The sequence below is a fragment of the Sycon ciliatum genome, chromosome 9 (genome assembly GCF_964019385.1).
Source record: "Sycon ciliatum chromosome 9, ocSycCili1.1, whole genome shotgun sequence".
NCBI classification, from domain to species: Eukaryota; Metazoa; Porifera; class Calcarea; order Leucosolenida; family Sycettidae; genus Sycon; species Sycon ciliatum.
Genome location: NC_088651.1, coordinates 22578005 through 22649755, shown reverse-complemented (window position 1 = coordinate 22649755; position 71751 = coordinate 22578005). Strand labels below are relative to the sequence as shown.

The following is a 71751-nucleotide window of genomic DNA, read 5'->3' as shown; positions in this document are numbered from 1 at the left end:
GCACATCAAGCACATACATGACAGTGCTGGTTACTGAAATCCGACCCCCTGAGCGGTGGGTTCACATTCTTTGCGATGTGAGCGCAGCACTGCTCAGGGGGTCGGATTTCAGGTGCCAGCACTGTACATGTCAGCCTCTTTTACGGGCAAAATATTCGAAACATCAAGTTAAACGCCAGGAGTGCTATTTTCCCCGAGGTTTCTGGAAGACGCAGGTATTTTGTCTCAGCCACAGCGATGAACAGCCCCTCGTGCTGGTGCAGCAGTTTGCCTGGAGTATATTCCACACGGATAAGTGCTGCTGGGCGGTTAGGATGAAGGGCGCTGACGATCGAGCACTCCTCCTCCTCCTGCTGCTGGACCGGGCGCCGCTGGCATACATGTAGCGCTTGCTGGTCATGTGACGCGTGTCACGTGACTCGGGGAAGGCGTGCATGGTGTCTTGCAGTTCTAGCATGGTTTCTTGTACCTCTGCCACCAGCTGGGCGCGGTCTATTTTGTCTGCTGACATGACATCCTCGCCGATTGCGTCTGCTATCACGGAGTCCAGGTCATACTCTGAACGAAGAAAGAAACAAGCATAAAAGAGGCAGAAACTGTTACAACGATGAGTTTAAAACTCCGCCCTCTGCAGACACAGAGCATCATGCACTGTACTATAGTTGTACTGAACTACATTGTACTAACGACCACCCCTTGGGGCCAGAGAAAGCGGTCTTAAGTTGCAGGTGGTCCTTAGTTAGAGGTTTGCACCGCTCAACCATAATATTATGAATGTGAGACCGTCCATGCCTGGCGAACTGGTCTGTAGTACCGGGCTGGTCGCTAGTCACGGTGGTCTTTAGTTACAGGTTTTACTCGTCCGGAAAGGATATAGCCACAATGAATTGAAAACAAGAGGAATATATTGACGAAAGGGAGAAATTCAATGTAACCGCACCCACCAATACGGCAACAATTCCATCACACAATAAAACGGGATGTAAGAGTTCAAAAGTGGGGAGGTTCAAACCTGTTGGGGGTTAGACTTAATAGACACCCTCAGCAAAAAACGTTATGTTGTAACGGTATAACCGTAAGGGGGAAAATACCGTGATTTGGGTTCGACCTTTAGCAAGATGCACGCTATTTTTAGTACGCTGTTGCCACGAGAATAGCTTTTATACCGCGTGAACACGAGAATAGCTTTTATTCCCGTACGGTAGCTATGCAGAAGACGTTACTTCAGTAACGTCTGGCGCTAGCCAGGGTCCACACATCTTTAATTTGGTATTTGTGTGTTTGTTTGTTTGTTTGTGTCACGCCTGGCTCTATCCCGTATCTGCCCCGTACCGTACCGTACCATCAAACACAGCTGGCCACATACAGCTGGCCGCAATATTCAAATAAGGCTTTCAAACGCAAGATCATAACGTGAAGCAACTTGGAAGAATGGGTATGAATGCGAAGAGTATGGGGGAATGCATGTAGGGCGATAGTGCGGGTTCGAATCCCAGGATATGCCTGAAAAAAAAATAGGAGAATTGAAAAATTTATAACATCCCTATGCTTTTTTTGCCGTCATCAAGGCGGTAGACGGTGTCGTATTACCCTCGATCGTACCTATCCCCTATCTGTCCCGTACCGTACCGTACCATCAACGACGACTGGCCACAATGCATATTAAAAAATAGGGCTTTCAAATGCAAGATCATAACGTGAAGCAACTTGGAAGAATTAGTATGTATGCGAAGTGTATCGGGAGATGCATGCAGGGCGCGCGATAGTGCGGGTTCGAATCCCAGGTTATGTCTTAAAAAAAAGGATTTTTTTAAAAGAATTTATAACATCCCTATAATAGCAATAAAAAGAACAAATTCTGCAGTCATCGCCACACTACAACGAAGTCATGTAAGTTTACCAGAATTAATTTTCTTGTCACATTCATCAGTGGAAAGTCGTGACTGAAGAGTAACCATGCTGAACAATGATTAAATATACATTCAATGATGTGTTACGAGAACAAAATACAGTGCCAAAATAGAAAGAGGGAAGGTGAGACAATAGCAGTGAAGTGAGAGCTAAGTGCAACGGTGGGTGAAAAACTAATAATTATAACGCTAAAACTGTGTAGTGAGACAAACAATCATGCTGTGCACCTACGAAAACAATTTTAACGCAACTACATGTTTCTTCTGCTTACAAAGATCAGGCTTATGCAAACGAATACAAACAGCCTCAAGTACTTTCAACTGACTAGCATACCGTGCACGACAAAGAACAGAAAAACTAAAATCATCATACACCTGCAGACACTTAGGGTGAGACAACAAGTGAAGAAAAACGGCAGACTTCTTACGATCACAATCACCATCTGATTCCTCGTCTCCAACAACCGCAATCTCGTCCTCCGTTTCATCTCCCAACTCATATATTAATCATGTATATTTAATCATTGTTCAGCATGGTTACTCTTCAGTCACGACTTTCCACTGATGAATGTGACAAGAAAATTAATTCTGGTAAACTTACATGACTTCGTTGTAGTGTGGCGATGACTGCAGAATTTGTTCTTTTTATTGCTATTATAAAATTGTTGTCTCCACGTCGATTATTAACATCCCTATGCTTTTTTTTGTCTAGGTCATCAAGGCAAAAAAGCATAGCGTAGGGCCCTGAGCTTCCAAGCTCTCTCGTTTCACGCGGTACAACCATTTATGTCACCATATACATGTATGCGATACAAAGTGAAATGCGTACGGACTATGCAGTATTTGGCCAAAACACGTACCGTTGGTCACAACGATAAATCAGCCCCCATAACGTTTTTACGCTGCAGCTTCAACGCTATTTGGGTGATCAAGGTACGAGTACCGTAAAAAATAGCATTACTGTTGTTTGCTAAGTGTGTCTATTGTCTGACCCCAGTGCCGTGATGGTTATGATAACTCGTTCTTCAGTGTTTTGTGTGATGCCAGCGATATAGCTTCACATTAGAAGCCATCTTCATATTCCTATGCAACCCAGCCCTGCAGAGAGAACACGTCCCTGCTCTCACACTTTCCCCTAGCACCTCAACACGCACTGGTAATGTTTTTAAATTTTGAAAGTATCTACCTTTGCAACCTTAGTCGATCGTACCGCGCTGCCTGAACTAATTCTTCGCTTTTATCACCTCTATTCTGTAGAACAGCGTATTAGCCTCAGGCTCTATGTTTTGTGCATCGCTGCTTGGCCCAAAATCTTGCTAGTCCTCTTCTTCAATCTTTGTACCAGCTTCTGGCGACTGCCCCTGGTTACCAAGTATGCACCCAGGGCAAGGCATAAAGAGCCTTAGTTCTCCCACTTGTTAGTAGTACCACTTAGACTTACGTCGAGGAACGCTTCGCCGAGTACGGAAGGCAAGTTGACCCTTAAGGCGTGTCTTGGCACACCATGTGTCCAGGAAGGTCTTCACTGCCAGACAGTAGGCCGGCCTTGGCCAGCATTGTCCTGTCTGCTTCGAGAGAGCCTGCAGGATCAGAAGTCGCAGCTGTCCGGACCAGAACTGTACCTGCGGCACGTCATAATGAGAAGGAGAAAGTGAGAGAGGGAAAGTGAGAGAGGGAATGTGTGTGTGTGTGTCTGTGTGTGCATGTGCAAGCAGATTTATTGAATGGTGCAATCCCAGCACAGGTTGCTATGGCTTCTGCTGTAGCATCGCCATCATCACCTCTAGCGTTGGGCGTAAAGGTCAAGGTCCATGTGTGTGTGTGCGTGTGTATGTGTGTGTGTGTGTGTGTGTGTGTGTGTGTGTACGCGTGCGTGTGTGCCCGTGTGTGTGTATGTGCTTGCGTGTGCGTGTGTATGTGTGTGTGTGTGTGTGTGTGTGTGTGTGTGTGTGTGTGTGTGTGTGTGTGTGCGTGTGTGTGTGTCCATGTGTGTGTGTGTGTGCACGTGCATGCATGTGTGTGTGTGCACGTGCATGCATGTGTGTGTGTGTGTGTGTGTGTGTGTGTGTGTGTGTGTGTGTGTGTGTGTGTGTGTATGTGTATGAGAAAGAGAGAGAGAAAGCAAACCCAGGGTCCGACATCTTAAAATGCTTTTACATACTAATTTAGAATAGATCGATCTCCTTTTTCTTTTGCCACATATGTTACATTTCACTGAGTTGAATCTTGATACTCGTAAAACTTCATCCCGTATGTGAACAATGGACGCTGAGGTATCATAGGAATTCAGCATGTTGAGCTGCTTATGGCCTATTGGCGTATGATGCTCGAAACCTGGCAGATTCTGCTAGAAAGGCAGTAAAATTGGCAGACCCATACAAAACTGATGGCAGGCACTTCCTTGAATTCTGCTCGTGATGATTGATGATGTACTTATCTATTTACATGTCCATGTGGCAAATACGTATGCATGAAACATACAAGAAAAAGTACCAATTTCTGCCAATGTTCCAGGCGGCATTATCCTCCAACAAGCAACTCTGGCTAACGACCATTGACAGATGCATGACCCCGATATGATTTGTTTATGTGGGCAATATGCAACCTCTTTTCTATGCAGAAAGTGCGCATTTGCGCCACTGAGGAGCTCTTACCGAGCAAAACAGCTGTCTGGAGGATATGGAACACCTACCCCAGCAAGAACGAACTTCCTCGTTATGGAGTGGTGCTGTGAATGTGGGCCAAGAGCGCAGTGTGGAGAAGCGTGTTACCGCAATCTCGCGCATATAAGACCATGGTCTTCTACTCGAAAGGTTGCTGTTTTCGGTCCTTTCACAAATTCATTTTCGTTCGATTGTAAGACCATCTTCTTTTATGCAAGATGGACAAACATCTCATCGAGATTTACATGTGCAAGTACGCATATTATTGGTGAATGCCAGTACAGTACAATGGAACCGTGATGAACCTCGTGTGACTTTGTGATTTTCATTCACTTATAAGAGCATGTTCTTATAAGCGAGAGTGCTCTTATACCCGAAAATAAGGACACGTCCATATGTTTATGCAAAAAAGAAAGACCAAGGAACTACAAGTTACGCTATACTGACCATACTGGTTATAGCGTAACTTGTAGTTCTTTGGTCTTTATTTTTTGTATAAATTAAACCTTGGCTCTCCATCTGAGTCCATGTCTCTAAATGCGCGAGATTACGGTATCTATCCGCCAAGGGCTAGCTTCTCACCGTCTGATCCGTAGCCCAGCACGGGAACTGACAGCCGTTCACCACAATCATACGTAGCAACACCTCCCAGCCACAGGTCTTGGCGATTCCCGTGGCCACCACGTCCACTTGCCGCGAACCTAAACGCAAACAGACCAGGAGACGATATGGACGACAAATCAGAGACTCACGAGTACTAAAGTCACCACTTCCGCTGCATAGCTCGCTGAGCATCCCATTGCTTTTTAAGTTGCTAATCCCTTCCCACTTTGTGTACGTGCTCTTCATTTTCTTTTTTTCTCTTCTTCCGTGGTTGGTCTCACCCTCTCCTCAATTCAATTGGCTGTCTTGACATGCCACGAGGTGCAGAAATAAATAAAATAAATAAATAAAATAAACAGTCGGCATGGCGACAAGAAACCTAATACTGATGACAGTAGAGTAAGCGCACTCATACTACGAGAACAATGGAACGCTAATATTTTTTTTACGATTTGAACATGGTTTTCATGTTATAATCATCAGAAATCGTCTCATAAGTAGTATGCTTGGTTTTCCAGGGCTTTTTTTTAATTTTTTACCAATGTTGTACTGCATTTCAAATAATTGTGTTTTGTTCTGCCCGTAAAGAGGCTCCGACTATGGTCTTGGTTTCCAAAGAAAGGGTCATAAACTATTGTGTGTGTGTGTGTGTGTGTGTGTGTGTGTGTGTGTGTGTGTGTGTGTGTGTGTGTGTATGTGTGTGTGTGTGTGTGTGTGTGTGTGTGTGTGTGTGTGTGTGTGTGCGTCCCATATGGTGCAGTGGTATGTGCAGTCGAATTCCAATCGAGAGGTTGCGGGTTCAATTCCCGACGATTATGGTCGCACACGTCTTTCTTCTCTTTCTCGGACTCTTCCTGACTTTTCTTTCATTCTCCTGGGTGGTTACCAACAGCCAGTGTATGCCGGAGTATGTGGTGTGGTGTGTGTGTAGAAAAAATGGAAAAATGAAAAATAGGGATTCGCTGGCCAGAAAAAGTCACTTCAAACATCTGTGTGGTAGATACCAGGCTAAAAATAGTGGCGGTCAATTCATCAGCCTTGCAAGCTGTTGAATGGTGTAATCCCAGCACAAGTTGCTATGTCTAACATAGCTGTTCGCTATCAGAGTCACTACCTCACTACCTCACTACCTTTTAACTCATAGCCGTGTACTGTCAGTGCTGCTGAATGAAATCCAGTCGCGTCACTCAAGTGCGCGCTGGGCGTTGCGCAGCCCTGGACCTGCGAACACTGGGCTGCGAAATGGTGCAAGGCGCAAACTTGAGTGACGCGACTGGATTTCATTGAGCAGCACTGTCATGCAAGTTTACACTCTGCAGTTATGTCATACCCATGCAGACATGACGTCATACCCATGCAGACATGACGTCATACCCATGCAGAACTTGGAGTTACGTCGCACTAAGGAGTATACCTGTACTCGTGTTTATCGCCAATATTGGCATTCCATGACGGAGCGTAAGCCAGAAGCCAGAATAAGCCAGTATAAGTCGGAACCAATTATAATTTGAAGAAATGATTCCGACGAGAAAAGTAATGCAAGTATGATTAACATGTTGTTGGCTGACAGCATGAAACAAGGCGGAGGACAACGTGTTTGGAAACAGTGACCTTTCTACAACCAGTCTTCCACCTTGCTTCATGCTGTCAACCAGCAACATGTGTGAACTAAAATAAGGTTTATCTAAGTCTGATTTCCTAGTAGCTCCACTTACCACCTGAACTCTTTGGCCAGTTTTGTAGAGTGACTATAGGAGGTATGTCTGTGGCTGTGACAACTGGTAGTCCTCCTGCAGTTCCTTGCTCAGTGGTGGGTGGTAGAGGTGGTGGATCCGTGCGTGGGGTGGACTCTGCAGGCGGTGGCAGGGTGGTGGGTGCAGTTGTGGATTTAGTGGTCGGTGCTGTTGTGGGCGCAGTGGTTGGTGTGGTTGTTGGTGGAGTGGTCGGCGTGGTTGTTGGTGGAGTGGTAGGTGTGGTTGTTGGTGGAGTGGTAGGTGTGGTTGTTGGCGGAGTGGTCGGCGTGGTTGTTGGTTGAGTAGTTGGTTTAGTGGTCGGTGTGGTTGTTGGTGGAGTGGTCGGTGTGGTTGTTGGCGGAGTGGTCGGCGTGGTTGTTGGTTGAGTTGTTGGTTTAGTGGTCGGTGTGGTTGTTGGCGGAGTAGTAGGTGTGGTTGTAGGCGGAGTGGTCGGTGTAGTAGTCTGAGCAGCAGTCGGGGCTGGCGGTGTTGGGGATGGAGCTGGAGCGGTCTCAGGCGGGTTAGTTTCCTGCACGATGGGCGCACGTGGACGTGTCGTAGACGCAAAGTCTAGCTGGCGCGTCTGGTCTGCCGGAGTACGGGAAGTTGGCATGCGTTGTTCACCTGTACTCAGCTTGAGTCGCTGTCCGGGTGGAACTCTCCGACCAACTGGTGTGACTTCAACCAAGTATGGCGGTGTTGTCCTCGGCTCCGCGGAATCCTGCTCCGCTATATCTCCACTGTCTTCCACGCTCACCAGTTCGTCAACATCTACCACATTGGTGATGCAAACCAACACGGCAGCTCCGTAGGGCGTCTGAACATTGACGATCTCCCCCGTCGGACACTGGGATGGGTTTTGCACGATCCGAACGGACGATGGTGGCAATCGGCCCAGGATTGGGGAGACGAGTTGTCTAAGATCCGAGTATGTCTGATCCGCAACGCCTCCCGGCATTCCAGCCTCGGGATCACCTGGAACTTGTTCGTGCTCCCCTGCAGGAATGAATGAAGACTCTGTACCTGGTGTCGTAGACGTAAAGTCTAGCTGGCGCGCCTGGTCTGCCGGAGTACGGGGAGTTGGCATGCGTTGTCCACCTGTACTCAGCTTGAGTCGCTGTCCGGGTGGAACTCCCCGACCAACTGGTGTGACTTCAACCAAGTATGGCGGTGTTGTCGTCGGCTCCGCGGAATCCTGCTCCGCTATATCTCCACTGTCTTTCACGCTCACCAGTTCGTCAACATCTACCACATTGGTGATGCAAACCAACACGGCAGCTCCGTAGGGCGTCTGAACATTGACGATCTCCCCCGTCGGACACTGGGATGGGTTTTGCACGATCCGAACGGACGATGGTGGCAATCGGCCCAGGATTGGGGAGACGAGTTGTCTAAGATCCGAGTATGCCTGATCCGCAACGCCTCCGGGCATTCCAGCCTCGGGATCACCTGGAACTTGTTCGTGCCCCCCTGCAGGAATGAATGAAGACTCTGTACCTGGCCAGTAGGCATCCGACGAGAACTCAGTGGGCGGCTCTACCTCGTGCACGGCGCTCGGCCCGTACGCCTCGCCTCCAACGAATTCCGGCTCCTCCGCCATGACCTCCGAGAATCGCCGAACTCGCAGACGGCCGGCCGCTTCCAAATCATGATCTCTGGGTATCCTCTCATCCCGCTGTGGTTCGACGGGAGTGATCGAATCAGGCTCTAGGCAGTGAGCGCAAGCGATGCTTAGCAGAAGGGACACGAGAACTGTGCAATGCATGACTTCCGCCACACCGATGCTAGAAAGTTACCATGAAAAGACACACGCAAATGATTGCACTTGTTATCAGTAATGAGATCGAGAGAAGACACAGAGATACAGAGTTGAAATCCTCAGCAACTAACTTGGTTACTTGCTTTTGTAGACTCGGCTCAGTATAGTGTTGTGTATTTCTTTCACCAGACTGTAGGCTAGCTAGAATGCAGAGTTTGACGGGCTGATGTTGATGCTGAATTACATGCCAGGGTCAGGGAACGTCCGAACTCGACAGTCAGTACGGAGCATCAGCAAATCGAATTTTCGATTTGATTATTCGAATGGAAAAAAGAAAATCAGAGAGAAAATTCGAATGAAAAAGAGGTTCAGCATGTAGCGCAGTGCAGTATTTTTAGCTACATGCGCAAGAATGAGTACTCGTAGTGCGCCGTGTACCAGAGCACGCTCGGAGCATTCGAAAAGTATTCGAAAAGTATTTTCTGTTTGCGGGCATTTTTCAGTCGAACAAAGCCCTAGTTTCGACTGATTGAGTCCTTTTCGTGACGATTCTCGAATTTCACTGGAATATTCGATTTGCTGATGCTCCGTAGTAATGTCCCCGTGAGCGACTGAAAGAGACACAAGCAGATCGTCATAAGGGATGACAAGAAGCGCAGCTTACTTGTGCTCTGCGGTGAACGACTTGCACTGTGCTGTCTGTTCGACAGTTCATTCTACTGTAGCGGACATGGAAATCCAGTCGATTGACCGGGGCCGGCGCCCTCAGCGCAGAATCGCAGTGCACATGTTGATCCAATGCGACCAGCGCATACATGCATGTGTGTAGTACTAGTAAACCCTCTAAGGCTCTATACTGTGTACCGCTTGTCCACGGCTGCATGGCCAGCGCTCTGGGGCCGCTAGACGTGCGACCGGATTTCCATGTCCACGACATTACATGTAGCTTTCTACCTCTCTCCCTCTCATCTCTCTCCTTACTCCTAAAGATAATTATAATGATAATTATATCTTTCGCCGTTTAGGAGTAATGAGAGAGAGAGAGGGAGCTACAGCTACATTTTAGGTCCCCCGCTGAATCTCGCAGCCACCGTCAAACACACTTAGGGTTACCTGTCAGGCTGTCACTCCTTTTAGGAGTCCCGGAGTAAAAATATGATCCAATAACAAGTACACGTAGAATGAACTGACAACCAAATTGTTTGGCTGTCAGTTCAATGCATTGCTGCACCACTGCCTTTCAATTCCCTCCTGATCTCGGTGGACGTTCACGTGCGTTCCACGCAGAGTGCATCCCTGGAACACCCGATCCCCATTTTCACGAGATCCAAACATGACACTGTATGTATACAGTGGTGTCAAGTCTTTGTCATCCACTTTCACAGCAACAGCAACAGCAACACGCACAGAAGTCTCTGCTGTGAGCACGGTGGTGGTTCGGCTGGTCTTTCCCGACAGGTCCCTGCATTCATAGTACACTGTATTGGTTGTGAAGGAGATCTGGGGCTAGCCCTTGCCAGATAATGTTAGGCATGATTTTAGCAGATTCTGCCCCGGAACAGTGAAATTGGCAGATTCTGCCCCGGAACAGTGAAATTGGCAGATTCTGCCCCGGAAACAGTGAAATTAGCAGATTCTGCCCCGAAACAGTGAAATTGGCAGAACCATGGTATGGTATGGTATTTTATTTTTATTCACCAATCGAACAGGCATATCTGCCTTCTTGCCGGGATGGCCAGAGCCAACCACGGCTCCTACTAATAATTGATGAGTATGATAATGTGAAGCAAAGAACCATACAAACATTATGGCGGGCAATTCCACGAATTCTGCTCCATTTCTTTATCCACATACCGTACATGCATGACACACCAGAACGGTAGTGTACATGTATGTACCAACTTCTGCCAATAGGGCTTGAAAGTGATGACGTCAAAACGGCCAGGGAGTAGTAAGTTGACATCAGATTTCTATTTTTGGATCCACTAAGGTGTGACTTTGCTATTGCCTAAGTATGTGGGTGCATAGCAACCCACTCATGTCGCATGCAGGTGTGACTTTTATTTCGCCACCAGTTGTAACCCCGCCCCGGGCCAGTAGCCAAGTCAGTCAATTTTACTGGCTACATCACCATGCTGTGGGTAAGACCGCTTGAAATGTGCTTGGATCCATACAAAAACTGGATCCAAGTGGATCCAGTTTTTGAATTTTTGAAATTGTTGCTATGCTGTGACGTAGCACTTTCAAGAAGTTCTCGGCATCATCCGCCAAGGACTATCTGGAATGCGGTATGCTTCATCTATAGATAGCGGACCCGTATCGCAGGATTATACTGCATGCATGTACATCTTTTTCTTTTCTTTTTTTTTTTATATTGAACACCCACTGCATGATGAACTAAAATGAGGAGGAGAACTCGACTCAATGGTACATATCCAGAAAAACGGAGTGGGTGTGCATACAGTACAATGTGGGGTAGTGCCTTTGCTGTTTGTATTACGCACAGCTCACTGACTTGTCAGTTTGAGCACTCTGGCAAGGTACCTTCGGGCCTGATCTAAATCTGGCTGTGCGAATTTTTATTTTCATGTATCAGGTTCGGCCTCATTTTCTCTGTGCTGCGCTGATGAGTTCACAAAGAAGGAAACAGCATGCTGATTGCTGTCCGCAGATTGAGTACATGAATGACATGTACTGTCGTGGACATGGAAATCCGGTTGCACGTCTAGCGGCCCCAGGGCGCTGGCCATGCAGCCGTGGATAAGCAGAACATGCATTTTGCGCTGCAGCGCGCTGCCGCTGGTCGCATCGGCTCAACATGACGTTGTGCACATGCAAGCAGCGTTCTGTACGCGCTGAGGGCGCGGCCCCGCCGGTCAATCGACTGGATTTCCATGTCCGCTACAGTACATATACCGGTAGGTCCTTTCTTCCTCGTTCACCTAGTCTTGACCCTAAGGCATATCCTGGGATTCGAACCTGCACTATCGCCCTACATGCATTCCCCGATACACTTCGCATTCATACCCATTCTTCCAAGTTGCTTCACGTTATGATCTTGCGTTTGAAAGCCCTATTTGAATATTGCGGCCAGCTGTATGTGGCCAGCTGTGTTTGATGGTACGGTACGGGGCAGAAACGGGATAGTGCCAGGCGTGACACAAACACACAAACAAACACACAAATACCAAAATTAAAGCTGTGTGGACCCTGGCTAGCGCCAGACGTTACTGAAGTAACGTCTTCTACATACATGTAGCTACGGGAATAATTTTATTTTCATTATTTTATTGGTTTGGTGAGACTCCCATGATAGGTATCCATTTACCTCTGGAGAATCCGTAAATAAACACAACAATCACAACAACAACAACTTCCGGCCATTGAAAGACACCACACATTGCATGAACTGCGGCCTCGACACCGCATTCCTGACTGGCACAAAGCTGAATAGAACCTGCGACTTCCTGGATTTTATTGCCAAGCACACCCATAATCGCTTTCCCCATTATGCGTCACATTACCTCACCTATCCCAATGGGCCTCACACCAGGATTTGTCTCCAGAAGAATAAGCCTGGAAGTGGTGTAGGCTTCTGAACTGACTGGATCAACATACCGGTAGGCTTAGGCTGTTAGATAGGTCGTCAAAACCTCGTTACAGTCCATTCATTGGAAACTGCCACCCTAACTTTTTGGTGTCTCTCTCACATAGTTGTAGATATCGTGAAAACAACAGTACATCCTGCATTGTGTGACCCGTGCAAGTACTCCTTGCCACATTTGAGGGCAGAAAAGTCCAAGAACAGGGAAATAGAAATTCAGCCAGGTTTTACAAAATTAGGACAGGTATGCCATGGCAAAGTGTATGGAGAAGCAGATCCCAAACCCAGATTTTGGAGATTTAAAGTGGGTTTTGATCCTCAATTCGGCCCAAATCCGATTTCCAAAAGCCAGCGGGCCAGTTTCCGATGAATGGACTGTAGTTATGTCCAGTGGTTGTCTCTTGTTGTCGCACTACATGTGTATTAGAGTTTGCTCGCACTTGCACCTTTGTGTCATTATTGCTATGTGTATAGGTCACTATAGGTCACGTATTTTCGCTGTTAACTTTAGCTATCTTCTTCTTTGCGCTGTTTTAACACCTCCTTACTGTATTTAATCCCCTGTTCCTGTTCCTTTTCCCTTGCCTGTATTTTACCTGATGAGAAGGCTTGAAAGTATACTTGTGAAACCAAAAACTACCTCCTTACTGTATTTAATCCACTGTTCCTGTTCCTTTTCCCTTGCCTGTATTTTACCTGATGAGAAGGCTTGAAAGTATACTTGTGAAACCAAAAACTTTCAAGATGTTCGTAAAGAGCCTGAAGTGTGTCCTTTTTATGCGTATTATCGCATTTTTGTCTCAGAGGAAACTCTTTATCTATCAAGAACTGACCTTTGTGACGTGAGTGTGTGTGAGCATGACCATTTTTGAAAATTAATTGCATGGGGAGGTGGAACTGGAGGAGGAGTGGGTCACGGAAAAAACACCAACATCCTCAATATGACACCATATGGCGTTCCTCAAGGATCAATTCTTGGTCCCCTACTATTTATAATTTACGTAAACTATTTACCTGCAGTCTTCCCTGGAACGTCTCTGTTTGCTGACGACACGACCCTTCTCACCTCATCAGCTTCCCTCACTGGCCTGAAAAACCACTTGCGTGCTGGCATTCAGGAAGTTCTTTCCTGGATGTCGTCCTGGAGATTGTCCCCAAATCTATCAAAAACAAAGATCATGCTCTTCCCGCCCCAGCCAGAGTTCAGAACCCTCATCCATGCCAACTTTCCAAATCCAATTGACATAGTGTCTTCTCACAAACACCTTGGCGTTGTGATTGACTTTGCACTCTCTTGGGTACCCCACATCGAATATATCTGTAAAAAATCAAGTAAATCCTTAGGAATTCTCTCCCCCCACTGCTCCTACCTCCCACTTTCTTGCAAGCTTCATTTTTATTTAGCCTACCTTCGTCCAATATTTGATTATGCCGATACGTCTTGGGTTGGGTTATCCTCTTACGCTGCTGCAAAGCTTGAAATACACCACAAGAAAATCCTTAAAATTCTCCTCCGTCAACCCCGCATGCTCTCATCATCCGCCCTTTATAAAATCGCTCACACAACCCCGTTATCACATGGACGCAGTGCACACCTGGCTTCTCTTGTCCATTCTATTAAGCTTGAGTTGTGCCCACCTCATCTCATGTGTTTTCATTGGTTCTCTTCTCAGAACTAGAAACTCGCTCTTACTCCCTATAATAATAATAATAGGAATGGGTTTGCTCCCACACTGGAGCTCGCGCTATTCCGCCGACGACTTGACACTTGACTGACTCACGACTGCCATCCAGAGTCGTGAGTCAGTCAAGTGTCAAGTCGTCGGCGGAATAGCGCGAGCTCCAGTGTGGGAGCAAACCCATTCCTAAACAAAATCATCGCCGAAGTCGCAACCTCTATTTCGTAATAATAATAATAATAATAATTTGAAACTCGGGTATTGAGCCAATAATAAAAGTAGAAAGGAAAAGGACATATGGAAACGAGTTAAGAGTAACTCTCCACCACTGTAACTAGATACTATATACAGTCAGAAAGTGCAACAACTAGGCACAAAACTGACAGAGTACTGAGACATTCGACGTCCTGACACCTAGCTTCAACACATCTCCGTAGCGCTAACAGACAGCCTTCCAACTTGGAAGGTTCAAGGTTATGGAAAGACCAAAGAGGGGAAGGCAAGCGCAACGAAAACGAGCACAAGCTACAGTCCCAACGGAACAAAGAATGTCGATTGTCACTGGACGATGACGAGACCAGTAGGCGATTTGACAAAGCGGTCTAACTACAATTCGAAGCAGCAAATCAGCACACCACCCAACTTGGGTGGGTCAAAAATATCAAAGATAAGTTAAGAAGGGGGAAGCTTTGCGAGAACGAATTGTACAAGCCGAAATCTAAACTCCTACAGTACTCCTCCTGCATGACATTGTGATGGACTAGTTGACTACAAAACAAGTTGTTTCACACGACGTACGTTTGGTCTTTCCATAACCTTGAACCTTCCAAGTTGGAAGGCTGTCGGTTAGCGCTACGGAGATGTGTTGAAGCTAGGTGTCAGGACGTCGAATGTCTCAGTACTCTGTCAGTTTTGTGCCTAGTTGTTGCACTTTCTGACTGTATATAGTATCTAGTTACAGTGGTGAAGAGTTACTCTTAACTCGTTTCCATATGTCCTTTTCCTTTCTAATAATAATAATAATAATTGAACAAACGGCGAGGAGACAACAATTTGATAACCGCAATCAGTAATACAAGCTGGATCGACATTTGTGTACACTGTATTCATGTATTGTAAAACTGTGGAGACAATGTGCAATAAAACGATGAAAAATGTGAAGAAATTGTGTAGAGAAAGAAAGGGATTCAAACAAGTTTTCGTACAACACTCATCAGGAATCGTCGTTGTACTAAAGGACACTGAAACAAAAATTGAACTATTATAAAAAATCTAAGTTAGAGAAATAACACTAAGAGCAACAACAGTGAAATTTACAAGTGTGAATTTTAACAATCAAAGCGAGAAATGAACAAAGGAGAAAGGAAGGAAAGACAACGTGATAACACATAACAGCAGTACATTAAACCTAGAACATTAACGGCCAAGCTTGGCCGCACTAAACACGACACGTTACTTGAACAATTTCAACCCAATTATACTATCTTTCTGTACACACAAATTAGGCTTGTACAGACGCTGATAGATAGCTTCCAACACTTTTAACTGTAGTCCATAACCATGACGACCACTGCCTGGAAAAACTCACTGTGAACTCGAAGAAATATTCCGCGCGAAAGCAGGAAAAATGACAACTCACTCACGTTGACACAGTCATGTACGTCTGGTTTACAACAAACGAGTTCTTCCTCGTATCGATAATGGAGTCAGAGAGGACATGTCGAAACGAAAGTGTTGTAAATGTTGACGAGCGGCATGGGTCCGTTTTGTGACCAAAATAGTTTCTTTGAGCTGCGATGCAATTTACTCACCGTGTGACGAAAATGACATCGACACGGACACATTCCCAAGGCCATGACTTGGCAAAGCTATCCGTGTGACTTCAACGACATTTTGAGAAAAGCAGACGCTTGTGAACGCTGATAGAAGACGGCGTTGACTGCTAAATTCAAATAAATTGGTGATCTTGAAATACTAAAATAAATCTCAAGAAGCTACAGCGCGATGACTTCCATTATAATTCACTCACACCATTGCAGTGTTGTGGGTGTGTTCACATGGCGTGAGCCAGTCAATTGTCAGTCAGTTCGGCAGGAAGCGCGAGCTCCAACAAGTCGTTTGGTGCAGCCATCTTCTTTGTCTTGTACCAGCTTGATCACCAAAACAATGAAAAAAAAGTTTGACTTGAGGATGGGTTGGGATTTGAACTCACGACTTCATGGTCAGCAGACAGCATTCATAACCACAAGGCCAAAAAGGAAAGGATAAATCGTGGGTTTTGATAAAAAATTGATACTGGCTTCCTGGGCAAATTGTAAACCATGGGAAAAGGCCGGAAACCTGGCCGAAATTCTAACTCCTTAACGGTTGGTCCAATTGTTCCGAAACCGTCACAGAACAATTTGCCGTGTCCTAACAAGCCATTCTATGTACTTTGTTGTCCAAATTTCCCTTATCTTCATACTTTTTAAGACCCAAACTTGATTGTAAATCTTTTTGAAACAGACTATTTAGAAAAGCGATCCTGTCAGCTTTTCTATTATTGTGTTCACATGGCAGAAAAAACGACACCGCTATGCTACGTAAGTTTCTACGTAAGGTGCTCGGTACTTCACTTAGGATACGTAAGTTTCTACGTAAGGTGCTCGGTACTTCACTTAGGATACGTAAGTTTCTACGTAAGGTGCTCGGTATTATATTAGATCTACCAACGGGTGGTAGCCGCGTGCTGTGCACGTGCACGGCAGACATTGTGTTGCATGCAGTGCAGTCCGTTTTCGGATGTGCATGCGCCAGGAACTTCCTTCTTTGGAACTGCTTCTTGCATGAGCTGTTTCGGATATTTCGTGTCCTGGCTTATTTCGCTTCGGCTCTGCTGAGACCTCTTTTCACGGAATATTACTCAATGACAGGTGAGTTGACCAGTTCCCTTTGATTCATTTGCTTGTGTTGACTCTTTCATTTACGAAAAGTGTGCTGATTTTAGGTGGAATACAATAAATACCGGTAATGGAAAAGCTGACAGGATCTTTTTTCTAAATTTAGCTTTTCTGCTGTCGAGGCCTCCTTTTACGGAATACTCAATGAAAGGTGATCTCTGAGTTGACCAGTTTCCTTCGATTCATTTGCTTATGCTCACCCATTCATTTACGGAAACGTGTACTGATTTTATTCGGATTTAATAGACCCATTCGTATCTCTTTGCCCTTGCCAACAGTGTGCGAAGAACGCGAGTTCACCTTCTTGACGGTAAGGCTTAGATGTGTTGTCGAAATACTAATGTTCATTGTACATTGGTACGTTACAAGTAAGGCACTGGTCATGATTGCTTCCGGCATTCCGTGCTCCGATCATAGGGTAGAATCTGAATTTTGCAGTGGCATAGCATCGTTGGCAGTTCCCAATCTGGAGGGGAGGGTTCAAGGACGCATTGGCCGAGTACTACATTGTAGTATGCAAAATAAATTCGCATATCAGGGAAAATCTCCATTATGGAGAGGTTCATGCATTCAGTGACTTGTTTGCTTCATACGAAACAAGCCAATGGGTGCAGTGTCGTGAAAATCTCGTACGATTGGATTGGTTTACTCGAGTCTGGGCTGTTTGATTTGTGAGTAGCGCCGAGATTGCACTGCCCCAAATAAAGTTGCGTGCCGGTAGAGCAAGAATTACGATCTGCAATCTGTTTGTTGTACCTGCAAGAATGTGCTGTACATGTATCGTATTTTCTCTGTTGTTGTTTCAGTTGCCGTCATGTTGCTAAAGAAAGGTTCAGTGACTCATTTGTTTCATAAAAGACGAGTCAATGGTTTGGTCTGGCTTAGAATCTTTCGCTGTAGAAGAAATCTATTCGTGTCTCTATTGCAGTATTGGAGAAATAATTGTATTCACTCGTTATAAAATAGGGCTAAGACAAACTCACAGAGCATATGCCATCGGTCCCTTGATGTTCGTCCTAAAGAGGTTTGACTGGATATCATTCATACTCCCGCAAAGTCGTGTAACATGTTATTATTATGGAGTGCCTTGTTTGTCTCTCAGTACCTCCAACCATTATATCCTTTCCCCTTATATCCTCAGGATCAGTGTAGTTGTTGGAACGAGGTATCGGACTCAGCAATGTATTTGTTTACATTTTAATACATGTTTATTGTTCCTACTTTGCTGTGTTGTTTTAGACAATCGTGGACTTGTAACACTTTGAAGTTATTGAACTACTTCCAAAAGTTTTATCGACATCAACATGATTACGATTTCACTACAATAATGATGCCGGATGACCTTATCACGACAACCCATGACTACAATTATACACACAGAATCAACAAAAACATCTGCGGCACGCACCTGGTTACAATTCTTATGTAAATGTGATTTAGGGTGTGGACATCTGAATTTTCTGAAAGACAAGACAATTTTATGACAGAGTCATGAAATTCTGCAACATCCACAGAATGACCTGCGTATAAAAAAAGTATCACCGCCACTACCCATATGATCCCCCTGCAGAAGAACATGAATACATTTTTTTTTTTTTTTTTTAAACGTGGTTCCAAGCCTCTTGTACAGGCAAAATATACACAAGTGCAAGGTCAACAGCTTAGTACCGAGAGAAAATGAGCTGAAATGGCTGTGAAAACCAGGGAGTAGTACAATACCGGGAGGTGACACGGCCACACATTCAGGCGGGCGAGCTTTGCCTCAGGTCACTTTTCTGTGGAGCGCTGTGTCCCGGGAAACGTCACGAAATATCGTACTTCGCGCGCTGTGTCCCGGGAAACGTCACGAAATATCGTACTTCGCGCACCATTTATCGTGCGCTGCTGCTTGGCTTTCTCTCTTGCTAGGTCTGCGATCCGGTGCGTTCGAGGATCACGCTCCGTTCGCCGCCGTCACATCAACCTTGTGCCTGTCGACCTCGTCCAGGCTGAGGCTCGCCTTGCTACGCATTAGACTGTCTTCACAGCCATTTTAGCTTCCTCCTTATCATTGTAGCTTCCTCCGTATAAGACTGTTTTCACAGCCATTTCAGCTCATTTTCTCTCGGTACTAAGCTGTTGACCTTGCACTTGTGTTTATTTTGCCCGTACAAGAGGCTTGGAACCACGAAAAAAAAAAAAAAAAATTTATCGTAGCATTTCGTAGCATTTTTCAAAAAAATTCATAGAACGTTGTACTTGAAGAGAGTGGCAGAATGCTGTCAAGAAGTTTTCAAGCAGTACTTTTTGAAGTTTGTTTTGACGATGTAGGGAACGAATCCATCAGTCTTTGCTGAGTGATGAGGATGAATCCTACGAAGGATATCAAGTAGCAGCTGGCCTTCGCACGGGTACCTTCAGTGTGTCCAGTATTTACGTGGGCGGCTTGTAAGAGTGAAATTTTCTTCCTAATTTAATTTGTATTACATTTAGTTATTCACGTCGTTTCTAGGGGAATAGATAATGTTGACTCAAGTTTTAGTCACAATGAACAACATGTTTCAGGTATGGCTGACCCGTCTCAAGATAGTAAGGCTATTCCGAATCCAGATGCTATAGTCGTCAGAGAGAAACACAAAATAAAATAAATTTTATACTGCAGGGGCAGCTATTCGCAAATGTCACTATGACGCAAGTCTGTGTCAAGGGTGTGAACGTGATAGTATCGTTCTTCTCTGCTGTTGAGAAATCATTTCCAGCTTGCGGCTGTCCATGTTCTTTATGTGACGATGGACAAGAGGCTGTATGAATCAGAACAAACATAAAACCACACAGGCTTCATCGATATGTCTGTGTTGTGCTTTTGTTTTGCTGCAGGTTTTATCAAACAAGTCAGATGCGATCTGCGGATAAGATATTTCATTTACGTACACTGTGCAGATTTATAAGCCTAGTTGGTGTGCATGAAGAGCATTGAAATTGTTCTGGTGTGTGCGTGTTTGGCCGTTGCTTTTTTGGGCGTACTTTTATGTAATTGGATCTGTTTTTCCTCCATCAGCTTATTGTCATATAAGCATATAAAGCATGGGCTTACTTGGCTATTATTGAATGACTGTACTCTGCTGTCTGACTTACGGGTAGCACTTGTTGGTGAAGAGATTGTCATACACGATGCGCTGTTATTCGCAGCAGGCAGTGACTTCTGATGACGTGTTCTGTGCAGTAGATGGCCTACCAAAAAGAGATAAGCCATGTTATATCCGACGTCCACCTTACACATATGGTAGAACTGTGCAACTAACCTTGTCAGATGAGAGTATTTATCATCGTCTATACAAGGATGATCTTCGTCAATGGGGTGCGCTGTAGAACACGCATGAAAACAAATACAACCCCAAAACGTAGTTTCAGTATTGCTTCAGTGTCATATTTATAATCAACAATGTTGTATTGCAGAATTATACCCTTCTCATGATTGCTATTGCTCAACACGCTAGGACTGCATAAGTACACACCAACATCCCCAAAACAAAATGCATTGAAACCACTTGAAACCACTTGAAACCACTCCTGCTATATAATTTGTTTACTTTTTGGGTGAGGAGCAATTGGCGTTGGGCAGGCAGACTTCGCAGCCGCACCCAAGTCGTCGCTCTTCCTCTTCTGTCCACGGGTTCTGGGGGTTAAAAAAGCAACAAAGCAAGCAGGCCTGGCCTCATTCAGTGCTGAAAACAAGTGATCTTGAACATTATGTTCAAGTCTATACAAATTAATAAGTTTCAAAATTTTCAGAATGAGTTTTACAAAGAGTTACATAAGCTAACACGTTGAGATGAAGTAGAATGGTAGACAAATAGGTATACTTTCGAAATATCCCAACTTGGTGAGGTGTCCGAGTGGGTCCAAATGAGAAATTCAGGTTCGTGTTACACCATGTCAAGATGAGAAAATTCCATCACGTTACTTACCTAGGATAGCGTCCTCCATATTCGTCACTTCCATCCATTTTGGGAAGTCGAGACTTGGCAGCAGTGTGGACGATGTACCAGAGTAGCTCCCAAAAAAGGCTCGAGCTGAAAAGAACAAGTGGCAGCTTGTCACGAAGGGATACGTCTGGTCTTCTCGTCACTATTTGAAGGTTTCTCAGCGCTGTCAAAAGAGCAAAAATTTGAATTTTCGCGCGGTTTGTATTTTTTTTGTGAGGCAAAGCTCGTAATCCCGGATGTGTGGCCGTGTCACCTCCCGGTATTGTACTACTCCCTGGTGAAAACAGTCTTATACGGAGGAAGCTACAATGGCTGTGAAAACAGTCCAATAAGGAGGAAGCTAAAATGGCTGTGAAGACAGTCTAATGCGTAGCAAGGCGAGCCTCAGCCTGGACGAGGTCGACAGGCACAAGGTTGATGTGACGGCGGTGAACGGAGCGTGATCCTCGAGAGAACATGAATACATGTATGCAAGAGTAGATGTTTATCTACTCTTGTTTATCTACTCTTGATGTATGCAAGACTAGTTCCATTTTCTGCAAGAAAAGGCTTGCACATCAATGCGTATAATACGGTATTGAATTTGATAATGATACACGTACGAGTACATTTAGAAAAGCGATCCTGTCAGCTTTTCTATTATTGTGTTCACATGGCAGAAAAAACGACATCGCTATGCTACGTAAGTTTCTACGTATAAAGGTGCTTTTTTTTTTTCTGAGTAAAATCAGTGAGCATGTCATGAAAATAAATCCGAGAAGAAAGAAAAAGGCCCAACCCTGCCCTGCCAGTTATTTGGACTTATAGGGGTCGCCATGGCAAATAATAAACATAAAACTGCACACGTTCGGGCTCTCCGCCTTCTCCGTGAAATTATAATACCGTAAAAGAAAACTAGAGGGGAAAAAAGAAGCAACAATGAGGAATAGGAACTGATTTAGGAACCACTTGCAGTCAGTTACACAGGGCAGCGGGCCTCGGCAACGGCCAAGGTAGCAGATGCATCCGCCACATCGCTGACGCGCATGGGGCGTCGCCGAGCACCACGCAAACAAACCATGCTGGAGCGAACCAGAGCAAAGCCAAGTCGGCAGCGAATCCACGCCATACGTAAGGTGCTCGGTATTTCACTTAGGCTACGTAAGTCTCTACGTAAGGTGCTCGGTATTAGATCTACCAACGCGTGGTAGCAGACATTTTCAGTGCATGCAGTCCGCGGATCCGTGTTCGGATGTGCATGCGCGAGGAACTTTACTTCCTTCTTTGGAACTGCTTCTTGCATGAACTGTTTCGGATATTTCGTCTCCTGGCCTGGCTTATTTCGTTTCGGCGCTGCTGAGACCTCCTTTCGCGGAATATTACTCAATGACAGGTGAGTTGACCAGTTGCCTTTGATTCTGCTTGTGTTGACTCTTTCATTCAGGAAAAGTGTGCTGATTTTAGGGCGGAAATTAATAATGGAAAAGTTGACAGGATCTCTTTTCTAAATTTTGCTCTTCTGCTGCCGAGCTGCGAGGCCGCCTTTTACGGAATACTCGATGACAGGTGATCTCTAAGTTGACCGGTTTCCTTCGATTCATTTGCTTATGTTCACCTTTTATTTACGGAAACGTGTGCTGATTTTATTCGGATTTAGATCCATTTTATCTCTTTGCCCTTGTCTACAGTGTGCGAAGAACGCGAGTTCAACTTCTTGACGGTAAGGCTTATGTTAGATATGTTGTCGAAATACTCATATTCATTGTACATTGGTACGTTACAAGTAAGGCACTGGTCAGTGGCATACTATCGTTGGCAGTTCCCAATCTGGAGGGAAAGGTTCAAGTACCAATTGACCGAGTTTGCAAAATAAATTCGCATATCAGGGGAAATCTCTATTGTGGAGAGGTTCAGTAACTTGTTTGTTTCATACGAAACAAGCCAATGGGTGCAGTCTCGTGAAAATCTCGAACTTGTATGATTGGATTTGTTTACTCAAGTCTGGGCTGTTTGATTTGTGAGTACCGCCGAGATTGCACTGCCCCAAATAAAGTTTCGTGCCGCCAAAGCAAGAATTGCGATCTGCAATCTGTTTGTAGTACCTGTAAGAATGTGGAGTACATGTATCGTACTTTCTCTGTTGCTGTTTCAGTTGCCGTCATGTTGCTAAAGAAAGGTTCAGTAGAGAGGTTCTGCAAAACGAAAATTCGAACGAAGTTTCGCGACAGTCCTTGCGAAAGTGTGTGCGAATTTTTGCACGAACTTTGCGTTCTGCACATTTTCGTAGTTTGCGCGGGCCAAGTGCATGTACGCCATGACCCGATCTCACGAAATTTCCTACGACAGTTCATTTCGCGTTCCCTGCAAGTTTCGCACTTCATGATGTAGAGCGAAAGTTTGTACGCATTTCGTTTTGCAGAATCTCTCTAGTGACTCAATTGTTTCATACGAGACGAGTCAATGAGTCGGTGTGGCTAAGAATCTTTCGCTGTAGAAGAAATCTATTCGTATGTCTATTGGAGATATATTTGTGTTCTCTGGTTATAAAATAGGTTAAGCTCACAGAATAAATACCATCGTTCCCTTGGTGTTCGTCCTAAAGAGGTCCTAAAGAGGACTAGATATCATTCATACTCACCAAAAGATGTGTAAGACTTTATTATTGTGGAGTGCCTTGTTTATCTCTCAGTACCTCCAACCATAGCCTTGCCCCTTTTCTCCTCAGGATCAGTGTAGTTGTTGGAACGAGGTTTTGGACTCAGCAATGTATTCGTTTACATTTTAATACATGTTTATTGTTCCTCCTTTGCTGTGTTTTTTTTTTTTTTTTTTTTTTTTTTTTTTTTACTATGTTCACACTCCCAGCTCGAAAATAATAAAGAAAGACAATGATACTGAGACTAGGACGAACGTGACAACTATTGAGCAGGGGCTGCACCGAGACGCAGCAGTGATGGTGGGGCATTGATGGCTCTGCCGACCTGAGGTCTCGGCATCACGGCCAAAAACACGCACCAAAAACAAAAGATAGAGCTGTACGAGTCAGCAAAATGAGAAGAAAGGAAGGGTTAACATCAGCGAGTGTGCGGGAGAAACTGTGAGACTATTAACAAATTACAAGGGCTGTTACTGAGAGGAGCATCATCATGGCTGATCATGGCGAGTCGGTTGTCTGAGCCAGTTGTGGTGCATAGATAGGGATAGAGGAGAACGACGAGAGCATCATCATAGCGAGTCGACTGCCCAGAGCCAGTTTGTGCTTCGCAGATGGCGATAAACATTAGTTTTGAATGCTTGCATTCCCTTGCTGTGGGGAGGCTGGGACAGAAGAGCGGCGGGGAGGGAGTTCCAGTCACTAATACTGCAGTGTGGGAACGAGCGCTTTAATGCCAGCGGGACAGATGCAAGCAGCTGGTGTTGGAGCTGGTGGTCATGGCCAATGACGCTACCATGCTCGCTGCGAGTTCTGGGGCTGGATGAGGGGAAATGGCGCGGTGGCAAAACAGAGAGCAGCTGCGGAGGGCCAGGCAGGTAATGCAGCTTGTATAGGCAGGCAAGCGAGGCAACAGTACGACGGATGGCCAGGCTAGGTAATAGTGCACCTGGACCGATGATTCGCAGAGCACAGCGTTGGATATGATCCAGGCGTTGCAGGTAGCTGGGCGGAGCACCTATCCAGATGAGGGGGGCATACTCCATAACTGGTCGAACAAATGCCTTGTATACCGTGGTGCGGCCGGCTGGAGAGAGAATGTGCGCTGCACGGCGCAGGAAGCCTAGGCGTTGTTTGGCTCGAGTGGCAACCTTCCGGAGATGAGTGCTGAATGACAGCTTCGAGTCAAAGGTCACTCCAAGTAAAGAGAGAGCCTTCTCCTCAAGGACAGGAGTGCCGCCGAAGACAATGCGAGGCAAATTGATGGGGGTTCTGCGGAGAGTGGCGGTCATGGCTTGGGACTTCGACGGTTCGAAGGAGATGCGCCATCTGCGGCCCCACTGATGCAAGCGATCAACAGAAGTCTGGAGGCTCAATGCTGCGTCGGCTGGGGATGTGTCGAGGGATATCAGGCTGTACAAGGTAGTATCGTCGGCGTACGCCTCCAGGTGGGCTCCGGGTGACAGGGTCTCTGAGGCGTCGTTCACGTAAATCAGGAAGAGTGTAGGGCCGAGTATGCTCCCTTGGGGAACTCCTGCTGATATGGTATACAGCGATGAGGTTTGGCCGCCCACCAAGCATTGAATGGACCGTCCACCTAGGTAGGAAGAGAGCCAGGTATGCAGGGGGCCGCCAATGCCAAGATGGCGGACTTTGTGGAGGAGGCCAGCGTGGGACACACGGTCGAATGCTCCGGCAATATCCACGGCTAGAATACGTGCTGCACCGCCTCGGCCGACGGCTGTGATCCAGGCGTGGTGTAGAGCCTGTAGCGCATCTGAGGTCCCGAGGCGGCGACGAAACCCGAACTGGTGGGGTGTTAGGAGTTTGTAACGCTCAAGGTGATTCATGAGCTGACGATTGATAACGCTCTCCATGATCTTAGAGATTATGCTCAGCAGTGAAACTGGACGATAATTCCTTAGGGCGGATCGTGAAGATCGCTTGTGGATTGGAACCACGCTGGCAGTCTTCCACATTTGTGGCTGGACTCCGTGCTGGAAGCAAAGAGCAAAGAGCTGACACAGTGGCTTGGCAAGTTCTCTGGCGCATTCCTTCAAGACACGAGCGGAAATACCGTCGGGTCCAGTCGCCTTTGAGGCATCCAGGCGAGCTAAAAGCCGGTGGACTGCATCCGGGCGAAAGTGAACTGTCGTTAGTGCAGGTGCGTCAGCGAATGCCGTGTCCGGTAAGTCCATCGTGGTAAGGTCGCGGCCTTGCACACTGCACTTGTGGGAAAAGAAACGTGCGAAAGCCTCCGCTTTCTCATAGCTTGTGGCCCTCTCGCAACCTTCACTATCAACGAGCAGGGGAATGTCAGTGTTCCGACCCTCGCCACAAGCACACTTTAGCTTCGTCCACCATTCCTTCTCCTTCAGGGACCCATTCGACAAGCTATGTCTGAGGCTGTTCTCTTTGGAAACTCTAGATCTAGCGAGGACTGCGATAGCATTGTTTACAGAACGGGTAAACTCATGTTTCAGTGCAAAATCGTGAGGGTGCTTCCTCCAAGTGCGCCAGCGTTTGTCCTTCTCCTTCATGGCGGCTGCACACTCAGGTGTCCACCATTTCGGATCCGTTGACTTCACTGTCAGTGTCTTGGACGGAACGAACTGGGAAACGGCTTTCATGATTGTGGCAGTAACGTGCTCACACGAAGTTTCTGGGTTGGCAGTAATGACGGTTGACCAATCAACCTGGCGGAAAAAGGATCGGAGGCGGTTCCAGTCTGCCTTTTCATAGCGCCAGACAGTTCGTTGCACCGCCGCTTCATGGGTAGGAAGAACACCTGTGAAGTCCGAAAGAATTACAGCGTGGTCAGATCGACCAATAGGGGACATTATCTGCGTGGTCACTGGAGAGTTGAACGTGGACATCACCAGGTCGAGTGTGTTATCCCCGCGAGTAGGACTCTGAACGTGCTGCGTGAGAAAGTGGGCTGTGCATGTGTCTTCGAGGGCTTCCCCCGCAGGTGTGGTCTTCGAGCTATGGAGCCAATTGCGGTTATGCACGTTAAAATCACCAGTGAGTATGAGGTTGGCACCAAGTGCACGAGCAGAGGGAAGGATGTCATCGAGATGGTTAATGAGCGTAAGGTCACTGGGCCCCGTCGAACCTGGCCTGTAAGCAGCGCCCAAGACTATCTTTTGTCCAGGGGACAATTGAATGGATAGCCAAATGAGTTCGTGATGTGGAGAAAATAACTCATCAATTACCATGGCTGGGAGTGTAGATCTGATCCATACCGCCACTCCGCCACCGCGTGCTGTTCGATCCAGCCGGAAGGTGGTGTAGCCAGGGAATGTGGAGTCGGATGGTGGAACGGTTTCAGAGGAAAACTTTGTTTCCGTCACTACTGCTATGTCGGGATTATGCTGGTGCAGTGTGTGCTGGAACTCAGCTAGCTTGTTTCCTAAGCTAAATGCATTGGTGCAAAGGAGTCTGAGTGAACATTTAACGGTATTGTGATGAATGACAGAACTAGGCATGGGTGTAAAAATGAAAGGTAAATGTGTATCAAAGCGGTAAGTTTCTGAAGTGACTTACTGCAGGACTTGTTGGCCACTTTCAGGAGATTTTCGTTTCCGTTTTTTCCGTTGCTTGGATCCAGTGGTGGTGGCACTCTGGTCCCGATCAGGTGTGACGCTATGGCGTGAACGCTTGGATCGGTTGACTTCCCACCCGCCAGAATCAGGATCATCGTCGCTATGGCCTCCCAGCTGTGGGCCTAGAGCTGTACATGCATCGCTGTCTGCCTTCTTGGCCTCCCTGTCGGAGTCGCAGGGCAAGTTAGACAGCTGCTGGTTTTCTGGCTTGGATAAGCTTTCGTTGTCGACCAATGATTCAGTATCAGCAGAAAGAGGCAACTCTTCAGACTCAGAGGAGCTGGAGTCGCTCTTGTCAGCTGCTGGGAGATTAGCCTGCTTAGACTTGGATGTTGGGCATTGTGATTGGGCTTTACTTTGCTGCTCTGTCTGGGCTGGGTTTGCGACCACATCAGACAGGAGTCGACGTGTGCGTTCAGTGTCTGTACATGTAGGTGACATTGAATGCCGTGACTGCTGTGTACTACCGGTACTGGCAGTGGTACTGCGGGCCTCAGGGCAGTCCTTGGCAAGGTGCTCTGGCTTGCTGCAAATCCGACACGTGGGCTTTTGGCCACTATAATGTACGCGGAAAGTGCCTTTCCCGTCTCTGGATTTCACGTACGAAGGTACGGCTTTATTCGACCCCAGTACAAAGGTTGCAAAACGGACTCCGGTTGCAATAACAACGTTGTCCCGTACCTTAAGTTTACCGTGGCGGATGGCGCCCTGCACGGTACCGTATGGAGCAAGTGCGGCTGTAATGGCGCCATCCGACACCCACACAGGAACATCGTGAATGTGCAACTGAACATGAGTGTTTTCTGTCAAGGATTTTGGAAGGATATGTTGTCCATTGATATGGAAGCCATTCTTCACGACTAACTGGGCAAGCTGGATATCTGTGAACGTTAATCTGCATTGGCCTACCGAACTGACCTGGATAGATAGGATGAGCTCAGCTCCTATTCCGTGTTGCTCGAGGCAGCTCACGTACTCGGCGAGTTTCAAATCCTTTGGAGCTGGAAATAGCACAGTTCGGGCCATCAGGTCCCTGGCGCTTACTTTCCGCCATGGGTCGACTTCAGCTGGTTCCCGAGATGTATCAGTGGTCTCCATGATCCCGGAACGGGCATATGTGGGGCTAAAACGCCCAACCACGAGATTTTTTCAGAGCTAAAAAAAGCTTTACCACACGTCACTGATGTGTTGTTTTAGACAATCGTGGACTAACAGTTTGAAGTCATTGAACTACTTCCAAAAGTTGTATCGACATCGACAGGATTACGATTTCAGTTTCAATATGATGCTGGATGACCTTATCACGATAACCCATGACTATAAATCATTATAAACACAGAATCAACAAAAACATCTGCGACACGCACCTGGCGCATGGCTACATTTCTCAAATAAATCTGATTGAGGGTGGAGAAATCTGAAAGGCAAGACAATTTCATGAAATTCTGCAACAGCAACATGCACAGAATGGCCTCCGTATAAAAAAGTATCACCACCACTGCTCACATGTTTCCCCGCAGAAGAACATGCATTATGCTAGTGCCATTTTCTGCAAGAAAAGGCTTGCACATCAATGCGTATAATATGGTATTGATATGATGTGAAGGCCATCATTTACATATTGATATAGGGCATTCCATTGATTGGTACATGGTGACAGAAAAAACAAAAGAAATTATAGCAATAAAAACTGCTTTATGGCAGTTTTCTAAAAAAAGTTATTGTGTTCTAGTCCATGGACCCCGTCTAAAAAGTAAGAAATTAACGAAATGTGATAGCTGAAAATTAAAATTTCACACAAAACCTCACAATAATCACACACAGAATGAAAAGCTACATGCAGAAGACATTTTCCCCTCGTGATCCTCTTTCCTATGCATGCATGTTGCCAATTGTTGGTGCAGTACAAGTTTAGTGTTGAAAGCAGCATTTCAAGTGTTGTGATTATTGTGAGGTTTTGTGTGAAATTTTAATTTTCAGCTATCACATTTCGTTAATTTCTTACTTTTTAGACGGGGTCCATGGACTAGAACACAATAACTTTTTTTAGAAAACTGCCATAAAGCAGTTTTTATTGCTATAATGTACATAGGGGCTCCCGTAAGAAGACCATAGGTCTGTGGGAAACACCCTAGTAAAATAAAATAATAATAATAACATGTACTAGTAGAGGCGCTACATGTAGGCCATCATTCAGGGCTTTCCATTGGTGACACAATTATAGGTTCTGATCGGTGGAATGTGCTGCCTTCCACTGTTCGCTCTTGTACAGATTATCGCCCATTTGTTCGTTCATGCTTAACCTTTCTAGGGGCTCCCGTAAGAAGACCATAGGTCTGTGGGAAACACCCTAGTAAAATAAGTAAAATAATAATAATACCGGTAATATCCTTTAGGCCTCGGTCACACTACGGCAAAAATGCTGCGTCAGCGTCAGAATCATGAGCTTTTCCATGGCAACTGACGCAACGCGGGAAGTTTGAGCGTCAGACGCTGCTGCGTCTGACGTGGGGAAATCGGCTGCGTTGCCGCTGATGGGAGTGACGCTTGGCGGAAAAACAGTGTCTTTCAAGTAAAATTAGTTTCAAGACACTTTGCTTGAGTTTAGCAGTTATTCGACATTCGTCTGTTCAAGGTTTGTTTTGTTCCCTCTTTTTGTTCGAGATGAGTCCGTGGACCTACGAGGCCGAGGCTGCTCTGCTCCGAACCTGGCGGAAGAGCGAGGCGTTTTCTGAGAAGAAAATGATGTCGAGAAAGGACCAGTTGTTTGAGTGGGTCATCGGCCAACTGGAGCCTGTTGACTTGTGAGTTTTGTGTTGTCGTCAAGAGCCCCAAAAAGGACAGCCAGTATGACGAAGTCAGGAGAAACACAGCTGCGATGCGGACTTTTCTTGCCTGATCAATGACACTACAACTGAAAATGGCTTCAAATTCGGAAAGAAACAACAACGATCGTGCACGCGTGGACCTAGTACCTTTCGTCTTCTTGTAATCAAAAATCAATGAAAAATTCGAAAACTTTGTCCGACAATTTTTTTGTATAATAAGCAAAAGGTCGGTTTCCGTGGGAATCCGTGTCGTCATTGAGTTTTCCTGGTGGTTTTGTGACGTAGACAAATGCGTCAAGCCGCGGCAGCCATGAGCTGCAAAAAAAAAAAACACTGTGTGACCCCGCGTCTCCGTCAAGTGCTGCGGCTTGACGCTGCGTCCAGCTTCAAACTGCCGTAGTGTGACCGAGGCCTTAGGGCCTGGTCAGACTGCGGCAAAATCGAAATAATCCTAGGATTATAATCCGAATCTCCATAGTAACTTGCCGCCAGAGCGGCAAAAGCGAGAGTTGACGCTCCAAAAAAAAAGCAAGAACGGACCACGCATTTCCGCTCCAAACAGGATTTGACGCTGATACGCCATTGACGCTGATAATCACTGATTTTTTCATCTCGATATCGAGGAGGTAATTGGCCACGGACAACAACAAAACTCATAAGGATGGTTGCAAGGATTGCACTGAAGAGTGAAGGTGTTGGCGATCCCCAAGGTGAAAAAATTTGACGTCGTTCGTGGAGATTACCACTTGACGCTCGAAATGAAGTTTGAATTTTCACTCTCCCCACATCTGTAGTGTGATCGCGATTCAAATTCTGGACGCTGTTCCTTTTTCGTCAGGCAACCAAAATTTGCCGCAGTCTGACCAGGCCCTTAGCCAAAAAAACAAAAGAAATTATAGCAATAAAAACTGCTTTATGGCTGTTTTCTAAAAAAAGTTATTGTGTTCTAGTCCATGGACCCCGTCTAAAAAGTAAGAAATTAACGAAATGTGATAGCCGAAAATTAAAATTTCACACAAAACCTCACAATAATCACACACAGGATGCGAGACGACCTTTTCCCCTCGTGGTGCTCTTTCACATGCAAGCATGTTGGCGCAGTACATGTACTTGTACAAGACGTACACATGTACATGTACTTGTACAAGACACAGTACAAGTGTCGGAATAAACAAGTGTTGTAAGCCGTACTTCTTCAAGTGTCGTGATTATTGTGAGGTTTTGTGTGAAATTTTAATTTTCGGCTATCACATTTCGTTAATTTCTTACTTTTTAGACGGGGTCCATGGACTAGAACACAATAACTTTTTTTAGAAAACAGCCATAAAGCAGTTTTTATTGCTATAATAGTCATGTGCGTCCACACCAAAACCACAGCCGGTCATGTGTGTTCACACCACCGCAGAACAAATGTTACTCCACTTCGGCCGGTCAACTGCACAACTTATAACTCTTTTGCGCTCCCCTCTCTTTATTGCTTATTCTGTTTGGCTCACTCTACCCAGAGAAGTTAAGGATCTGACCTCACTCCGCCTGTTTAAGATCCGTGCCGCCCCTTATTTACTACGACATAAATAGCTCATTATCCACATGTCCTTTGCGTCTCTGTGTTTTTCACTGTTTTTATTTGACATTTATACCCGCTCCCATCTGGGGCAATTATCAGGTACAACCATTGGGGTACATTCATATACCCCCTTCACCACCTCAACACCCGAAAAATCAATTTTACGCAATAAAACAGGGCGCCCGGGTTTTTACCCCAAAATGGGGTACTATCAATAATACCCCATTTGTTCGGGCTGGGGCATGTGCCTGTTCCAGAATTGGCCCAACACATACTACTCAGAGAAGTTCTGTTTGTTGGAGTGCGTTAATAACACTTGCTGAGATCAGTGCAGAGCAAGGAGTGAACGAAGATCAGAAGTATAAAGAGACATCCGAAAAAGTAGGCTTGATGGTCAGCCAAATAATAATGTCACGTGCTGGATTGCACAGGAAGGGGTGAACGAAAGTCAATAGTAGAAAAAGACAGCCAGAAGAGTAGTTTGATAACCGCAATCAGTAATACAAGCTGGATCGACATTTGTGTACACTGTATTCATGTATTGTAAAACTGTGGAGACAATATGCAATAAAACGATGAAAAATGTGAAGAAATTGTGTAGAGAAAGAAAGGGATTCAAACAAGTTTTCGTACAACACTCATCAGGAATCGTCGTTGAACTAAAGGACACTGAAAAAAAAATTGAACTATTATAGAAAATCTAAGTTAGAGAAATAACACTAAGAGCAACAACAGTGAAATTTACAAGTGTGAATTTTAACAATCAAAGCGAGAAATGAACAAAGGAGAAAGGAAGGAAAGACAACGTGATAACACATAACAGCAGTACATTACACCAAGAGTCCATAAACAAGAGTATGCAACTGTGATCTCTTTTCTATGGGCCAGATGCGCGGCGCGCTGCCTTCATTACATCATTCAGCTGCAGTCCGCGCACTGCGGAAAATCAAACACCGCACTTTCCCTCTGGTTTGAAATGAACTTTCGTACGGAACTGGAGTTCACGCGCCAGAATTCAGAGATCGCGTAGGTACTGGAACGAATCGAGCAAAAACGGATGGGCCCGTACGAGAAATTGTGAGTTTGAATGCATGCTTTCAGAGCGTGATGAAGGCAAGTTACGTAATGAAGGCAGCGCGCCGCGCACTGGGCCATAACGACAGTTGCATACTCTTGTTTATGCACTCTTGATTACACCTAGAACATTAACGGCCAAGCTTGGCCGCACTAAACACGACACGTTACTTGAACAATTTCAACCCAATTATACTATCTTTCTGTACACACAAATTAGGCTTGTACAGACGCTGATAGATAGCTTCCAACACTTTTAACTGTAGTCCATAACCATGACGACCACGGCACAATACAGTGAACGAAGAGTCGGAATACGAACCGCAACAATCAGGACTAGCCAGCAGATGATTGTACACAGAAGACTTGCTAGCACGAAACCTACGCACAACACTAACACTCTCACCGGCACTCTCACCATCACTCCCATCACTGCTCTCCGACTCACTGCTCCCTCCGCCGTCCGTTCCATCCTCCGCTTCCTCTGTACTCTCTCTGTCTCGTCCATCCCGCCTGACCGGGTCCATTGAACTCAACTCGGCCGTCCCCCTGCTATCACGTCCCTCCTTTCGCCCTCGTCCGCTGAGTGCGTAGCTTCGGTTGTAGTTGGCTGTTGATCGTCTTGGTCTTTCAATTATGGGCTTGGATGGTGGATTAGTTGTGGTTGCTGTAGATTGCGTTGTTGGTGTTGGTGTGGGAGTTACTGATATGCAAGGTGGGTCTTTTTGAGTCGGCATTTGTAGTGTTAATGCAGCTGTCAGTGTTGCTCGCGGTCTGCCACTGGCAAGCTCCACCGCCGCAAGAACCGATGGCGGAGGATCAGGAGGAGGCAGTGGGACCGGGACTGCAAGCGGCACCGCCTCAGCCAAAGCCGCCGGGGGCACTGACGAGGGAACCACCGACGGCCGGAGCAAAGGCGGCGACACAAGCCGACCCGATGAGCCACCACCGCCACCAACGACGGCGGAGCAAGCACAGTCTGAGAGCCAGGATCCGCGGGTTGTGTAGGCAACGGCTGTGTGGTTAATGGTTGTTTTCTAGGTCGCCCTCGCTTCGGTCTTTGTTGTTGTGCGCAAGGTGGAAGTATGTGACGTGGTGTGTGTTGTTTGATGCGTGCGTTCAGGTGCTGAACAGTCCTTCCAACATACCGACTAGCGCATTGTCGGCATTCAAAGTTGTAAATAAGATGACTAAGGTGAAGGGCTGGTAGGACATCCTTCCGCACCGTAAACGCACGCATCGTCGTAAAAACTGGCACAAAGTGTACTGCATAGTATGTTCGACGAACAACGGACTTGACTGCACTACAAACTTTAGTCGACTCCTGTCCTTTCCAAGGCAAACATAAATAGACGGGACAACGAGCAGGACCAAACAAAGGAGCCTTAGTAGTTTGTTCGACTTTCAACAACTTCTGCAACAAAAACTCAGGGTACCCGTTCTTAACGAAAACTGACCGGAGAAAGTCAAGCTCTTCCTGCAGCTTACAGGACGAACAAATACGCTTCGCACGGTCTACAAGGTTACGCACTAAGTTTACTTTATATTGAGACGAACAATAAGAGTCATATACAATGTACTGACCAGTAAACGTCGGCTTACGATAAACGGTTGTCAGAACGTCACTACTCGTTTTTTCCACCAGCACATCCAGAAATGACAACTTGTTGGACTGTTCATGCTCACATGTGAAACGAAGGGCAGGGTGAATACCATTTAACACGTCCAGAAACTCGTTACTACGCTCCTCATTATTAAAATATGTGAATGAGTCGTCCACGAAACGAACATAAAGGTCAGGCCACAATGAATCATCAATCTTCGACTCACAGTAACCGACAAACACGTTTGCCAATACTGGACCAAGGGGCGAACCCATCGCGACACCATCGACTTGTTTGTACATGACATTGTTGAACGAAAACTCAACTCCAGTTGTGACCAGCAACAACAATCGTCTACTCCGTTTCAAAAAGATTTACAATCCTGGCGATCGCCTGCGGAGTTTGGCATCTTACCGTATGAGCACTCGAGCGCTGCCTGGAAAAACTCACTGTGAACCCGAAGAAATATTCCGCGCGAAAGCAGGAAAAATGACAACTCACTCACGTTGACACAGTCATGTACGTCTGGTTTACAACAAACGAGTTCTTCCTCGTATCGATAATGGAGTCAGAGAGGACATGTCGAAACGAAAGTGTTGTAAATGTTGACGAGCGGCATGGGTCCGTTTTGTGACCAAAATAGTTTCTTTGAGCTGCGATGCAATTTACTCACCGTGTGACGAAAATGACATCGACACGGACACATTCCCAAGGCCATGACTTGGCAAAGCTATCCGTGTGACTTCAACGACATTTTGAGAAAAGCAGACGCTTGTGAACGCTGATAGAAGACGGCGTTGACTGCTAAATTCAAATAAATTGGTGATCTTGAAATACTAAAATAAATCTCAAGAAGCTACAGCGCGATGACTTCCATTATAATTCACTCACACCATTGCAGTGTTGTGGGTGTGTTCACATGGCGTGAGCCAGTCAATTGTCAGTCAGTTCGGCAGGAAGCGCGAGCTCCAACAAGTCGTTTGGTGCAGCCATCTTCTTTGTCTTGTACCAGCTTGATCACCAAAACAATGAAAAAAACGTTCGACTTGAGGATAGGTTGGGATTTGAACTCACAACTTCATGGTCAGCAGACAGCATTCATAACCACAAGGCCAAAAAGGAAAGGATAAATCGTGGGTTTTGATAAAAAATCGATACTGGCTTCCTGGGCAAATTGTAAACCATGGGAAAAGGCCGGAAACCTGGCCGAAATTCTAACTCCTTAACGGTTGGTCCAATTGTTCCGAAACCTTCACAGAACAATTTGCCGTGTCCTAACAAGCCATTCTATGTACTTTGTTGTCCAAATTTCCCTTATCTTCATACTTTTTAAGACCCAAACCTGATTGTAAATCTTTTTGAAACAGACTATAAACGCACTTTCAGATATCCAAGGAGTGTCAATGTCATCATTACAGTACAAAACATCCATGCAGATGTCAACAGTTTCTTAGTACGAAAACTTGTTTGATTCCCTTTCTTTCTCTACACAATTTCTTCACATTTTTCATCGTTTTATTGCACTTTGTCTCCACAGTTTTACAATACATGAATACAGTGTACACAAATGTCGATCCAGCTTGTATTACTGATTGCGGTTATCAAATTGTTGTCTCCTCGCCGTTTGTTCAGAAGAGTAGTTGTTGACAGTATATTCAGCTAGACCTTTATCCAACGGATTATTCTGAGAATTTCTAGTTCTACATTACACCACTTCTGCCGCAGCCAAAGCGCGGAGCAATACGGCTTAACTTTGCAGCAAATGGTCTGGATGTATTTCCAGAGTTGTTTCTGCTCCTTGTCGGTGAATTTGGCACCTCCAATTCGCCACGACATCTTGAAGCTTCTATGGCCAGCAGCTCGAGGAACAGCCGTGAGCGTGCGGCGCACTCGCCCTACTTGGCAGTGTCCCGTGCTGGCTTCAGGATTTGAGTGGTTGCTGTTAAGGATCTGGTCGAAGATATCCAACGGGAATTTGAGGGGCTCGCCGTCGAAAACATGAGAATGCAAGTGGGCTGCCGCCTTGCTGACCTCCTGTATAAGCGTGGTGTTGTCCAGTACGTGTGATGGGAGTCCAGAGTCATGCAGTACCCCATGCATCTGCTCTGGTGAGTATCCTGTGCAGGCATATTGGCAAAACGAACATGGGTTGCAAACGTGTGTATGCGTGCACAGTGTACACGCATACGTACACGGACACAGACATGCACACATATATACACAGACACACAGACAGACACACACACATATATACACAGACACACACACACACACACACATATACACACACACATACACACATATACACACACACACATACACACACACACACACACACACACACACACACACACATACATACATACACACACACACACATACACACACACACATACACAGATACACACACACACACACACATACAGGCACACACACACACACACACACACACACACACACACACACACATACACACACCCCTCCTAAAACTGTCATATTTATCCTGAACTGTTATTCCTGTCCACATGAGGACAGGTTACCTAGCTCCACACATAGTCCCAGAAGAAGGTCTGTTTGTTTGTTTGTTTAGCTTTATTTTACTTCACCAGAAGCACAGGCAAAATCTGCCTTCTCACTGGGCGTATTGCCACAGTTCTCGCAAAATGATGAAGGTGGTGATATAAGAAAAGGAGGAAGAGGAAAATACAATCATGAACAAGGCACAAAGAGAAGACGGAAACAAATCAATGCGGGAGTACTACAAGTAACGAATTTGAATTTGATGAATTTTTCATGAAAATAATGCAACGGATGGAAAGGTTCCAGGGTTGAGGGAATGTTGACAGTTATGCGTCTTTGAGATCTTAGGAGAGGGTAAGAGAGTTTAAGATATCGTTTGTAATTGCTTTCTTAAATGCAGAAGGAATGGTGATGGAGCGGACATCAGGCGGCAGGCAGTTCCAGTACACACTACCAATGAACTGAACAGTGGATCGACCGGAAGGACCCGGCAAAAACGGGACACGAAGCAGACGTGAAGCCTGACCCCGCGTGGCACGACCATTGACTAAATCAAAGAAAGTGCTGAAAAGACTACTGATCATTTCAGTACCAAGACATCTGTGAACAAAAAATAATAATTTTTGCTTATATATCTGAGTAAGAGTAAGAAGATCAAGTCGACAGAGAAGAGGGGATGATGGGGTAGTAGAAGGCACCTGGAAAACGGCGCGAATTCCGGATTTGAAAATCTTGACCAAGCGATCCAACAACTGCACTGTGAGGCAAGGATAGAAAGCCGTAGACGCATAGCAGAGATGGCTGCTGATCATGCTAATGAACCACGACCGTCTGGCTGATAAACTTAGAGCACGACCATGGCGCCAGAGCTGACCAATGGTCTGGGCAGTTCGCTTAGTCACGTTGTCCACATGCTGCTTCCATGACAGTTCGCAATCAATGACCACCCCAAGGTACTTGGAAGTAGGGGTAACCTTGAGTGCGTCCTGACCACAGAATACATCAGGAATGGCAGCTCTCTGTCCACGGGGCTGGATGACCATGACTTGCGTCTTCTTCGCATTGAGCAACAGCACAATTTCAGCAAGCCAACGTGATACAGAAGTGGCAGCTGCACTAAGCTGTCGGCACACAGTGTTCAGATCGCTGTCGGAGAACTCTAGTATGATGTCATCTGCAAACTCTTGGTGGATGACTTGTTCAGGCAGGATGGCATCTAAGTGGCGCGTGTATAGAACAAACAGCAAGGGACCAAGTACACTGCCCTGTGGCACACCACGGGAACAATGCACTGACGAGGAGACTGAGTTTGCAATTCGGACTTGTTGACTTCTTTCAGTCAGATAGCTACAAAACCATTGTAGAGCACTAGATGAGATACCAAGGGAGTGCAACTCAGAGACGAGTCGTTCATGCTGCACCCGATCAAAGGCTTTACTCATATCTACCATGACGATGCCCGTGAAGCGGCGATGTGAGCGTGCAAGCACCCACCTGTTGACGGCAAGCACAAGTGCATCCTCCGTCGAGTGACACTTCCGATACGCAAACTGAGTCTTTGGATAAAGTTCATGCGCTGTGAGATATTCCACGAGCTGCTTTTTCACAAAGTGTTCGAGAATACGAGATATAATCGGCAATAAGGATACTGGGCGGTAGTTAACTGGCACTGTGGGGTCTCCTGACTTATACAAAGGACTAATAAACGATCGCTTGAACATCATTGGTACTGTTCCAGTGGACAGTGATCTGTTAATGATATCCGTGAGTGGCCCAGCAAGGCTATCGGCACATTCCCTCAACACTAAACCAGGAACGCAATCACTGCCCGTGGCCTTCGCGGGATTTATGCACTTCAGACAAGCTTTCACATCACTCACCGGCACCAGTTCAAATTGCAGAAAGCTAGACGCTGGCATCGGTCCACTTGGTGGTGTTAGCGTGGATGGTCGGTCTGGGTCATGCACAACATCCCCAAAGGTTTTGCTCAGGTCCTCAATGCCGGCTTGAGGTTCTTGACGCTGCTTAGCACGGCCTGTGACGATGTTCATAACTGACCACAACTTTCTCTGATCACGAGTTGCACACTGATTCATGAAGTAGGCATTACGTAGACGGCGATCCAGTTTCCTTGCAGTAGAGCGGGCCTGACGGTGGAGCTCACGCAGATCCGCATTGCCTTTGTCGCTCATCAACCGGCGATGGAACTGGTTTCGCTCACGTACCGCGGCAACTAGCTCCGGTGTTAGCCAGGGGCAAGGACGTTTCTCCTGTCGGCGCCGATGAATCAATGGTGCGTGCACATCCAGGGTAGATATGATAAAGGTGGTAAGACTCTGCACAGCATTTTCAAGATTTCCGGTAAAGGTACAAGTCGCTAGATGATGGTTCAAGTCCTCATTGAATGTGTTCCAATTTATCCGATGGAGTCGCCTACCTTGGCGTTTGGCGGCTGGGTGTCCAGAATATGCCTTTCCCATGCCAAAGCCAGGCATATGGGCCAGGATGGCAAAATGATCGCTCATATCAACATAGACAGTGCGACATACACCCTCTATGGGAACGTTAGACAAGAACAGGTCGATAACAGATGCCGAAGAGGACGTGACTCTTGTCGGCTGAGACACATGGTTAAACAAGTTGCAGTGTGTGAGTGTGGAGTGCAAGTGATTTGCACGGCTGGCAAGAGGATCGGCATAGTCCACATTAAAGTCTCCAATGAGAACTGTGCGCGACTGTCTTCCCTGCATTGCCTTTTCGATGTTGGCTTGGAATACATCCCAGTAAGCCACTGACTTATCTGGTGGACGGTATGCACATCCCACCAGGGTACTGTGCTTTTGCTCCATGACCTCAATCCACAAAATTTCCAAATCTGTTTCCAGATCAGCACGTCGTTTGACACGAGTCGTTTCATGACAGTATATGCAAACGCCACCGCCGTGCTGTAGGGCACGATCTTTCCTGAATAGCTTGTAGTGAGGAATGGATACCTCTCCATCAGTTACATCAGCAGCTAGCCATGTTTCAGCAACGCCCATGACATGCACACCATGCTTGGAAACGAAATCTTTGAGTTCGTCGACTTTTCTGCGGAGGCTGCAGATGTTAAGGAAGGCTATGCTGGTCATCTTGGGCTGAATTCATACTGCTGTGGCTGTCCTCTGTTTCAGATCTGTACTTGTCGAAATTCCAACACCTACTGTACAGTGGAGCAGGCCAGAAACGGCGGCTGTTGACTAGCTTCGCACTGGAAGCGTTGATGGTGATCCTGGCCGATGATGAGGATTCTTTGGGGAAGATCTTCACCTCAAAAACACAGACAGGGTGATCGATGTCTGCAGCTCTGCGTTCAATAAACAGTTTCAACTGCTCGCTCTGCATCTCGGGGAGCAGGTTCCCAACGAAGAAAACTGACTTTTTCTGCGTGGGCTTAGTATTCGTGACCAGCCTCCAGGAAGCTTCGACATCGTCCTGCATATCCTCAAATTTTTTGAGGCGATCGACGATCTTCTGTGCAGCACTTGGTTTCAAATGTCCCTCTGCACGTGCTCCTGGGTCATCAAGGCCAAGGTCCGATCTCTGCGTACGGGGTTCATGAACCGAGTCAACGTCCTCGCACGTGGAGGTGGCTGCTGAAGCTTCCAGATCCGGTTGAGCACGGCTGTCTTGAGATGTTGGCGCATTCGTAGATCGTACGGACTTTGCAGACTCAGCTTGAACTTGTTCACCAGCTTTGAAACTGCTCCGTGCGCGGCGTGGCTTTCCCTTGCTCTTTGTCTCGTCATGGCCGACTGCCTTCGCTGCCGCCATTGAATACGCTGGTGATCCAGATTCCATAACTACCTCTTTCAGGGAGGAAACTAAACGGGTGAGGTCGTCGATTTTACTATTTAATCTTTTCTCTCGATCGGCAGCAAGACTACGTTCCATTTCCATTACTTCGAGGATTTTTAAAAAATGGCTTTCACATGTTGAGCAAGACTGACGGACAGAATCTTTCCTCACGGGGTCTGGAACACCAAACTGATCCTCCACTGTGATATCACCACATACACTTGTGTCCATCGTGCTAAGCCAGCCCCCGAGGGGCAAAAACTGCCAGATTTACTGAAAACAAGCGGAGCCCAAAAATGGCAAACCGCCCCTGCAGTCTAGTGGTAACTACACGATATAATGATGATGCAATTACCTAAAGCAAGCGATCCATCATCTACTGACATTGTAATAAGCCCATTGTACATTGCCAAATATGGAAGGTATGAGTAGTGCCTGTGAGTACACTGGGATCAGGAATGCACTGTTCAACACCCCAGACGACCATGCCCAGGTGGCTGTGTGGGGTGTTCATGGTACAAATTACGTTATTGCGCAATGGGCTTATCCGGCATGGGGAAATGGATGTTCAGACAGGCAACCCATAGACATGCCATCCACCCCTCGGAGAGCGATTCCAGGTCTGACTCCATCAATACCACCCAATGGTTGTTCTCTTACTGACAAGGGAGTTGGCCTTTATCAATGCTGGTTTGAGAGCTTGCACTTCACTGTGAACCTGATGAAGGCAATTTGCCGAAATGTTATAATTGTGAAATGAGATGAATTATTGCAGTGTTAATGGAAGAGAGCTTTTGGGCTATACTCATAACTGTTCATGAAACTGCAGGAAGCCTCCCCACTTTTACCAATGGTTCCTGTGTTGAAAATTGTTTCAACATCATCTACCCTGGGAGAGGGAGATAATTTCAGAATTTATCCAACATCTTGGTATGGAGTTTGTCACCTTCGCATCCAGCTAATTTGTGACCAATATCAAAGACCAGTGAATCTTCGAACAGCATCCGGTTGTTCTGCAACTTGCCGTGCACAAGGTTCGCGTCATGTTCGCTAATCGAGACAACAGCAAACAGATTAGGGCTTCACACTTGCTCACTCACTCAATACACTGCCAAAGTGCTGACGCCGCCACGCCTCTTGAAAATGCATACCGCGGGCCAAAGTGGTGACGAACAAAAGTCTACGATTTTTTTAGTTTCCAGTGGTCACTGTGTCACTTTGACTGGAGCTTGTGCAGGACGATGCGAGTACAAAATAATTTCTGCTTCTTACTTTCTTACTGTGTTGAAGAAGTCTCTTTTCCGCTGTTTAGACTACGGGCAGTGTTTTCCTGATAAGTATTCACCAGCACCTGAGAGATGGTAGTTCTGATGTTCTCCTCCCTCTGTACGAGGAAACGAGGTTTAGAGTCTCAGCAGCAAACAAAATCGGCGCCTACGGCCACAGAAATAACAGTGAAAATGGCCGTCGTTTCTTGGCTGGAGACTAAACCCACGAACGACAGTACAGAAGCACTAATTGCTGAACAAACCAAAAAGCCAATGACTGTTTCTCCTGCTCGAGACTTCTGCTAGGGTACCTCAACTCCAGAATACAGTCTCTTTGCCGTATATGTAACTTTAATAATACTTCTGAAGTAACAAAAATGCATTCACGCAATTTCCGGGCATGGCCTATCTCAGGGTGAAAACAATAAACTGCTCTGCACTGTGAGATCTAAAAAACTCTTCAGCAGTTGAAGGAAACCAATCATGAAGATGGTCTTCTGCTCAAATTGCTGCTGCTCCTACTACTGGAAACACAAAAAAACCGTGACATTTGTTTGTTGTCACAGCTATGTGTTGTCAGGAGGGTATAACGTCAGACCTTGATGGCAGTCTTTTTTAATTTTTTTAATTTTTTTTACTATGAGTTACTTTGATTCGCAGTCCACCTGCGCTGTCATGACCGTGGCGCCGGCGACTGGGGCTAAAGTCCTGACAAGGCTTTAATTTAATAATGAACAGAAACCGAGCCCTGGCACATCACATCTTACCCTGCGGCGTGCTGCGTCGCTTGCGGCCATATTTAACTCCCCCGGCAAATACCCTAGGAAGCAGTGACGCTGCGCAGTGAGAACCTAGAAATGCATATACCGCCATACAGTAATGCTTGCGCGTGTAGCAGGCTGCTGTCTTGGCGACTTTCGGATCTTTGCTCGAGACAATCAGGAGGTCGCGCAAAAGCGAGTGTCTATAGAACTCGGTCTGTGATGGAGTGGGACAGAGTTGCACATCGCAAGTACACAGTCATATACACGCATATAGGCACATACACGCATAATTATAGGCACATACACGCACACGCATACATCCGTACACATACACGCATACGCGTACACACACACACACATGCACACACATAAACACATAAACACATGAACACACATACAAATACACACATGCCCAAATACACAGATACATACATACAGTTGAGTTAAGCCTTGTTAGGACAAACACCCTTAAGGGGAACTTTCCATTAGTACGAACTAGGGCCAATCCTATGGTTGGCCAGGCATCAGATCAAGTCAAAATCATTCCTTTACAACAAAGGCCTGTACGGCGCACTTTCGTGACGACGAAATATTTTAATGCACCGCAAAGGGTTAAAGCGCGATTTGAACAGAATCAGCGCGTAGAACAAACTTTCGGTCCACATGCGCGTACGCTGGCTGTATTTTTCGTCTCTATATGCCATGCATCGTTGGGCGCACTGTGGATCTGGAAGGTGGATCGTACTGTCTAGTCACGGATCATAGCGCCTTGTACTTACCTGTTTTTGGCTTGTGCTAAGAATAAAATGCTTGCCATGCACCACAGCATGCACTTTCACATAAATACAATCCATTATGATATGCATATCGGCAAGAGTACATAACCCCCCCCCCCCCCCCCCGAGTGTGCAACGCCTGATCCTGCTCTGCATAGGGTCTTGGTCGAGCGTAATCGGATTTTTCCGCCATAATACCGTACACATTTGAGGGGAACCCGGGTAATCGTGGGTACTCACGGATCAAAAACAACGGTGCCCTGCCTCAAGACCGGGCTTGCGCTGGTGTGGAGTGTACGCATGACATCAGAAGATCTGATTACGCTCGACGAAGACCCTATGCAGAGCTGGATCAGGCGTTGCACACTCTGGAGGAGGGGGGGGGGGGGGGGGGGGTCATGTACTCTTGATATCGGTTATTTTAGGGCTGAAACGATTATACCAATTACTCGGTAAGCGATCGTTAATTCCATTACAATCAAGTAATTGTCGCATTATAGATTACTTGTTAGGGATTTTGAGTCCAAAGAGTACTGAAAACCCTCGTTTTTGTGAAGTTTGAATCAGTTCCACTGTGAGTATGCAGTTGCCAGGGGCATAGTGCATATTCTGAGGTTAAAGGGGAACTGTCACCAAAAATTTCTTTGTCTTATCTTGTAGTTCTTTGGCTCCTGATCACGATGGTGTTAATCGTTTCTCTTTGCGATGGCTGGAAGTGGATGAAAACTTGAAAGAAGGTCCCCAAAATTGTCCCGAATTACCGAGTGACGTCACGCCGGACTTGACCTCCACGCGTACATTCGTCGTCAAAAACGAAGTTCAGCCCGTGTGTTGGTCGATCGAGCTAGCTGTTCCGATGTACGGTGCACGCTTGCCTTCTGAACTCTAACACAGATGGGTACGTCGCACCGAAGGAGAATGCCAAAGAGGCAGAGACCCACGTGCAGCTACAAAGCCAAATCACAATAAAAAGTAGCTGAGCTTTCACCTTTTTGACTTCTTCCGCGAGGATCTAAGTAAGTTTTATTTTGTGAGCACGGAAGTACGCCGTTGTTTTGAACTTTTCATGTGAGGAACAAGACGATGATGAGTGCGTGCGCCGAAAACAGTTCTCCTCCGGCCGGCGATAACACCACCAACCCGAGCCCCAAAGGAACGCAATGTAGCCACGTGAAGGCGATTCATCTGACGATGTTGCTGAAGATGCAGATGACAAATCCGACGTCTTTCATTTCAGAGCCGGGTCGGCAACACCGCCACCTTCGATACAATGAAATAATTTACAAGTACGAGATATGTGTGCCACACTAACTGAAAACTAACATCCTTCCACTCCTTCGTAATCACCAAAATTAATAAAACAAAGAGCTGGAGCTTCGTGGAGGAAGTACCAGTGCGACAAACTGCTATCGACTTTTGTTTGTTTTGTCCCTTTTTGGCATTCTCATTGTGTACAACGTACACATCAGTGTCCGAGTTCAGAAGGCAAGCATGCACCGTACATCGAACAGTTGGCTCGATCGACCAGCACACGGGCTGGACTTTGTTTTTGACGACGAATGCACGCGTGACGTCACTCGGTACTTCGGGACAATTTTGGGAACCTTCTTTTCAAGTTTTCACCCACTTCCAGTCATCGCAGAGAAAAATGAATAACACCATCGTGTCGCTAATGCAGATTTTGGTATTCTGAAGGCCAAGCTTTCGGAAACAGAGAATTTTGCACAAAATTCTGACACTATTTTGCTAACGATTATAATCGACCAATCGATCATTAAGCTAAAGAGTAGTCGATGGGCGAAAATCCATGATCGTTTCAGGCCTAAACTTTTTTTTGTCGGATCTGGATAAGAAGAACTATGTGTAAGACAAACAAACTTGTCCAGTCCCTTGAAGTTCGTCCTGATGAGGTTTGACTGAACAAACATATGCACACCTACACAAACACACTGATGGGTGAAGTAGGCGCAGATGCCTGCAGCACCCCACCTCCACCACTGCCTTGCACTGTAGCCCCGTTCAGTCTATGTCTTGTCAGTCTGTTGTTTTTGTCATTCCTACTTCTTGTGTTATACAAATTGGGTGCGTAGTTTCAAGTAAAACCATACACACATACACACAGATAGACAATAAAAACCGGCACACACACACGCACACACAAGTAGTATGTATAAAGCCGGTTTGACGACTGGGTCATCCCCAGCCCTAAAAAATGGGGTACTATTGATAGTACCCCATTTTGGGGTAAAAAACCGGGCTCCGGTTTTTACATAAAAAATGATTTTTCGGGTGAAGGGGTGGGGGTTGTACCCCACCTTGCCCCGGATGGGAGTGGGTATAAAAAGAAGAATGCTGGATATGGTGTTATCATGAAGATGTTTTTTCCGTGACTGGCAGTCACAGTCTGCACCTCAATATCTGCCGACTGCTGCTCTGAAACAGCAGATTTCAGCAGAGTGATAAATGCATGCACCATGTATGAACGAGTACTCTGTGTTGTAAACCACCAGTTCTCAATTGGGAAAGGCCTTCGCGCTTATGGCATTGTATTCGTTGAAATGTTGTATTTCGACTCCGCCGTACCGCTGATATTGCTGCATGGCATACGCTATATGCGTTGTGTGCGTTTTGCTGTATACGCTGTTATGTCCAGTTTTATCTGCTTATGTTTTGCATGTACGCTGTTTTTGCATGCTATAAATAGCTGGTGTTATTAGTGTTCATTGTTAGTTATCAGATGAAGTGAAATATACTGTGTAAAGGAAAAGAGTTGTCCTCGTGCCGTGTGGTCGTACGATCCTGACAATTTAGAGAATCTTAGAGGGTTCAGAACATTTGGCGACCACGCCAGGATAGGAGCGAGCATGGCGGAGGAACTATGGAACAATTTGGAAGCCAGCTTTATCGACAATGGAGAGCGGTTAGGATTAGAAGGCGAGTTGTTGAAGGTACATGTGGAGCAGAGGCTCCAACAGCACGCGGAGCGTGAGGAGCGCAGTGCCAGACGGCGAGAGGAGGCGCTCCGCACCGAGTTTGCCAAAACACTAAAGGAGATTAACGAGCGCATCGCCAATGCGCAGGAGGGTGAGGGTAAAGCCACGATGGGAGGTACAGAGGAGTCTCCCAGTAACAGCGGTGGGCGTCAACCGGTGATGAAAATCCCCTCATATGATGGAACGCAGCCATTGGAGCGTTATCTTGACCTGTTCGAGGACATCTGTTCCAAGAACGAGTTCGAAGAAAGCGAATGGCTGCTGCGACTGCGCATTGCGCTAGCGGGTAGCAAAGCGGAGAGGATATGTATTGGATGCAATAATTACGAGGAAGCAAAACGAGAGTTGCTTGCCTCGCTCGGAAAGACTCCGGATAAAGCGTGGAAGACATTGCTGACAGGCAAGCAGCGGTCAGATGAGTCGTTTCATCAATACGTTGTCCGTGTTTGCCGAGAGGTAGAGGTGTGGGCCACACTCGCTATGACAGAAGATGGCGAGGTGGACACCAAGTATAGCTCCGATATAGGAAAAATGTCCCCGGTGCTGCAAGCAATGGCAAAGCAGGTAATCTTGGAGCAATGCGGACCTGAGATGAAGACGTACCTGGTCGAACGGCAGTGCTACGGGATGTCACTGCGCCAGGTACAGGAGCACGGCGCGTCTTACCAGGTCGCGCACGGACGACAGGGTGATACTGCCAGGAAGCCAGTAGAACGATCCGTGCCAAGGCCCACGGCGTCGGCACAGTGCATGGCGATATCGGTCGCAGATGCAGAGAAGCAGCTAAAGTCGCTGCCACAGGAAGGGAGAAAGGGTTTTCTGCAGCGAGAGAGACTCTGCTGGAACTGCCTTAAGTATGGCCATATGGCCAGAGAATGTCGGTCAGGCTCGAGATGCACGAAATGCCAGAGGAAACACCACCTGCTAATACATGATGTGTTGGATAGAGCAGGTTACAGCCGGGAGAAACCGACTGAGATAGTTACGGAGAAGAATGTTGGGTCGTGCTGTCTACACTCGCCAAGTGTGCGGCTGATGACCGGAGTGGCACGAGTTGAGGGAAGAACTCGAAACGCGAAGGTTCGCGTGTTCCTGGACTCGGGTGCTGAGGCGTCATTCGTGACTGCAGCGTTGGTGTCAGCAATCGATGCAGAACACGTTGGGGTTGAAAATGTAGAGGTGAAGCCGTTCGGCGCGGAACCAACCCAACAGCGCATGGATAAGTACGCCATCACGATCCAGGGTAGCTCCGCTAGCATTCGGGTACGCGCGTTCGTGAAACCAACGCTTGAGATGGACCTGAAGTGCGCAAGTCCGCAGACCATTGCGCAGTGGCACAGTTGGGGAGTAGAGCTGAGTGACAAGCCTCAACAAGGGACATCAGACGAAATACATATGCTGATTGGTGCAGACTATATCAACGCGGTACTGCACAGCAAGAAGGAAGTTAATGGTGAGACGGTGTGGAACACAGAGATAGGTAATGTATTATCTGGTCCAGCGTCTGCACCAAGTCGAAACAGTCAGCCGGTGACCGTGTCATGTGTCACAGCCCACATCGACAAACTATGGCAGTTGGATGAACCTCCAGAACAACATCAGCACCTGCCATCTTTCCCGTTATGTCGCCAGGGCAGCGGGTACCAAGTGGGTCTCTTGTGGCGAAATGAGCGTCGGCCAACGGATAACTTTGCCCAAGCTAGAGTCATCGCAACGCGGCTTCTTGAAAAGCTGAAGAGGAATGGGAAGCGTGCGCTCTATGATGATGTGCTGATCAGGGAGTACCGCGAGCTTGGAGCAATTGAGCTGGAGCCATGTGAGAGCGATGCCGGGTACTATGTACCGCATCATGGTGTGTTCCGCGAGCACGCTGCAACCACGAAGTTAAGAGTGGTGTTCAATGCCTCGGCGACGGCGCCAGATGGCAAGTCATTGAACGACATGGTTGACCCTGGACCGTCGCTATTGCCGAGTCTCGCAGGTATGCTATTACGGTTCCGTGAATATAAGAGCGCGCTGCAAGCGGACATCCGCAAGGCTTTCTTCATGGTCGCGGTTAATCCCGAAGACCGTCCGTACCTGCGTTTCTTGTGGCCCGGTCGAAGCGACAGCGATGAACTGTTAACCTGGAGGCTAACGAAACTGCCATTTGGCGTAAACTGCTCGCCATACATGCTTACTGCGGTGATTCAGCATCACTTGAAGGAGCTACGGGCGTTGTCTGCACCCAAAGAGCGAGATCGTATTGATCTCTTGCTCACGAGTTTCTACGTTGACGATTTGGTCTCTAGTGTCTCAAATGCCTCGGAAGCTAAGGAGATGCAAGAGTTCAGCGTGCGTGTGCTTACGGATGCTGGCATGGAGTTACGCAAGTGGCGAGGCAACGGAATCCCGTGCGATCCAGAGGCCGGAGATAAAGTTCTCGGTCTGAAATGGAAAACCAGTGATGACTTGCTCAGCATAGCAGCGCTAGGCGAGTCCGATAGGCCGTCTGTTTGGACCCGACGATCCCTCCTCAAGTGTGTTGCGTCAGTGTTTGATCCGCTAGGTCTAGCAGCACCGGCAGTTGTGCCCGGAAAGATACTGCTACAGCAAGCCTGGAAAGTCGGAGGCGACTGGGATGATAAGTTGCCTGATGGCATCGCAGCCGCATGCGCGCAATGGTGGGGAGAGTTGGCCGAAGTGGTGAGCATTGACATACCACGTTGGATTTGCTGCAATCTTGACACGCCGATTGCGCTTCATGCCTTCGCCGATGCCAGTGAGAAAGCGTTTGGATGTTGTTTGTATGCAGTCGTCAATGGACAGTCGCACTTGGTATTTGCCAAGGCCAAAGTGGTACCTGTGTCTCCGCCCACGTTAGCCCGCCTTGAGTTACAAGCAGTATGTTTAGCGGCTCGCTACGCTGAGTTTGTGGTGAAGGAGCTGCGTGTTACCGTCACGCAAGTCTATGGCTGGACTGACAGTCTCACTACCGTTCATTGGATCAGAAATCCATCGTACAAATGGAAAACATTTGTGGCTAACCGCGTCAGTCAAGTCCAAGAGATATCAAAGAAGGTCGGCATTGTGTGGAACCATTGCCCGGGCCTTCACAACCCAGCAGATTTACCGTCGCGTGGGAGTAGTGCACAGCAGATCCGTAGTCCGTTCTGGAGGGGCGGACCAACCTGGATCACGGAGCCCAATGACTGGCCCACCGCATCCTCAACCACAGCTACAGATGAGTCCAGTGTAGAAGTACGAGTGTCAGCCACCACCTGTAGTCGAGAATCTGATAAGGAATGGTGGCTCCGATTCAGTAAATGGTCGAGGGCACAGGGCATGGTGACTCGGATGTTGCAGTGGAAGCACACTGAGCCTCGTGCTGAACTCTATTTTGCAGCAGACAACGTATTGTACCGCATCGTTCAAGCCGCATGTTTCGCTGAGGATCTTGAGCTGATCAAGCAAGGTCAACCAGTGAAGCCCGGGTCGAAGGTGTATCAGCTTGCACCGTTTCTGGATGAGCATGGAGTGCTCAGAGCCGGGGGTCGACTTCAGCACAGCGAGTTGGCGTATGGAGCCAAGCACCCAGTCCTGTTAGGCAAACATCATCTGACCGAGTTGCTGTTGGAGAAAATGCATGTTGAAAGGATGCACCAAGGTGTAGAAGGAGTCTTGTCGTTCATCCGTCAGAAATTCTGGATTATCGGTGGTCGACGGGCGCTACGCAACATTACTCAGCGATGTGTTACATGCCGCCGCTACAAGGCTAAGGCTGCCTCAGAAGTCTGCCCGCCGCTGCCGGAAGACCGAGTTGTTCACGAGAGGCCGTTCGCAACTACCGGCATCGACTATGCTGGTCCGTTGTACGTGCGCCGTGGTGAGTCATCTCCGAAGGTATGGATAGCATTGTTTGTGTGTGCCACCACCAGAGCAGTTCACTTGGAGGTGGTCGATAGTTTAAGTACTGAGTCATTCTTGATAGCATTTCGGAAGTTTGTCGCGAGACGTAGTTTGCCGTCTCGGATCAGGTCGGACAACGCTACAACGTTCAAGGCGGCATCTGACAAACTGAGTGTGCCATGGATGTTCAATCCTCCAGCTGCACCATGGCATGGAGGCTTCTATGAGCGAATGGTTGGTACAGTGAAGAGTGCCTTGAAAAAGGTAATGGGAACAGCGTTTCTGAAGGTCCAGGAGCTTGAGACCCTCTTGTATGAGGTTGAAGCGGTGGTGAATAGTCGTCCGCTAACTTATGTGTCTGATAGCCTGGATGAGCCACCAGTAACCCCTGCAATGATGATGGGTGACATCTGGATGTCGTCAGAGAAGCCAGCAGGTACTCTGGACGCTGCGCAGATGTCATCGAGATTGCGTTACCTCAGTCGGACACTGGAGCATGTCAAGAATCGTTGGGAGGTGGAGTACCTAAGTCAGCTGAACAAACACCAACAGACCATGTCGCGCCCTTTAGCTGTGGGTGATGTTGTCTTTGTTCTCGATGATACCAAGCGCAAACAGTTCTGGCGTTTGGGACGGATCATCGAGTTATTCCCTGGTCGAGATGGTAAGCGTCGTGTTGCCAAGGTTAAGTTGAGTACCAGTACCCTGTTGAGGCCGATCCAAAGGTTAGTGCCGTTAGAAGTATCGTCACAGGACGTGGCTCCTGGGCTTGCAGATACCGCTCAACCTGCTATCGTCCCTCAGCAGCCAGCGTATGAACCGTCAGCACCGTTACCACCACCACGGCAGCAGGAGATAACGCGTTCTGGGCGCGTAGTCAGAGCCCCGGATCGTTTTTGACTTGTGTGCATTGTTGTACGGCGGTGAGAAGCCCTTTGGTGGGGAGAATGTTGTAAACCACCAGTTCTCAATTGGGAAAGGCCTTCGCGCTTATGGCATTGTATTCGTTGAAATGTTGTATTTCGACTCCGCCGTACCGCTGATATTGCTGCATGGCATACGCTATATGCGTTGTGTGCGTTTTGCTGTATACGCTGTTATGTCCAGTTTTATCTGCTTATGTTTTGCATGTACGCTGTTTTTGCATGCTATAAATAGCTGGTGTTATTAGTGTTCATTGTTAATTATCAGATGAAGTGAAATATACTGTGTAAAGGAAAAGAGTTGTCCTCGTGCCGTGTGGTCGTACGATCCTGACAATTTAGAGAATCTTAGAGGGTTCAGAACACTCTGATTTATTCCGAGTCCGATTATTTTTGAAAAAACCGAGCGAGTACTCGAGTACTCGGTATAATCCGCGATATTCGTGTTAAAACAAAATGGCGTCACGATTTATTGAAAGTGGTATAGTTGGTGGTACGAGTGTTCAAACCCATTTGAACTTCATACTGTTCGTCTTCTTTTTGACATGCTCTCTTTCCATCGTCCTTAGCTTTTGTTTGTTGAGAGCTGTTTTGGCTTTCTCCTATACCTCTGGGGGATGCCAAGTGATGGTGTTGAGAGGCTGGTGATGGCTGTGAGCGAGAGTTTGCCGATCGGCGTCGTCCTCGCTTTAGCGATGAAAATACTAGTTACTGCGCACCTGGCAGATATCACAACACGTCGGAGCGTCCAGGAGCAAAGGAATCTTGGGTTTTCACTGGAATCTAGTTCCTCCAGCACCGTGTAGCCCACCGTCGGTGAATGGCGGTCCAGAAAGTTCGAACCTGGTCTTCTGCAGCATCTCGCAGTCCTGCGAGGCACACTGAATACGCCTGTCATGTATTCTACAAATAAAAATCACGAAGTAGTGGACTTTACAGTGATGAGTCTATCCTGTATGCTGGAAAAGACGCAGGAAATGTGACTGGTGCCTGTACACTCAGTGACTGGACGCCAACACCCCAGTCTTCTCCTGCAGGATCTGTTTGACACTGACATTATGCAGTAGGTCGGCATTGACCTGGTTTGGCAGCTATCGTAATAGTATCTGCCTGGTTTGATGTAGCAGGTTGGTGTTTGCTCGTCGTCCAGTCCGGAATTTTCTTGTTACTCACGGTGGAGTACGCGCAGGGTTTGCGATCATCCCTGTTCACTTCAATATTATCAAACACAACGTTCCCTTTGTCACTCATCTTATCCTGAGTACTGAATTTGCTGACAATATTGCACCACACTTGTCACAACCTACCGCCACTGCTGGCGGTGGCGACTGGTTCGTCAATGGCGGTGACCAGGCTGACTGACTAGCTTCGAGACAGCGGCCCCGTTGTCAACCCCGCGGCAGCCTAAAGGTTGATTTTATCGATCCAGCCTCAGCGCCATGTTGACGATGCCCTAGTGACTGTGTGTCATGGATTGCCTTGCCATCAGCGGTCATTGCCGTCCACCTTGGTGCAGCCCTCAACAACTGGCTCAGACCATGGGAGTCTCAAGTGGACAAAGTTGTTGCCAAAGTTGCTCAGAAGATTGGTGCATCGTGGTGTAGGTGAGCACATAACTAGGACTTCCCAGCGCCTATTTGTCCAGGCTGCGATACTATGTGACATGCTGTACTGCATATTCTTTTCAGCACTGCAAGGCCGGCAGCTGGACCGACTGCAGGGGCCGCGCACATGCAGGCCGCCTGTTGCCAGTGCAGCATTCTGGAACGTTCCTTCCTTCCGAGATCCGTGGAATAATAACTTTCTTTGCTTCAAAGCAAGTTGCTTACCTTTCTGTTGTCCTCCCAGTGTCCTTACAACAATAACCTACAGCAATGTTTTATTTTCCTTTCCATTCCCCAGCCAATGAATACTACGATGTCGATTCTATTTCTGAATACTTTAGTGTGTGCCCGCGCACGTGTGTGTGTGTGTATACCTCACTCGCCACTCGAAGTTCTGTTCCCCATCACTGGAACACTGCCTGTTCTTTCAGGACCTGCCATCATCTGCGGATGGGCATTCAATAATTGTATTGTGTGTGTGTGTGTTTCATTCAGAATCAGATCCGCTATCGTTGCTATAAGAGAAAATCTGTGGGTTCACATCCAGTGCATTTGTAGATTTGCGTGATTTTCTCGCCACGGGCGCATACATGGGACATTGTGTGCGTCTGTGTGTATGGGGATATTGTCTGTATCGGCTTTTGGTACTAATGTTCAGGTCTGTGCTTGCATGTGTGAACATGAAATTGTTCGGTTCTGTGCATGCTATTGCTATGTTGTATATTATTGTATGTATGTGTGCATTTCCACGAACAGTGTAGATGAGCGTGGAGAGTGCATTCATCCCTCATCAACCACTTCCCCTTGGGCTTACGAGAGTTTTTTCTGCGTACCTCTCATTTTTGTTTGTTTCTCTCTGATACTGTATTGATGCCGGTACCTATACCTCGATGTGTTCCTCTATCTGCAGTGTGCTCTATTTATTGTGCGAATCAAAATAAACAATAATAACACAAGTCGTGCTAGAGTGACGACATGTGCCTGTAGTAGGGTTGATGCGATGGGACGTTATAATTAGGTGGAACAGAACACACATTGGGCAGATTGATTGGGCATCATTGATTGTGCTCAGTCTAAACAGTGAACATAATAATTATCTCCAGTGACAGACTGTAGCGGCTAGCCTCCAATAGGTAGCTGGCACTAGTCGCTACTGCTTGTTTGACAGGCGCCGCCAGAACCCCTGTTGTGTCATGCTATAGCTGCACATGCCCTATTCTGGGGCATACTGAGGTACTTTGATTTTGTTGACTGCATGAAGACAGCATCCAATAGTAGTACTCGTAGACCTTGGCTCTTTGTAGGTCAACCACCATCGCATGGATCAATCGGTGACTATGCACTTGGAGGTTGGAATAGCCCGCGCTGAACAGATCTTGCCATGGCCCAGGGAGTGAACTCGCTTACTCGACTATCCCGGTTTTAGTTAACCAGCATGAGTGGTGCGATTTGTCCATACCATGTTGCGAGCTCACAGTTGTTTGGGCAGGTTTTGAGCTGCACCACGAAACAAAGCGAAATAACGGCGTGACTGTAGAGCAAGGAAGCAGCGAGACGGCACTTCCAGGACGAGACAGGCAGTAGAGATGTGTTCACAGCACGAGCAACCTCTCAAACCCTGCTGGTACTCCACAGTTACAAGAAAATGTCGGACTGGACGACGCGCCAATGCAAACCTGCTACATCCACCCAGGCAGATAGCTGCCAAACCAGGTCAATGTCGACCCGCTGCATACCGGTATGTCAATGTCAAACAGATCCTGCAGGAGAAGACTGGGATGATATTGGCGTCCAGTGTACGGACACCAGTCACATTTCCTGCGTCTTTTGCAGCATACAGGATAGACTCATCACTGTAAAGTCCACTACTTCGTGATTTTTATTTGTAGAATACATGACAGGCGTATTCAGTGTGCCTCGCAGGACTGCGAGATGCTGCAGAAGACCAGGTTCGAACTTTCTGGACCGCCATTCACCGACGGTGGGCTACACGATGCTGGAGGAACTAGATTCCAGTGAAAACCCAAGATTCCTTTGCTCCTGGACGCTCCGACGTGTTGTGATATCTGCCAGGTGCGCAGTAACTAGTATTTTCATCGCTATAGCGAGGACGACGCCGATCGGCAAACTCTCGCTCACAGCCATCACCAGCCTCTCAACACCATCACTTGGCATCCCCCAGAGGTATAGGAGAAAGCCAAAACAGCTCTCAACAAACAAAAGCTAAGGACGATGGAAAGAGAGCATGTCAAAAAGAAGACGAACAGTATGAAGTTCAAATGGGTTTGAACACTCGTACCACCAACTACACCACTTTCAATAAATCGTGACGCCATTTTGTTTTAACATGCATACGGTCCATTGTTTCACCCCTAAATAATAATAATAAAAATAAAAATGAGAGCAGTACTACACCATACTGACCAACCACCAAGATCTCAATCCCTTGACAATACATGCAGAATCCCTGGATTTCTCTCAAAATCCCTGGATGGCACAAAAACAAGTGAAAAAGAGCTTTTCTCGCCCCAAAAACGTTCGACCCTGCAGATTTGCAGCTCTGCGTACAGCACAGTTCGACCCTGTAGTGCAGTTTGATGAGTCGGCGCCCGCCTGTACCTTTGTCAGTGCAGATCTTGCAGGCTAGGCATGGCCAGGTCGTGAATGTGCTGTGCACAGTTCGAAGTGCGAGTGAGCACTGTACATACCTTTGAAAAAAGTTCAAAAAACCGGGACATTCGGGGAGAAACCACGGAGTTTTCAGGAAAATCCTGTATCAGACAAAACTGTGGTTTTTCCGGGAGTTTGCTTGAAATACCCGGGACCCCGGGAGGAGTGTTGATTTTCCGGGATTTTCCCGGGAAAAACGGGAGGGTTGGCCAGTATGCTACACAGCAGAGCACCTCCAGCACATACTGGTTGTGGAGCGAGGAACGCATTGCGTCCCTGCGTGAAGCTCTTGCTACCTGCAATCTGCAGTACGATCCATATCCCACTGACCCTCAGCCAGTAACCTCATTCTGGAACTTCTGGAGAGACCAGATACTGAAACTAGCCGTGCACCACCGCCAAGTGACCAGAAGCAAATCCCGCAAAAATACTACGCCCACTCGTCCCTGGATGACAAAGGATCTCCTCAGCCAGATCAAAACAAAGCACAAACAGTTCCGCACCTACAAGGCGACCCAACTAGACTCAGATTGGAAACTGTACACAGCCCAGCGTAACCGAGTAACCACTCTTTTGCGACAGGCTAAGTCCGATTTTGTCCAGCAAACAACGTCAACGGGTATAAACCTCCACCGTCTACTGAATCACCTGAAGGAACCGCCTAAGCAAACAATTCCCACACCATCGACAGCCAACTCCACTGCAGCCACGGCTATGGAGAAGGCAACAGCTCTCAACAATTTTTTTATCTCCCAAAGCCAACAGTCCATCGACAAGACCGCCTGTACTACACCAGACATCAATACTACCCCTGACATCAGTCATACTCTAAATACAATCGCAGCAACAGTGGAAGAGGTCGAGAAGCTTCTAAGCAGTCTAGACACTGGCAAGAGCCCAGGCTTTGACAACATCCCAACTCGGCTCCTGAAAGAAATTGCAAAGGAAATCTCCCCATCTCTCACTAGTCTCTACAATCTGTCCTTCAGAACCGGAGAAATACCACAGGATTGGAAAGACGCAACTATTACACCGATCCCCGGGTCGGACAACCCCTCCCATCCTACCAACTACCGACCCATCTCCCTGCTCAGTATAATATCAAAAACACGAAAAAATAGTACACTCTCGTCTGTACAATCACATAGCACCGCACTTACCCTCAAACCAATCCGGCTTCAGGAAACAAGACGGGACCGAACTGCAACTCGCACGGATCGTCCACCAGATATCCACAGCTAGGGATGCGGGGAAGCATGTTATTACGTGCTTCTTCGATTTTAGTAAAGCCTTTGATCGTGTATGGCATCAAGGTTTGCTGAAAAAGCTGAGCCACTACGGTGGTGACGGCAAGGCTCACAAGTGGCTCGAAGCCTACTTGACAGGACGCAGACAGCTGGTGCAGGTTGAAGGCACAACATCCGCCTTCATACCAATACCAGCGGGAGTGCCCCAGGGCTCGGTCCTGGGACCACTTCTGTTCCTGGCGTACACCATTGACCTGCCCACTGCCTGTGAAAATGCTACAACCAGTTCGCGGACGACACCGCACTAATTGCCATTGCAGGCAGCTACATTGAGTGCGAGGCTGCGCTACAAAGAAGCGTCGATGCCGCAGCAGAATGGCTAGAGCGCTGGCACCTGCTAGTCAATAAAACGAAAACCGTCATCCTCCCGTTCTACCATGCTAACCGATCCCCACCACGACTACCCGAAATAAAACTTGGCCAAACCCTACTAGAAACAGTAACACAACATCGTCACCTCGGCATCATCTTTCAGCACGACCTAAGATGGTCAGCCCACCTTGACTTTGTGCTGAAGAAAGCCGTAAAATCTTTTAATATTCTCTTTAGGCTCAAATCAACTCTACACACTAAATCACTCTCGCTCATTTACAAAACATACATCCTGCCTATAATTGAATATGCATGCATTGCTGTCACCCCGCTCTCAATCGCAGCCCTTGACCGTCTTGAGCGAATCCAGCGCAAGGCGGCCAGAATCTGCCTCCGTCTCCCCCTCTACACTCCTCTGAATCATTCAACACTGCTCCATCGGCTCAAATGGCCGACAATGTTCTCTCGCCGCAAAGTGAAGCTCACCCTTCTTGCTCACTCCATAAAATACCAATATGCCCCACAACACATACGCATGCTCATACGCATGCTCAACACCCCCGCTCAAGTTACGGCCCAGTACAGCCTTCGACACGCACGCACTTGGCACTTCCCACCCTCCAGAACCGATCGCTGTAAAGACTCCCCACTGTATAAGTCCCTAGAATACTACAATGCCCTCCCTGCTAGCATTCGTGACGTCTCCTCCCGACCTGCTTTCATACAAGAAATCTGCTCACTGCTGATTAACTCAATCTGCTCCTGCAGCGCTCACCCTCTCCCATACTTGTAAAGTTCAAAGTGATGTAAATCATTTTCCAACTGTTTAACCCACAATCTCACCTTCTCATAAATTTATCTCTTATTGGCGATGGTGCCATCGTGAGAATAAAGAATTCAAAATTCAAAAAAAACAGCCCCACCCATAGCATCTCATCTTCTCATAAACGTATCTCTTATTGGCGATGGTGCCAAATTGGCCAGCCGAAAAATTCGCCGAAAACGAGCCTTATCAAAAATCGCTAAGCTTTTTGCCGATTTCGGAGGGTTCCTTTGATAATCGCCGAAAATCTACCAAATGTTGCAAAGTGCGTTTACGAGCGAATGATGTTGCTGCAAGCATGACCGTCGATAGGCTTTCCCAAATCGACGGGCCAAAAATTCGCTGACTTCACATGACTTATCGAAAAATCGGTTAGCTGTTCACGGATTTTGGAGGGTTCTTTTGAGAATCGCCGAAAATCTACCAAATGTTGTTGCAAAGTGCAATATTAAAGCCAATATGCCAACAATTCTTTTGGCCGATTTTGCAATATATTCCAATTTTGCAGCCGATTGTTCAGCCGAATCTGATGTTTTTTTTAGCCTGGAGAAAAGCCGAACAGGCGAAAAAACGGGCCGATTTGGGGAAAGCCTAACAACAACAATAATAACAACAACAACATACACTGTACTTGTAAAATTCAAAGTGATGTAAATCACTTTCCAACTGCATAACCCACAGCATCTCACCTTCTCATAAACTTATCTCTTATTGGCGATGGTGCCATCGTGAGAATAAAGAATTCAATCAAACAACAACAACCCAAAATAGTCATTATCCCTAGGCCCTGCCCACCCAATCCTTCCTCACTCTTTCTCCTCTCTCACACTATTATCTCTTATTGGCCACTGGCTATCGTAAGAATAAAGATTTGAAACAACAACAAAAACAAGAGCAAAAGCAACAGCAACAGCAGCAGGAGGAGAATACTGAAATGGCCACACACATCGTGGTGGAAGCGCTTCCGCTGCTACCACACTCCAGTTCCCTTAAACACTCACCATCTCTCTTGTATCCTGGCAAAAGCAGCCGTTGATGACTATAAGTCTGAAAAGAACCTCCCATCCACAAGTCTTTGCACACCCTGTTGCGACCACATGGATTACTTTTGTAGCTAAAACAACCATAAGAAAAAATCAGAAAACAGCAGGGCACCAAGCTGAGCGAGAGTTGCCCAGGATAACTCCAGTTGCATTGTGCTTTTTCAGTTTTAACAGAACTGAGAATGTGTTGCCTCCCCGCCATGCATCAGTCAGGACAAAGACAGCTTCGCCTTCCTCTCCGATCCAATTTTAGCTGGCATCCAACCACCTTTTTTGCTTCCTCATTTTTACTTGCAAACATAGCCTTACTAATCAGCGAGCAGAGTGGATAGAAGAAGGGTCGGGACAACCAAAACGTGGTCATAGACATGCAAGGATGGTGTGGCTAGGGGAGGCTTGTTGTTGTTGATTTTTATTTTACTTCGCAAGGCCAAACGGGCAATGGTGCCCAATTCTATGGAAGCGAATTTCAAAAGGGAGAGAGCTACGGGGAGAGAGAGATAGAGAGAGAGAGAGAGAGAGAGAGAAAGAGAAAGAGAAAGAGAAAGAGAAAGAGAAAGAGAGAGAGAGAGAGAGAGAGAGAGAGAGAGAGAGAGAGAGAGAGAGAGAGAGGGAGATGATAAGCAATTTTGCAGCGTCAACAGAGCGATTTTGCAGTGTCAACAGAGGGAACACAAAGAGTTCATAGCATGCACGCAGCACGCAGAGAAGAGTAAATGACGTGGTGTGTGGACGGGAAAAGTCAGACAGAGCATTCATTGCAAGGCTGATCAGTGTGGTCAAAGCAGTAGCACCCTAGTTGACAGGATTCTTTTCTTTTCTTCCCTAATTGGATTTTGCCTATTTAGTTGACCGGATTTGTCACCATTGCTTTCTTTGCTTGCGTTCTTCAAGCATTTCATCTGGTGCATGACCCATTTTCCACAACCAATTTGTTATCAAATAACTTCAAAGCAGCACTATTGCGACAAGAAACTTACGAGCCCCCTTTTGTTTAAACTGCGCTGTTTGGTAGGGTGGTATGGACGGTGTGATGGTGGCTGCAGTGCCAGTAGCAGTGGTTGGAATAGGAGGAGTTTTGGCTGGTGCCTTTACAGGAACGCCCGGTTGACCATTAGGATCGTTAACTGCGCGGGTTGTTGGTGGGATAAACGTTGGTTCTCTAAAGGTTGTCGTCATTATCTGTGTGGTGGGCACGGTCGTCGTTGGGCCTGGGGTTGGTGGCATCGTCGCCTCATGCTCACGGATGATGTGATTGCCAACGCCGTACTGGGGTGTGGTTGCAGTGGCAGCACCGTCCTCTTTACTTACATACTCGACCGCATGGTTCGACTGGCCGAGACCGTTCTTCCCGCACACGATCATTCGCTCGCCATCACCCAGGGGCAGGTACTCGATCACACCATCCTTGCAGTCTTCCTCAGAATCCACGATACGATACGAACCTGCAGTGCCAGTAGCAGTGGTTGGAATAGGAGGAGTTTTGGCTGGTGCCTTTACAGGAACGCCCGGTTGACCATTAGGATCGTTAACTGCGCGGGTTGTTGGTGGGATAAACGTTGGTTCTCTAAAGGTTGTCGTCATTATCTGTGTGGTGGGCACGGTCGTCGTTGGGCCTGGGGTTGGTGGCATCGTCGCCTCATGCTCACGGATGATGTGATTGCCAACGCCGTACTGGGGTGTGGTTGCAGTGGCAGCACCGTCCTCTTTACTTACATACTCGACCGCATGGTTCGACTGGCCGAGACCGTTCTTCCCGCACACGATCATTCGCTCGCCATCACCCAGGGGCAGGTACTCGATCACACCATCCTTGCAGTCTTCCTCAGAATCCACGATACGATACGAACCGGCTGCGGCGCTTTGGCTCGGCTCATTGTTGCTGGCGGCGGTGGCGGTGGGACGCGAACCGATGCACATGATCAACACGAGGAAAGCAGCGCGAAAACCAGCCATCCTGATAAACCAGTAAAGAAAGACAAGGCACTGAACAAGACACAAGTTTCCCAAAGGTCAGTATGGCCAGTGTTACTGGAACTGACCTCCTGTTAGAAAGTCGACAGCATTATAAACAGACAACATTCGGTTCGACTATAGAGGTTATGCGATACACGTCATACAGTACGTTTGCCACCCCAAACTCTTCTACCGTAAAATCCCGCCAGAGCGCCCCTACCTCCTCGTCGCTTCAGGTGGGGAGGGGCGGATGGGCGAGTCCTACTTGCCGCATTCAGTGCAACATGAAAAAGTACTCACCCTACGAAAACTGTTCGTGCATCTCGTACACCGACCAAAGGTCAAGAGCCAGGAGTCGTACAGACCCGTCAAAACTCAGGGTTTGTGTGATCCCTGATCAAGAGGTGGGCACTGTTGCGTACATTTCCAACGGGGTGGAGCACGCGTCTGCAGTACAGTACGGCATCACAGACTGCGACAGAGTCATACGAGGATACATCCCTGACAAGAAGTCAGGGAGGGGCGCGGATAGGAGAGACGGGGCTCGCTCTGGCGGGATTTGACGGTATAGTATGTTAGGTTCACGATTTCATTATGCACGCACTCGAACACTCGAACTCACCTTTTCAGGCGCTCACTCACTTTCACTCTCGTACTCACCTTTACAGGCGCGAACTTACCTTTACTCTCGTACTCACCTTTTTATTATTATTATTATTATTATTGGCTACAGGCGAGGGTCCCTGGTTCGAGTCCTGGTGGTGGCAGTCAATTTTTTCTTCAGACTTTTCCCGTTTGTCTCTTTCCCTCAAATCAGTTAATATTATTATTATTATTCTCAATTCATGGATGACATGGTGTCAACCAATATTATGAATGAGGGCTACCAGCCATGGAATAAAAGAACAAGAAGGCAAAAATGCACACGCAAAATATGGCAAGTTAAATGAAAATAAAAATGAAATAAAAGTATTTAAAGAGTCGGCGTGGAATAACAGTAAGAAGGCAAAAATGCACACGCAAAATATGGCAAGTTAAATGAAAATAAAAATGAAATAAAAGTAAATCAATCCAAAACCCAAATGAATTGTACAGGTAGCATATGTGATTTACTTTGGAGCTTGAAGTAATACACAAAGAGAATTGAAATCAATGATTAGTAAATGAAGATCGACGTACGTGTATATTTATCAAGCTTAAAAACGCATTGAGGGTGTTGCTGGACTTTAATTGCTGAGGAAGAGAATCCCATAATCGGTATGCTAGGAATACAGGCGATTTGCTCATAGAATTGTTTCTTGCAATCGGGAAACGAAGCGAGTTCCGGCTTGTTGAGGATTCATTGAACCAGTTTAAGGAATGCTGCACATGCTGAGGGGCAGTGATAAGTTTGATTTTGTGAATGTATACGCAGGAGGATCGGTCAATGTAATGTTTCAGAGGAAATGTACAGCAATTTTCATAGAGAACGGCTATGTTGGTCTCGGGCGGCAAACGAAGTATTGCCCGGAGAATTCGTCGATGCACAATCTCCAGCTTTGCAAAGAGGCCATTACCAGCGCCACACCACACCACACAGCAATACAAGAAAATAGGCAAAACGTATGTATGATAAAAGGTCTTTCGGCATTCTGGTGAAATGTGGGGGAGATGGCCATAAAGAATACCGACGACTGAGCTTGCCCGCTTTTCCAGATTCCGGAAATGGTGGGACCAGTCCAATTTGCTATCAAGTGTAACGCCAAGGTGCTTGTGACGAGAGGTTATAGGTATCGGGGTAGGATCATCTGGGAAATGGAAAATAGAAGTTTGAAGATGTGCAACATCTGATGACGCGTTGGGGACGACACACATGATCTCGGTCTTGGCGGAGTTCGGCCGGAGTTTCCACCTTCGCATCCACTTGACCACACAGTCTATTCCTACCTGCAGGTCTTGACACGCGACGGGGAGCGGCCGGTGACTAGCCAGCAGAGTGGTGTCGTCCGCATATAGCGAGGTGTTGGGAATTGCACCGATATCATTCACATACATTAGAAAAAGCAGGGGCCCCAGAATTGATCCCTGGGGACACCAGAACACAAGCATTCAGGCTGGGACAATTGACCCGAGATACTCACTTGCTGTGAGCGACCACACAGGTAACTCTCCAGCCACCGCAGTATGCGTCCTTGAATCGAGAATGATGCTATCTTGGCCATCAGCCCACGGTGCCACACAGTATCAAAGGCTTTATATAAATCGAAGAAGCAGACTAGGCTGTACTCGCTGCGATGGCGATTGTCATGCAGGGATTGAACAACTCGAAGTAGCTGCCAGGCTGTTGAATCACCTCGACGGAATCCGGACTGTGATTGATGGAGATATGGATCTACATGTGCATATAACTTGTCATATATTATTCGCTCACACAGCTTTGATATCGTTGAGAGAAGGGATATGGGACGATAGTTCGTCGGATCCGTTCTTGCGCCTTTGTTTTTGTACAGCGGGATGACGACAGCAGCTTTCCAGGCAGTTGGAAAAATACCGGTGGAGAATGACAGATTGAATAGCAGACTCAAAGGAAGCGATATCGACGGGCCAATCAATTTCAGCAGCTCGTGTGTAACTCCATCAGGTCCCGCAGCTTTCCGGAGCTTTAGACGCTTGATGCATTTATGCACGGCATAGGGCGTGGTGAAGATAGAGGTGAGCGGCGGCGCAGTCGAGGCGTCCTGCAAAGGCGGGACCGTCCACTGAGGGTTATCCAGAGTACCAAATGCAATGAACTGCTTATTTAGGGCATTTGCAATGTCGTCAGGTGATTTGATGTCAGCTCATCGGACGGTGAGGCGTGATACAGTGGGTTTTCCGGTGGAGTCCGACCGCAAACTTCGGATAAAATTGTGTAGATTCGGTGATGTTGTTTGGGCCTTTTGGGAGAATGAATTGAGAGTGCGGAGAAATCTGCGGTGCTCCAGCCGCGAGAGGTTACGGGTCTTATTCCGTTCCGCCTTATACACAGCTTGATTTTTAGGGGTTTGATACTTCCTGTACACACTGTACGAGTCACGCTTCCGTTTGATTTGTTCTCTTAGGCTGTGTTTACATGAGAAATTTCAACCCGGGTCGAGTTCAGCCCGGGTTGAAAGTCTGTACGATAGACAAAAGAGGTGAGCGTTTACATGAAGGCAGTTGACCCGGGTCAAATACTGATATGCCGCCAAAAGTCCACTTCTACAGCCCTGTATGGTCACGTGAATCCGTTCGCGCGAAATTTGCATCTGCAGTGCCGTTCAAACCTGTCGCGAGATACGCACAGAAGTACGTTTGTACGATTTTCTTGACCCGGGTTGATTTCAACCCTCACCCTGGGGGGAGGGTTGAAATCAACCCGGGGCGAAATTTCAACCCGGGTCAAGCGCAATGCGTCATGTAAACGCGCCATTCATTTTATGCACATGGCGGGTTGAAATCTGACCCGGGTCAAACTCAACCCGGGTTGAAACGCCTCATGTAAACACCGCCTTAATGCTGGTCTTAGCCAAGGTGTTTGGGCAGATTTCGAGGGTGTGCATCGGATTGTCGATTTGCGTCGCTCTAGATAGGACTGCAGTATCTCCTCCAAAGTGTCGTACAGCATATCTGCAGGTAGGGATGGATCACCCCGATGTATTTGGAGCACAGCCTCCCAGTCAATATGGAATAGACGCTCATTGAGCGCAACTGCCGTTTCATTCGGCACGGATGAGATGTTCAATGAAGCAAGGTTACTTCGATGTGGAAGCTGTTTCTGCTCAGAGACAGGAGACCGCGGGGACTGTGACATTTTAATTTTACCAACAACAATACAGTGGTCAGATTGGCCCATAGGTGCTTCAGCATGGAGGTCGTCAATGGCGTGGGGAATATCCGTTATTACAAGATCCAGAGCCGCTCCAAGGCCCGAGGCAGACTCGTGAGTGGGGAAGTTTACCAATTGCTCCAAAGAAAACATCTTAAGCAAGCATCGCAATTGGTGACCTGCTGTGTCGGTAATGTCCCCCTCCCAGTCTGAACACCTAGCGTTGAAATCCCCCATCAACACTACTGCAGATGTTGTAGCTTTGACAACAGTCAGACAGCGTTGGAGAGAGTTACAAAATGTATCAATGGCGGCAGCCGTGTTCGAGGGTGGGCGGTAGAGGGATCCAATTAGCAGGGACTTCCCGGATCCAAATGTCTGTGTTCCGGTACCCTTCAGCGGAAACTCAATCTCTACAAACGTAGCTTCGAAATTTGGAGCGTGAAGGTCCGAACGATGTACAACAGAAGGAAATACACCAGACTTCACCAGAAGAGCAACTCCAATATACGCCAAAAGTTCGGACCTGTTTGTTTTGTTTTCGGTTGTAGGTCTGTCTCTTCGATAACAGTCGTATCCTGGGATAGAGAAAATTTGAGCTCCGTGCAGCCATGTCTCAGTAATAGAAACGAACAGCGGGTCCCACGTCGAGCAGAAGTCAGTTAATTCCGCGACCTTGTTCCGTATTGATCTAGCGTTAAAGCAGACAAATGGGTGACTGGTAGCCGGTAATGGCAGGGGCTGGAATGTTTTTGCTTCGGGATTTAGCAATCTACCCGGGAATAGAAAAGGGTTTGCTCCCCACACCGGAGCTCGCGCTATTCCGCCGACTTTACTTGACACTTGACTGACTCACGACTGCCATCCAGAGCACACGAGAAGTCCATCGAACCTTCGACTCGGCAAACCTGCAAGAAAGCACCACTCCCTGCTCAATACACAGTGTTTCGGGGAATTCACCCCTCATCAGTTGAGCTTGAGTAGGCTGAGGAAGATTGTGCCTGAGGAGCACCACTTATATAGTGCTCTCCAGGCACGACCATCACCAGGGATACAAACTTACAGAGACGCTCCGTTTTCAGCGCGACAAACACCTCGTGAGCACCAGATAGCAGCGTGAGTCAGTGTCGCTCCTGGACGGTGAGACAGACGTCGAGGACCCTCGGTCATTCGCAACGCTGTCACCTCCAAACCAACTAGTCGCAAGCCCGCGCTGGGCACAACAGTACGAAGTAGTGGTTGCGACCTCGGCGATGATTTGTACCCGGGAATAGATCAGCATTTGCGTGTGAAGTTGTGTGCGTGGTTGTCGGTGCAGGACGGAAAGGTGGAGCCAATGGGTTGATTTTGAGGTTACTTTTAATTAATTCATGCTGTAGGGGATTTACAGTGGGGCAACTATTTCGTGGCTGAAAGATAGGTGCATGAGGGTTTAAGGGTTGAAAGGGGGCTGCGTGAGGATTTAAACAGAACATTTAGTGCTCCTCTGCAGCTCGACCTTAAGCGGGATTCACAGAAGCTTTTTTGCGATGCGACACTATGCCTTGGCGGAAAATGCCGGCAGAAAAATTGGCAGAATCGGTACTTTCTCTGGTAAGTTTGATGCATGTTTGGTATGTGGATAAAGAAATGGAGCAGAATTCTTACACCATCTTTATACTCTCGCCTTGTTACTTTAAGTCATATCAGCATGAAACATGTTTTAACTTTTTGGTCTCCCTCGCCGTACCCCGACTGTCTTTGTTTTGCGGCACGCTAAGTTATACATGTACTCCCTCGAATCTCGTCTCAACTTGAGGCTTTTTATTTTTGTTTTCCGCTGTATTCATCAGCTTACAAGTCCTCTTCTTTCCTCAATGTTCACCCTCCAGTCAGCTGCTACTTGCACCGAGAGGCGCACTAGAGGGCAATCATTCTCTTCACTTTCTTTGCCCGCTGCTACCACTATATATGGCATGTTCTCCATTTCTTTCCTTGGCGCTGATAGGTGGAATTCTCTGCCTGTCTCGTGTCGTCAGGTTGAGCATCTATCCGTTTTTGTTTCGCTCTGTAAAGAGCACTTACTAATTGGACGGTTCCCTGTAACAAGACGGCAACGTCTGTAGGGCCTTCCCTATCAAAATAATAAATTCTACTACTACTACTACCAAGAGTACGTACTCTTGCTACTACCAAGAGTACATAATGTACTCTTGCTACTACTACTACAGTCCATTTCAAAACTATAGACGCGTACCTACAGTCCATTTCAAAACTATAGACGCGTACCTAGGCAAAAACCGTTATGCCAGTATCTATACCACATAAAATCTGTGATCACTTTGTGCATAAATTTTTCCAAATTGGGCGTCTGTTACCCAATCCTTTAGAAACTATATGAGAGTAATTGTGGAGCGATCCTGAGCAATATTCCGAAAACTATTCTCAAAAAGTTCCAGCCAAATTTGAAATATTTCAAAAACCCTACGCGTCTATAGTTTTGAAATGCACTGTAATTCGAGGAATTGCCCGCCATACGGTTTGTACGGTTCTGCCAATTTCACTGCTTTTCGAGCAGAACCTGTCACCTTTTCGAGTATAATCCGCCAAGGGCGACACGCGATGCGACGCGATCTGCGACGGACGCGTGCGATGCGAACTCGCGAAATACCATTCACAGAAGAAGTCAGTGATGCGACAACATCTTGCTGATTTGGCTACGTCACCATGATATTCGCGCGGTTTGATACAACTTGTACAAATTTATAGGCAACTCTTGAACCTTTGTACAACTTTGCTGTAGAAAAGGTCAAAATCGTACGCCAAATCGCTTGTCGCATCGCATCGCATCGCAAAAGTTGAGCCAAGCTCAACTTCTGCGATACCTGCGATGACCCAGTTGCGGCAGTTGCATGGCTGCGATTTGGGGTTTCGCGCCTGTCGCATCGCGTGTCGCATCGCAAAAAAGCTTCTGTGAATCCCGACTACCTGAGTTTAAAGGGGAAGTTCAGGCAAAAATTAAAATTTCACCAGTTGTAGTCTTCGGGGTGCTGAGTCGAATGGTCTTGGTCCGAAAAAGCTGAGACGCTCCCTTCCTACTTGAATCCCAATCGAACTCGCGCACTTCCACCGAAACTGGGTGACTGCGCCCTACTACATGGGGATTTGTATGCAAAATGTCACTAAAAGCGCCATTTCGTTCTTATAAAAGCACGGATGACCGCGATTGGCCCATATGTTGTAGTCTTTTGGAGGCTGAGTCGACTGGTTTTGGTCCGAAAAGGCTGCGATGCAGCGTTCCTCCTTTATTCCCAATCGAACATGGTTGAACAAGCGGTCACGTGCTCCTGGGTGCCAAAATCACCTGGTCACCACGCCAGCAGGCGACAACTTTCACACCAAGGTTCAACTCGAGTTCAACTCGAGTGACAGGACTGCACCCAAAAAAGGTCAAACAGGCTAGTAAGTTGTACCCTGCAGGCACAGTGACCAGGTGACTGGTGTACGCAGGAGCACGTGACCGCTTCTTCAACCATGTTCGATTGGGAATAAAGGAGGAACGCTGCATCGCAGCCTTTTCGGACCAAAACCAATCGACTCAGCGTCCAAAAGACTACAACATATGGGCCAATCGCGGTCATCCGTGCTTTTATAAGAACGAAATGGCGCTTTTAGTGACATTTTGCATACAAATCCCCATCTAGTAGGGCGCAGTCACCCAGTTTCGGTGGAAGTGCGCGAGTTCGATTGGGATTCAAGTAGGAAGGGAGCGTCTCAGCTTTCTCGGACCACGACCATTCGACTCAGCACCCCAAAGACTACAACTGGTGAAATTTTAATTTTTGCCTTAACTTCCCCTTTAATGGGCCATTCACACTACGCCCAGAACGTGGCGTACGTGACGTTTTCGTCCGGATAGCCATGACAACGGTGAAGTTTTTTGTACCTCTGCGGGCGACTCTATCGCACAATGCTTTGAAGGAATGGCGGACAGCATGGAGGGACCACCAGGAGGTCATCATCTGGAAACCAAGGGCCAATGTTGCCGGTGCAACGGCAATGGCACCTGCTACAAATGCAAATGTGCTAAAGAGAATCGTAAGTGCACGAGCTGCGCGCTAGGACGGAAGTCGAACTGTAAGAACACCGTAACCGTACGAGAAGAGCCAGCCGTTAGTACCGTACCCAAGCCAGGGGCAGCTCCACCTGAGCAACTCGGATTTGCGTCGCTCAACCGAAGATCGACAACCAACACACACACCACTCAGAGAACGCCTGTGTCCGGTGCAACCACAGCGGATGACATAGCCTCCGCCGCACTCGCCGCTGCTATGTCGAATGTTTCAAGCTCTCAACAGCTAGCATGGAACTTACTGGAATCCGCGGAGTCTGCGGAGTCAAGCACCAGTTCAGAATTGTCAACTTCCAAGCATGCTGACGATGTCAGACCTACACAGCGTGACATGACAATGAGGCCGACTACCACAGCTGAGACCCCAGAGTCACTCACGAGTCACTCACGTCTGCTCTGCTTGCGGAGTGCCGACAAGAGACTAGAGAGGTTCTGCTATACGTGAAACGTAGAGAAATCACGTAGAGAGCAGGTGTCTGGGTTAGAGTCTACGGCTTCGCGTGTTTTGGCTCCAGATTTCTACGCGGAGATGGGGTTCTCTACGTTGTGGCACACGCAGAGAAAATGCGTACGGATTTGCTGGGTATCGATCAACTGCATGCAGAAAACTGCCAAATATGGAAGGGGAAATTCCCAGTACACATTCCACGTGACTTTGACTAGGTGAAACGTAGAGCAGAACAGCATTTCTTTACGTTACGGGAACGCGAAGAAAGTTCGCGTGATTCTTTGCGTCGCGTTCCCAACACGTAGAGCAGAACCTCCCTACTGTTTCAAATTCTCAACAGCAAGCGTGGGACATATTAGACCAACAGCATGACACTGACCCACGCGAAATCCACACACATGCCCAAGCTGCAGAGTGTCGCGACCCGGGTGCTGCCCATGCGGGTAGTAGTAGTAGTAGTAGTAGTAGTAGTAGTAGTAGTAGTAGTAGTTCTAGTTTTGCGGGCGGCCGAGCGGAGCAGGCGGCTAGAACACCGGCCGGCGGCACGAGCCAGCTTCGACTCGATGCGGATGAACCAGGTACGGATTCGGCAGAAACGGGGCAAGTATTACTGGACAGTGCTAGAGCCGATCCAGATGACTCTCTCGCGGAAGCCGCACATCTGCTTGCAGGTCTAGATAGTAGTCAACCAACACAGATTCATGCAACCTTGCCCTTGGACGAGACCCTCCATCAAGATGCAAACAGGCAGGACAACAATACGCTGCCACACCATTCGCCTGCAGCGACTGGTGCATTCACCCTGGGAACTATGGACAGCCAAACTACGGCAGCCACCATCAATGCCGCATATGAGGAGGCAGTACATTTCAGGCCAAATACCTTCAATGTGCCACATGGATCTTCTGGAAAGGCATTTGTAGCACAACTGAGTGTCTATCTGCAGGGCTTTCGAGATTCAGGACCCTTTGAGGGTCAAGCCCTCAGAATTGCCATGGTGTTCCAGCAACTACTCCTTCAGAAAACAAGACCACCATCACAGTCACTCGCAAAGTGTCTCCAAACCCGCTTGCACCAGTGGAATAACGGCGAGATAGATCAACTACGCCATGAATGTCGCACGATCCAACAGCTTCTTCAACGTCAGTCATCCACAACTGCTCAGTCCACAGACGCTCGGCACTTTGCCAACCTTGTGACGGGTGGAAAGTTAACCTCCGCCATCCACATGTTGCAGGAGGGTGGTCGTGGCGGTGTATTGGAACTGGACGACAGAGTGGATGACAGCACTGTTCGTGACGTGCTCAAGAGCAAGCACCCTATCGGCCAGCCAGCAAACCCAGATGCACTGATTCCCAGGCAAGCGCCCATACCACCTCATCCTGTGCAGTTCGAAGCTCTTAATAGAGCCTCCATCCGACGTGCCGCACTACACACGCAGGGAGGTGCTGGCCCATCGGGAGTGAACGCGGACACGTGGCGCCATATGTGCACCAGCTTCTCCGATGCATCTGACCAGCTATGCGATGCTATGGCTCAATGTGCGCGCCGCCTCGCAACTACGTATGTCGATCCTACCGCACTGGAAGCTTACACGTCCTGCAGATTAATTCCTCTGGACAAGAGCCCAGGTGTCAGACCGATCGGCATTGGGGAGCTTCTCCGCCGAATCCTGGGCAAGGCCATCCTCTCTGTCATCCGCCCTGAAATCATGGAGGCTGCAGGAAGCCTTCAGTTATGTGCAGGCCAGGACGGAGGTATCGAAGCTGCCATCCATGCGATGGGGAGTGTGTTTGATGATCCGTCCACAGAGTGTCTTTTGCTTGCCGACGCATCCAATGCGTTCAATTGCCTGAACCGCGAAGTTTGCCTTAGGAATGTGCAGCACACGTGTCCGTCTCTCGCCCATCTGGTTGTCAACACATACCGTCCGCCCGCAAAACTATTTGTTGGTGGTGAAACGATCCTATCGGAGGAAGGTACAACTCAAGGCGACCCTGTGGCAATGGCCATGTATGCTATTGGCATCGCCCCGCTGATGAAGTCTGTGGCAACTGAAGGTGCGGTACAGTCCTGGTATGCTGACGACGCTGGGTCGGGTGGCAAGCTGCTGCGGGTGCGCAAGTGGTGGGATCGGCTAGTCGGAAAGGGCCCCCAGTACGGATACTTTCCCAACCCGTCCAAATCCATCCTGGTTGTGAAACCTCAGTTCCTCGATGAGGCTGTCCGTATTTTCGACGGCACAGGTGTCACCATCCAACCCGATGGTGCAAGATACCTCGGCGCTGCAATCGGCACGCCAGCCTTTGTCACCAGCTACCTGCAGCAGAAGGTTGAGGAGTGGAGCGCACAAGTTCACCGCCTTAGCCAGTATGCTATCACTGAGCCGCAAGCAGCCTACTCAGCGTATGTGTACGGCCTGCAGAGCAAATGGACTTTTCTCTGTAGGGCACAACCTGGTATGGCTGAGCACCTAGCTCCGCTTGATGCTGCTATCACCAACACCTTCATTCCTGC

The 71751-nt window shown here is 47.4% G+C and overlaps 3 protein-coding genes across 3 annotated transcripts; all 3 read right to left on the bottom strand.

Moving 5' to 3' along the window:
• Positions 1-106: 106 nt before the first annotated feature.
• On the bottom strand, positions 107-8841 carry LOC135825391 (mucin-2-like). The gene is made up of 4 exons (XM_065338127.1): positions 6892-8841; positions 5156-5274; positions 3352-3532; positions 107-558 (listed from the first exon to the last, which is right to left on the bottom strand). The coding sequence occupies exons 1-4, from the start codon at positions 8672-8674 to the stop codon at positions 185-187; spliced, it is 2457 nt and encodes an 818-aa protein (XP_065194199.1). The 5' UTR covers positions 8675-8841; the 3' UTR covers positions 107-184.
• A 10471-nt stretch (positions 8842-19312) lies between these two features.
• Positions 19313-21119, bottom strand: LOC135824832 (uncharacterized). The gene is made up of 5 exons (XM_065337547.1): positions 20838-21119; positions 20460-20545; positions 20172-20232; positions 20005-20084; positions 19313-19670 (listed from the first exon to the last, which is right to left on the bottom strand). The coding sequence occupies exons 1-5, from the start codon at positions 20873-20875 to the stop codon at positions 19492-19494; spliced, it is 444 nt and encodes a 147-aa protein (XP_065193619.1). The 5' UTR covers positions 20876-21119; the 3' UTR covers positions 19313-19491.
• A 14572-nt stretch (positions 21120-35691) lies between these two features.
• Positions 35692-60960, bottom strand: LOC135825007 (uncharacterized). Its single transcript, XM_065337741.1, has 4 exons — positions 59874-60960; positions 58852-58964; positions 42558-42768; positions 35692-36282 (listed from the first exon to the last, which is right to left on the bottom strand). Exons 1-4 carry the CDS (start codon positions 60847-60849, stop codon positions 35825-35827), a joined length of 1758 nt encoding a protein of 585 aa, XP_065193813.1. The 5' UTR covers positions 60850-60960; the 3' UTR covers positions 35692-35824.
• Between the last annotated feature and the right edge of the window lie 10791 nt (positions 60961-71751).

Bases quoted from the DNA above. Each gene is read 5' to 3' on its own strand.
- LOC135825391 (XM_065338127.1), bottom strand. From the start codon at position 8,674: ATGCATTGCACAGTTCTCGTGTCCCTTCTGCTAAGCATCGCTTGCGCT. The intron at 5,275-6,891 runs GTAAGTGGAGCT...GTTTGCGTTTAG, and splicing joins CTGGCCAAAGAGTTCAGGTG to GTTCGCGGCAAGTGGACGTG. The intron at 3,533-5,155 runs GTGAGAAGCTAG...GACGTGCCGCAG, and splicing joins GCTGGGCTACGGATCAGACG to GTACAGTTCTGGTCCGGACA.
- LOC135825007 (XM_065337741.1), bottom strand. From the start codon at position 60,849: ATGGCTGGTTTTCGCGCTGCTTTCCTCGTGTTGATCATGTGCATCGGT. The intron at 42,769-58,851 runs GTGAGTGTTTAA...ACTCCATCACAG, and splicing joins GCCAGGATACAAGAGAGATG to ACCGAGTTCTATAGACACTC. The intron at 36,283-42,557 runs GTAAGATGTGAT...ATGCCTGCACAG, and splicing joins GCGACGCAGCACGCCGCAGG to GATACTCACCAGAGCAGATG.
- LOC135824832 (XM_065337547.1), bottom strand. From the start codon at position 20,875: ATGGATGGAAGTGACGAATATGGAGGACGCTATCCTAG. The intron at 20,546-20,837 runs GTAAGTAACGTG...TTTAACCCCCAG, and splicing joins TATGGAGGACGCTATCCTAG to AACCCGTGGACAGAAGAGGA. The intron at 20,233-20,459 runs GTAAACAAATTA...CGTGTTCTACAG, and splicing joins AATTGCTCCTCACCCAAAAA to CGCACCCCATTGACGAAGAT.